Raw genomic sequence first — 63,270 nt, 5'->3', positions numbered from 1 at the left:
CCGGGGCATTGGGAATATCTTACCAATCAGGTATGCCTTAAAATTATTATGTTGAATCTCCATTATTGATGTACAAACGATTCAACAATTCCACAATATAGTTATAATATGTTCTACGTGGAAACTCACTCTAACCCATGACCTCAGTAACTCTTCTTCTTTTTTTTTTCACACTCGCATGGGTACTGGAAGCCATGATCTCTGTATGCCACTGAGCCATAGGTTCCAACCCATGTCAATGACATTTATGTAAATCGCAGACACAATTGTTGATTGAACATAGCTCAAAAACTATATTGAGCAGATGATTGTATCCACCTGACTTTGCCTATTGAATTCGAACCAGTCACTATCTTACTCTTAACCGTGTACCTAATAACCGTCACTTGTATGGCTAGGATTACATGATCAACGTGATTTTTGAGATTGTTTCATCATCAATGATGTGCCCCACAATTTGGATGGTCCAGATACACATGTAAAAGTGCCACATAAGAGTAGAATAGGTCACAACCACCATGACTCTTCCGTACTAGCTCCTACCATATGTATGTTTTTAATAATCCAAACCTAAACCTTTGAAAGCAACCAATCTATGGTAGAAATTAACCGTTGGTTAACAGTCTTAATCGACTGGCCCACCTATGGTGCGTTAGCATGGGTCGGCGGATAAGGTTTAGTGGTGCCAAAGTCAAGCCATCTCTATCCAATTCCATTTCCTACCCACTTGTGTAGGACGCGGTTTGAATAGGGACCCCAGCATCAGCCAGCTAGCTGGTGTCAAAGCTCTGTGGCCCCCACCATGATGTATCTGTTATATCCACACCGTCCATATATTTTTCCAGCTCATTTTAGGGCACGAGACAAAAAATGAGGTAGACCCAAATCTCAGGTGGACCACACTACAGAAAACAGTGTTGATTAAGTGTCCACCATTAAAAACTTCCTAGGGCCACTAACCTTTTGATAAGGACACACAAACTTGGATAAAGAGTAAACAAAAATATCAGTTATCCGAAACTTCTATGGGCCCCAAAAAGTTTTCAATAGCAAGCGTCCAATAACACTACTTTATGTGGTGTGGTCCACCTAAGATTTCTATCTGCTTCATTATTGGGTTCATGCCGTGAAATGAGCAGGTAAAATGGTTGGACAGCGTGGATAAAACAAATACGGTGGGGCTTATAGAACTTTGACATCAGCTAGTTGTTGGTATTGGGTTCATTAGCCATTGGTTAAGTTGTTATGAACTCATCAGGGAGCTTATGAAGTAATTTGGGAACAAAGAAGCAAAAATTCAAGAAAAGTATTCCTAATTTTTTATTTTATTTTTCAATTAGATCATATAAATGTCAAGGATGAAATTTTTTCTTTTATGGGATAAAATGTAAGTACCCTCTTTTTTTCGAGCCATATAAGAACTAAATTAACGAAATTAATTTTTTGGATTTTAACAAAACTAAGCACTTAGCCTAGTTGGTAGGGGTATTCCCGGTGGAAGGATAGGTTGATGAATTGATTCCTAACACTATAATAATTTTATAAAAACCCCTAAAGCTACGGAGTAATCGGCAAGTTTTCTATTCATTTGCTTTGTTTTTGTTTTTTAAATTTTGTATTTGAAATCCTAAATCTAACTAATGAACATAGTGGATTAACCTTATATCCATTGTTCCAATATATGAAGAAGTTTTTGAAGGAAAGAGAACAACTTTTGCGCGAGATTTCGTATTATGGGAATTGTATTAGAACAGAGTAGTCCAATTAAGAGATTTACCAAAGTGATCTATGAATAATAATGATGATGATAGATTATGCTGTAAAACAATTTTTAACCAACAATTGCAAATTTTCGGATATTTTGAATCCGAGTGATCCTTTAGTTATTTCGAAATTGATAATAAGAAGACCATTGGATGGATGGACCTAATCTAAGAAATCGATTGAATTCACAAAAGCTGAGAAAGTAAAGGAGAAAACTTAAAATTTTTAAAAAATCAGATTGTGTAACAGAATCAAGCCTACTTTGGTCGATCAATAAAACACTAATTTTGATTGATCGAACATGTCAATTTTTATCCAGTAACTAAAGTCAAAAAATCATATCGTGGTCCGATTGATCGTGGTCCAAGTTCAATTAATCAAGGGTTGAGAGTACCGATTAAGAATTTAAAAAAAATGTCTAACAATTAAATTGAATTAAATTCGACTTGTTTCAATTGATCGATGGGCAGGTTCGATCGATCGACAGGCATGTTTGATTGATCGAAGGTGACTAAATTTTTTTCAGAGACTTGAGATGTTAAATTCTGAATTTTATTGATCTAAAGTTGATTAATCAAAAGATCGATTGAAGGCCATCGAGTTGACTCGATCAACAGTTCCTTACAGGTTTTCAAATTTAAATTCCACAAGTGATGTAGATTTGTGAATAAACTCACCCACCAAACTATTTGTACCATGATCTTGAGTGGACCACCTGATGCTGAACACTCAGTGTAATTGTGTAGTCACTAAGTATGGTGAACTTATGATTGTATGGAGCCCATTTACTTAGGTAAATTTCCAATGAAAGCATGACCATATTAATCACATGATCACACGGTGTACCTGGGTCAATAGGGGCATCAATGGGCTGGGCTCGGGTGTGAATATCAGAGTTTTCAATAGGCCTGGCCTCAACAGCCCAGCCCAAAATAATTCAAAATCGGCCGAGTCCTACCTTAGGTTCGGCCTATTAACAGCCCTATGTGTCAATTTAACTGCATGAAATTTTGATGTATGTGATGAATGTGTGTCCTCCCTCACCCTTTTATCGTGTAATGTACGTGCTGTCATCCAACCATGTGATTCGGTGAACATGTGGCCACTTAACCACTGGAAATTGTGTTGGAAGTGAGACCATCCAACCTTACCAAAATTATAATTATGTATGAGTGGTTACTCGATCATGTGATCATGTGAAGCATGTAATCCATGTATGCTTGTAATGAATGTTGGACCTCTCACCCTTGTAACTTATGATATTTGTGTGGGCACTGCACTATGTGAGCTTATGGAAAATGTGTAGCCAGTAAAGTTGTGTGGCCTTTTGATGTAGTTGAAATACTTTTGTTTATTGTTATGTTTAGTGGTATTTGTTATATTTTATTTTCTATAACTCAATGTAAGACTCTAATAGGTGGATCACACAATGTCATTGGTTTAGAACTTATCATTGAATTATTCAAATTGAGTGATTTAGTGAACCCTACTATAGTTGTGATCATGTGAATAAGTTTGGGGCGGGATGCTTGAACTGTGGTCACCATACACGGTTATTAAATTGGATATGAAAACCTACGGTGTGAAGACCTTAAAGGAGAGAATTGTGATGGATAAGCTTCTCTGACCCTCTTTTCTATAAATACATATATTGGTCTATCATTCATATAAAATAGAGGAAAAACCCTAGTCCCATTGAATGTTCTCCTAATAAGTGTGAGGTGCAAAATACCAAGATCCTTGCTTGGCAAGTCACAACAAACGAGAATGTTTTCTCAATCATGTATGCCTTTAAGATTAAAGCATAAAATTTCTATTATTGATGCACAAATGATCAATCAATTTTGTAATATAGATCTAATACTTAATATTTGGTGAGCGATACATGCATGATTTTTTAAATATATTTTTAATATTTTTCTTATTTTTATCTTTATTTTCACTATTTTCCTTAATTTACATATATAAAAAAATGTCCTATTTTTCTTATTATTTTAATTAAAATCCAGAAGTACGTGTATTATATAACTCATGCCAGAATCTTCAGATGGGTGGAAGTATGCCCATGCTATTCACTATTCGTACATGGAATGTAAGACTACACAAAGGATTGAAGTTTTTTCCTCCACTCTTCAACTTATCGTTTTAAACATTTTACTATTAACCTGCACATCAAGTAAGCCCTACCACGATGACCGGATGGCCCAAAAATTGGAAAAATCTGTGTATGCCATCCAACCCTTGCAGAGTCGCTTGCAGGCCCACGACAGTCATGCCTTAACTGCCTTTGTTTAGCTGCTTGTAGGTAAACACGACACATCTCGATCGTGTTGGCATCAACCATGTGACTAGTTCTGCTACGAATTGGACCGCATGTGATATGTCACATAAATCTATGTATCAGACATTGTCTTGAACAGTAGTTGTGATGCAATCGTGGCGCTACATAGCGTAACCAAACGGTGCAAGTCTCATGTTGTGTGTACTTTTTGTATGTAGCATATACTATGTGGTGTACAACGGGCATGGTTTAAGCAAAGTCAAAGCTTTATAATTTTAAGATTTTGAATAGAGTTGGACACTTAGCTGAACCGAGTCAAGCTTGGCACATCTTGGGCTTGATTTGGCCAACAACCTACCTCAGCTTGAGTTCAGCTCGGCTCGGTCCTTGAGCTTGACCGGCCAACTTGGCTACGTTCGGTCAACAACACCTATGAGGTGGATGAGTCACCGTCACTTCAAAGATGAGCGGTGAACTATCCAAGTCAAAAGAGAGAGAGAGAGAGAGAGAGTTTTAGGGTTTAGGGTTGGGCGGCGTTTTCACTTCTCTGTCTGAAATGGTTAGGGGTAACGATTTAGGATATATATATATATATATATATATATATATATATATATATATGATCGAACTCACGATAAGCTCCCGTGAGGTCGAGTGTGTGGGCCCCACCGTGATGCATGTCTACCATCAACACTGTGCATTTGATGGGTCCCCTTTAAATTATGGGATATCCCAAAATCAGCCGTATACGGAACTCAGGTGGGCCATACCATCTAAAATCATGTGAAGACACCGTTAAAACATATAAAATCACTTGGTGGGGCCCACATGAGTTTTGAATGCTGCTGAAACTTGGTCTGAACCCTCATCCAAGTGGGACACACATAATGGATGGGCTGGATTTGCAAACCACATCTCGGTGGGCCCAAAAATGATTATGAATGTTGTAATGGTGCACGGCCCCTCTCAACTTCTGTATGTGGTGTGGCCCAGGCTAGTCACGGAGTGACTTGATTTTGAGACCTAGGCCCATGATGGAATGGTGCATTTGACTGATGGGTTAGATGTTCGAAACACATCACGGTGGGGCCCACATAGCTTGACTTCATGGGACGTTATCATGAGCTCGAGCGCATAGTACCTTTTCCCATATATATATATATATATATATATATATATATATATATATATGGGAAAAGGTACTATGCGCCGACCTCACGATAAGCTACCATGTGGTCGAGTTATGTGGGCCCCACTGTGATGCGTGTCGACCATCAACTTCATGCATTTGATGGGCCCCCTCTAAATTATGGGATATCCCAAAAATCAGCCGTATACGGAACTCAGGTGGGCCATACCATCTAAAATCATGTGAAGACACCGTTAAAACATATAAAAGCACTTGGTGGGGCCCACCTGAGTTTTGAATGCTGCTGAAACTTGGTATGAACCCTCATCCAAGTGGGACACACATAATGGATGCACTGGATTTGCAAACCACATCTTGGTGGGCCAAAAAATGATTATGAATGTTTTAATGGTGCTCGGCCCCTCCCTCCTTCGTATGTGGTGTGGCCCACACAAGTCACGGATTGAATTGATTTTGAGATCTAGGCCCACGATGGAATGGTGCATCCGATCGATGGGGTAGATGTTCGAAACGCATCACGGTGGGGCCCACACGGCTTGACTTCATGGGACGGACTCGTGAGGTGGAGCGCATAGTACCTTTTCCTATATATATATATATATATATATATATATATATATATATATATATATATATATATATATATATATATATATATATATATATAAAAATAAAGGCAGGGCCATCCATTTAAATGAGTCATTTTTTACCCGTTCTCGGAGCAGAAATACACCTACTTTTCAACTAGGATGAAAAAGAATCGTGGCGCTACATAGCGTAACCAAACGGTGCAAGTCTCATGTTGTGTGTACTTTTTGTATGTAGCATATACTATGTGGTGTACAACGGGCATGGTTTAAGCAAAGTCAAAGCTTTATAATTTTAAGATTTTGAATAGAGTTGGACACTTAGCTGAACCGAGTCAAGCTTGGCACATCTTGGGCTTGATTTGGCCAACAACCTACCTCAGCTTGAGTTCAGCTCGGCTCGGTCCTTGAGCTTGACCGGCCAACTTGGCTACGTTCGGTCAACAACTCGGATGAGCTTGAGCTAAGTTTGAGCGCCCGTGTGTAGATAGAGAGAATGGGGGCGACAGGGATGGATGGTCGAATAGGGAAACATGAATGTTCGGTGACTAGCCTGTGAAGCTTGAATGCTCAGATATGGACAGACAGTCAAATAAGTACGACCAAGTGCTCGAATAGGAAAGGATGACTGGACATGGACGACTGACTGCTCTAACAATGAAGGACGGCTGAAGAGAGAGAGAGAGAAACTTCGTTGAGTTATTTCATCAAACACTTGGTGAGTAACATCAGAGAATACCTGAGTCGAGCCGAGTTCGAGGTATATATCGAACCGAGTCGAGTCGAGCTAGGGCCAACTCGAACTCATTTTTGAGCTCCAAAACCAGCTTGACTCAGATCAAACTTAGCTTTGAACCAAATCGATTCGAACTTTTTCAAGCTGAGTCAAGCGAGTTGACCAAGCTAGCTCGGTTCTGTACACCCCTAGTCAATTATAGTTAACTCTACGAGTGTGGCAAGTATATAACTAAAAGAGTAATGTGAAACAAGGGAGTAAACCAAGAAATGGTGCTCTGTGGGCAGCAAGATCCGACCGTTAATCAAATCGATTTCGGATCAATGGTCAACCCGGACTGACCCAATCTGGAATCCGATCTAATTCGATCTGCACAATGTTTATTCAACACTGTTTCCTGTAATGTTGTCCGCTTGAGATTGGGATATACCTTTTTTTTTTTTTTAATACCATAAAATGATCTAGAAAAATAGATGGACGGCATGGATGAAATAAATACATCATGGTGGGGTCCACAGAGCACCGACCACCAGCCATTGGCTGGTGGCAGGGGGAGTAGCCAACCGTCCTCTTAGCTCATGACTCAATGTGCATCGCGCACTGAGCTCTGACACAAGAAAATGGATGCGGATTTCCTGCGAAAGCCTTTCGCAGAAAGTTACTACGTGGGATGCTAGGCGGGTCCCATCATGATGTTTGTGATAAATCCACACAGTCCATCTATTTTGGGAGCTCATTTTAGGACATGTGGCCAAAAAAAGAAGTGTATCCAAAAACTCAAGTGGCCCTTACTATAGGAAACATTGTAGATTCAGTGACCACCGTTTGAAACATTCGCATGGCCACGGAGTTTAATATTAGAATAAGTTTTTGGTGTTTTCACTTCATTCGAGTGGGAATGACCTTTTAAACGGTTTGGATGGCATATAAATATCAGGGTATATAACAGGAAGGTTTCAACGGTAAGGAACTCTTTGCTCGGTTTTCCCTCTCGTCCGGCCCACTTAAGCTTTAGATCCACCTAATTTTTAGTATCATATCCTAAAATGAGCTCCCACAACTGATGAATGGTGTGGATTTCTTACAAATATCACTGTAGGCCCCATATAGCATCCTAGTGTAGGAAATCCGTGTCCCAAGAAAAGAAAGTCGATAAAGGAAGCGAATTGGCAGGTGTACCACATACCAGGCCAGCTGGTGTATTGACGTCAGCAAGTTCTATGGGTCCCATTATGAGGTATGTGTTATATCCAAATCGTCCATCCATTTGGCGGGCTCGGCTTCAGACTTGAGCTGAAAAATAAGACAGATCTAAAGATCAAGTGGACCACACTGCAAAAGGCAGTGGGGGGTTGAACGTCTACCATTGAAACTCTTTTAGGGGTCACAAAAGATTCGATCTGAACCATACCCAACCCAATCCGACTCGGTTTCCCTGACCGAGTTGGACTTAGTTCGGGTCAGGCCAACATTGTAACGGATTGGATCGAGTAAGAGGAGCCAGACTCGGTCCCGAATCGGATCGAGTTCGGTTCAGTCATTGAAATGAAGTCGTTCGCCCCCCCGGAAGGGAAACGGATTGGCTACTCCCCCTGACACCAGCCAATGGTTGGTGGTCGTTGCTCTGTGGGCCCCACCATGATGTATGTGTTTCTTCCATTCCGTTCATCCATTTTTGCATATCATTTTAGGTCTTGATCCCAAAAATGAGAGTAATATAAATCTCAGGTGGACTACACCTCAAGAAAACAACAGTGATTGGACATCCACCATTAAAATCCTCCTAAGGTCCACTGTACTGTTCATTTGACATCCAATCTTTTGATTAGGTATACAGGCCTAGATGAAGGCAAAAAACAAAGATCAGCTTGATCCAAAACTTTTATGGCCCCAAAAAAGTTTTTAACGGTTGCCGTTCATTGAACACTTTTTCCTGTAATGTGGTCCAATGGAGATTGGTATATACCTATTTTTGGTATAATACCATAAAATGATCTAAAAAAAATATATGGACGACATTGATGAAATAAATACATCATGGTGGGGCCCACAGGTCACCGACCACCAGTGATGGGCCGGTGGCAGAGGGAGCAGCCAATTTGTTTCCAGTAAACCACACCCCGGCCTCGCCCAAAACAGTGTAACCCTTATATGTATATAGGTCCTGTATACACACTGTCCATCCATTTTTGAGATCAGTTTATGGCACGAGGCCCGAAATAAAAAGGATCCAAATACAAGGTTGACCACACCAAAGGAAGCAGTGGTGATGAACGACGTACCAAAAAATAGTTCTCAGGGCCCACCATAATGTTTCCTTAAATTTTTTTTGCCATCCACCTATTGATAATATCACATAAACTTTGATGAAGGAAAATAACAGATATCATTTTCCTTTGCGAGAATACGCCCGAACTGTACGGAAGGCTTGCCAAAGGTCGAAAATACCCCTGCTTGTTCCTTCAAGCGGATATGTGGCGCTCGAAGACAAGCGCTGACGCTGTTCGAACTCCGAGTTGTACGAACGGTTCAAAAGATATCAGAGTTACATGGGCCCCACAGTTACGTATTTATTATATCCACAACGTTCATCCATAGTTCAAGATCATTTCGGAGCATTATCAAAAAAAAAATCCTATCCAAAGATCAACTGGACCACACCACGAGCAACGGAAAATTGATTTTAACCGTTAAAAATTTTGTAGGGCCCACCCTAACGTTTATTTTCCATCCAATATATTCATAATGTCACAAAGACCGGATGAAGAGGAAAAATAAATTTTGTAATGATCAAAACTTTTGGGGCCCCTAAAAGGGTTTCAATGGTAGATGTTCAATCTTCCACGGTTTCTACAAAGGTGGTCCACTTGATAGCTAAATCTGTCTTATTTTTCTTCCCAAGCGTTAGTACGAGTTCGCCAAATAGATGGACGGTTTGGATATAACACATACCTCATAAAAGGACCCACAAAGGCGGTGGGGATTACAATAGGGAAAAAAAAGAGCTGGTATCTTTGGCTACGGATTATAACCGTAGCGATAACTGCAGCCAATGCTTTTTCAATATGTCCTCTACTATACATTGAAGGTCTTTCGATATATACTTCGATATATCGAATGTCTTTCGATTAATCGGAAAAGGTCCAAAACTGTCCAGCAACTTTGCATAAAAAATCCTGCAATTTTCGATTAATCGAAGTGTATTCGATATGTATCGAAGATATAGCTACAGATTATAGCTGTAGCCATAACTGTAGTCCGTAAAAGTCTATGCAAATTTTTTTATTTTTTTATTTTTTATTTTTTAGTTTTTATTTTTTACATGGAGAACTTTATTCTACCTACAATTTTCTCTAATACATATTTATATAAATATGTATATATAAGCATATAAAAAAAAATTCTCTCTTTTTTTCATTTATTTCTCTATTCATTCAACAAGAATATCTTATAAACCAAAATTAGTTACTTAATGTACCCTATATGATTTTGGGGTAGGAGAAGATACTTTAGCCAACTAACCTAGTTATTTTCTAAGATTCCATCAGGTCGATGGTCGAAAATCCATTTCATTCACTTTGCGGTCAATTTCAATCAGTTCGTGGTCATTTCCATGCATTTCACCGTCAATTCCCTCCACTTCACGGACAATTCCATGCATTTCACGGTCATCCCAAACTATTTCGTGTTGATTCACGGTCGTTTCGAGGCATTTCGCGGTCAATTCCCTTCACTTCACGATCATTTGCATGCATTTCGCGCTCAAATCGCTTCAAACCATGATCATTCTCATGCACTTCACGGTCATCCCAAACAATTCCGTGTTGATTCACGGTCGTTTCGAGGCATTTCGCGGTCAATTCCCTTCACTTCACGGTGATCATGAATTGAAGCGAATTGATCGCGAAATGCATGCAAATGACCGTGAAGTGAAGCGAATTGACTGCGAAATGCCTCAAACGACCGTGAATCAACACGAAATTGTTTGGGACGACGGTGAAATGCATGGGATCGATCATGGTTTGAAGCGATTTGTGCGCGAAAGAATCAATCGTGAAGTGAAGGGAATTGACGAAATGCCTCGAAATGACCAGTGAATCAACACGGAATTGTTTGGACGAGTGAAATGCATGGGAATGATCATGGTTTGAAGTGATTTGAGTAAAATGCATGCAAATGATCGTCAAGTGAAGGAAATTAACCGCGAAATGCCTCGAAACGACTGTGAATCAACACGGAATTGTTTGGGACGACCGTGAAGTGCATGGGAATGATCATGGTTTGAAGTGAATTGACCGCGAAATGCATGCAAATGACCGTGAAGTGAAGGGAATTGACCGCGAAATGCCTCGAAACGACCGTGAATCAACACGGAATTGTTTGGGATAATAGTGAAATGCATGGGAATGATCATGGTTTGAAGCGATTTGACCGCGAAATGCATGCAAATGACCGTGGAGTGAAGGGAATTGACCGCGAAATGTCTCGAAACGACCGTGAATCAACACGGAATTGTTTGGGACGACCGTGAAGTGCATGGGAATGATCATGGTTTGAAGCGAATTGACCGCGAAATGCATGTAAATGACTGTGGAGTGAAGCGAATTGACTGCGAAATGCCTCGAAACGACCGTGAATCAACACGGAATTGTTTGGGACGACCGTGAAGTGCATGGGAATGATCATGGTTTAAAGCGAATTGATCGCGAAATGCATGCAAATGACCGTGAAGTGAAGCGAATTGACCGCGAAATGCCTCGAAACGACCGTGAATCAACACGGAATTGTTTAGGATGACAGTGAAATGCATGGGAATGATCATGGTTTGAAGCGAATTGACCGCGAAATGCATGCAACTGACCGTGGAGTGAAGCGAATTGACCGCGAAATGCCTCGAAACGACCGTGAATCAACACGGAATTGTTTGAGATGACAGAGAAATGCATGGGAATGATCATGGTTTGAAGCGAATTGACCGCGAAATGCGCAACTGACAGTGGAGTGAATGGAATTGACCGCGAAATGCCTCGAAACGACCGTGAATTAACACGGAATTGTTTGGAATGACCGCGCAATGAGAGGGAATGATCATGGTTTGAAGCGATTTGACCGCGAAATGCATGGAAATGACCGTGGAGTGAAGCGAATTGATCGCGAAATGCCTCGAAACGACCGTGAATCAACACGGAATTGTTTGGGATGACCGCGAAATGCATGGGAATGATCATGGTTTGAAGCGAATTGACCGCGAAATGCATGCAACTGACCGTGGAGTGAAGGGAATTGACCGCGAAATGCCTCGAAATGACCGTGAATCAACACGGAATTGTTTAGAATGACCGCGAAATGCATGGGAATGATCATGGTTTGAAGCGAATTGATCGCGAAATGCATGTAAATGACCGTGGAGTGAAGCGAATTGACCGCGAAATGCCTCGAAACGACCGTGAATCAACACGGAATTGTTTGGGACGACCGTGAAGTGCATGGGAATGATCATGGTTTGAAGCGAATTGATCGCGAAATGCATGCAACTGACCGTGGAGTGAAGGGAATTGACCGTGAAATGCCTCGAAACGACCGTGAATCAACACGGAATTGTTTGGGATGACCGCGAAATGCATGGGAATGATCATGGTTTGAAGCGATTTGACCGCGAAATGCATGCAAATGACCGTGAAGTGAAGCGAATTGACCGCGAAATGCCTCGAAACGACCGTGAATCAACACGGAATTGTTTGGGATGACCGTGAAGTGCATGGGAATGATCATGGTTTGAAGCGATTTGAGCGCGAAATGCATGCAAATGATCGTGAAGTGAAGGGAATTGACCGCGAAATGCCTCGAAACGACCGTGAATCAACACGGAATTGTTTGGAATGATCGCGAAATGCATGGGAATGATCATGGTTTGAAGCGAATTGACCGAGAAATGCAAATGACCTTGAAGTGAAGGGAATTGACCGCGAAATGCCTCGAAACAACCGTGAATCAACACGGAATTGTTTGGAATGACCGCGAAATGCATGGGAATGATCATGGTTTGAAGCGAATTGACCGCGAAATGCATGCAAATGACCGTGGAGTGAAGGGAATTGACCGCGAAATGCCTCGAAACGACCGTGAATCAACACGGAATTGTTTGGGACGACCGTGAAATGCATGAGAATGATCATGGTTTGAAGCGAATTGACCGCGAAATGCATGCAAATGACCGTGAAGTGAAGGGAATTGACCGCGAAATGCCTCGAAACGACCGTGAATCAACACGGAATTGTTTGGGATGACCGCGAAATGCATAGGAATGATCATGGTTTGAAGCGATTTGATCGCGAAATGCATGCAAATGACCGTGGAGTGAAGGGTATTGACCGCGAAATGCCTCGAAACGACCGTGAATCAACACGGAATTGTTTGGGATGACTATGAAATGCATGGGAATGATCATGGTTTGAAGCGATTTGACCGCAAAATGCATGCAAATGACCATACAACTTAAGAGACTAGAAGAAGCACACTATGAACACAACTTGGAAAACATGGAGTGTGTACCGACATGGGTGTGTACTAACAAGCTAACCTAAAAAAGTAAAACAAAAAATATATATAAAAAAATAAAAAAACACATTAGAAAAAAAATAGAAAAATTGCACTAAAAAAGCAGTTCGACGCTGGACATTTTCTGACAATTTTCGATATATCGAAATCTAGTCGATATATCGATACCTCGATATATCGACATCTACTCGATTATATCGATAATACAATTTAAAAAGTATTTTGTCGCTGGACAGTGTGTGACTATTTTCGATCAATCGAATAATAGTCGATATATCGGTCGGTTGTAAGGATGACTTACTAATATTATATCGACTAGATTTCGATATAATCGATAACTTACTCTACCATTAATCGATTAGGTTTCGATTATATCGAAGAGTTTCGATATATCGTGTTCTATTCGATATATCGAAGTGTAATTTTTCTGTTTTTTTTCTAATGTGTTTTTATATATATATATATTTTTTTGTTTTGCTTTTTTAAGTTAGCTTGTTAGTACACACCAATGTCGGTACACACTCCATGTTATCCAAGTTGTGTTCATAGTGTGCTTCTTCTAGTCTTTTAAGTTGCATGGTCATTTGCATGCATTTCACAGTCAAATTGCTTCAAACCATGATAATTCCCATGCATTTCACAGTCATCCCAAATAATTCCGTGTTGATTCATGGTCGTTTCGAGGCATTTCGCGGTTAATTCCCTTCACTTCACGGTCATTTGCATGCATTTCGCGGTCAAATCGCTTCAAACCATGATCATTCCCATGCATTTCGCGGTCATCCCAAACAATTCCGTGTTGATTCATGGTCGTTTCGAGGCATTTCGCGGTCAATTCGCTTCACTCCACGGTCATTTACATGCATTTCACGGTCAAATCGCTTCAAACCATGATCATTCCCATGCATTTCGCGGTCATTCCAAACAATTCTGTGTTGATTTACGGTTTTGAGGCATTTCGCGTCAATTTCCTTCACTCCACGGTCATTTCGCGGTCAAGTCGCTTTAAACCATGATCATTCCCATGCATTTCCTCGTCATCCCAAACAATTCCGTGTTGATTCACGGTCGTTTGAGGCATTTCGCGGTCAATTCCCTTCACTTCACGGCCATTTGCATGCATTTCGCGGCAATTCCCTTCAAACCATGATCATTCCCATGCACTTCACTCGTCCCAAACAATTCCATGTTGATTCACTATCGTCGTTTCAAGACATTTCGCGGTCAATTCCCTTCACTCCACGGTCATTTGCATGCATTTCCCGCTCAAATTGTTTCAAACCATGATCATTCCCATGCATTTCACGGTCCTCCGAAACAATTCCGTGTTGATTCACGGTCGTTTCGAGGCATTTCGCGGTCAATTCCCTTCACTTCACGATCATTTGCATGCATTTCGCGCTCAAATCGCTTCAAACCATGATCATTCCCATGCACTTCACGGTCATCCCAAACAATTCCGTGTTGATTCACGGTCGTTTCGAGGCATTTCGCAGTCAATTCGCTTCACTCCACGGTCATTTACATGCATTTCGCGGTCAATTCGCTTCAAACCATGATCATTCCCATGCATTTCGCGGTCATTCCAAACAATTCCGTGTTGATTCACGGTCGTTTCGAGGCATTTCGCGGTCAATTCCCTTCACTTCACGATCATTTGCATGCATTTCGCGCTCAAATCGCTTCAAACCATGATCATTCCCATGCACTTCACGGTCGTCCCAAACAATTCCGTGTTGATTCACGGTCGTTTCGAGGCATTTCGCAGCCAATACCCTTCACTTCACGGTCATTTGCATGCATTTCGCGGTCAATTCGCTTCAAACCATGATCATTACCATGAATTTCGCGGTCATCCCAAACAATTCCGTGTTGATTCACTTGTTTCGAGGCATTTCACGGTCCAATTCCCTTTACTTCACGGTCATTCGCATCCATTTCGCGGTCAATTCGCTTCAAACCATGATCATTCCCATGCATTTCACGGTCATCCCAAACAATTCCGTGTTGATTCACGGTCGTTTCGAGGCATTTTGCGGTCAATTCCCTTCACTTCACGGTCAGTTGCATGCATTTCGCGATTAATTCGCTTGAAACCATGATCATTCCCATGTACTTCACGGTCATCCCAAACAATTTCGTGTTGATTCACGGTCATTTCGAGGCATTTCATGGTCAATTCCCCCCACTTCATGGTCATTCGCATGCATTTCGCGGTCAATTCGCTTCAAACCATGATCATTCCCATGCATTTCGCGGTCATTCCAAACAATTCGGTGTTGATTCACGGTCGTTTCGAGGCATTTCGCGGTCAATTCCCTTCACTTCACGATCATTTGCATGCATTTCGCGCTCAAATCGCTTCAAACCATGATCATTCCCATGCACTTCACGGTCATCCCAAACAATTCCGTGTTGATTCACGGTCGTTTCGAGGCATTTCGCGGTCAATACCCTTCACTCCACGGTCATTTACATGCATTTCGCGGTCAATTCGCTTCAAACCATGATCATTCCCATGCATTTCGCGGTCATTCCAAACAATTCCGTGTTGATTCACGGTCGTTTCGAGGCATTTCGCGGTCAATTCCCTTCACTTCACGATCATTTGCATGCATTTCGCGCTCAAATCGCTTCAAACCATGATCATTCCCATGCATTTCGCGGTCATTCCAAACAATTTCATGTTGATTCACGGTCGTTTGGAGGCATTTCGCGGTCAATTTGCTTCACTTTACGGCCATTTGCATGCATTTCGCGGTCAATTCGCTTCAAACCATGATCATTCCCATGCATTTCACGGTCATTCCAAACAATTCCGTGTTGATTCACGGTCGTTTCGAGGCATTTCGCGGTCAATTCGCCTCACTTCACGGTCAGTTGCATGCATTTCGCGGTCAATTCGCTTCAAACCATGATCATTCCCATGCACTTCACGGTCGTCCCAAACAATTCTGTGTTGATTCACGGTCGTTTTGAGGCATTTCGCGGTCAATTACCTTAACTCCACGGTCATTTTCATGCATTTAGCGGTAAATTAGCTTCAAAACATGATCATTCCTATGCACTTCGCGGTCGTCCCAAACAATTCTGTGTTGATTCACGGTCGTTTCGAGGCATTTCGCGGTCAATTCCCTTCACTCCACGGTCATTTGCATGCATTTTGCGGTCAAATCGCTTCAAACCATGATCATTCCTATGCATTTCGCGGTCATCCCAAACAATTCCGTGTTGATTCACGGTCGTTTCGAGGCATTTCGCGGTCAATTCCCTTCACTTCACGGTCATTTGCATGCATTTCGCGGTCAATTCGCTTCAAACCATGATCATTCCCATGCACTTCACGGTCGTCCCAAACAATTCCGTGTTGATTCATGGTCGTTTTGAGTCATTTCGCGGTTAATTCCCTTCACTTGACGATCATTTGCATGCATTTTACGGTCAAATCACTTCAAACCATGATCATTCCCATGCATTTCACGGTCGTCCCAAACAATTCCGTGTTGATTCACGGTCCTTTTGAGGCATTTCGCGGTCAATTCCCTTCACTTCACGGTCAGTTGCATGCATTTCGTGCTCAAATCGCTTCAAACCATGATCATTCCCATGCATTTCGCGGTCGTCCCAAACAATTTCGTGTTGATTCACGGTCGTTTCGAGGCATTTCGCGGTCAATTCCCTTCACTTCACGGTCATTTGCATGCATTTCGCGGTCAAATCGCATCAATTCATGATCAGCGGTCATGCATGGAAATGAATGTGAAGGGAATTGACCGCGAAATGTCTCAAACGACAGTGAATCAACACTAATTGTTTGGGATGACCGTGAAGTGCATGAGAATGATCATTGTTTGAAGCGATTTGAGCGAAATGCATACAAATGATCGTGAAGTGAAGGGAATTGACCGCAAATGCCTCGAAACCATGAATCAACACGAAATAGTTTGGGATGACCGTGAAATGCATGGAATTGTCCGTGAAGTGGAGGGAATTGACGGTGAAATGTATGGAAATGACCACGAACTGATTGAAATTGACCGCAAAGTGAATGAAATGGATTTTCGACCATCGGCCTGATGGAATCTTAGAAAATAACTAGGTTAGTTGGCTAAAGTATCTTCTCCTACCCCAAAATCATATAGTGTACATTAAGTAACTAATTTTGGTTTAGAAGATATTCTTGTTAAATGAATAGAGAAATAAATGAAAAAAGAGAGATTTTTTTTATATGCTTATATATACATATTTATATAAATATGTATTAGAGAAAATTGTAGGTAGAATAAAGTTCTCCATGTAAAAAATAAAAACTAAAAAATAAAAAATAAAAAAATAAAAAAAATTTGCATAGACTTTTACGGACTACAGTTATGGCTACAGCTATAATCTGTAGCTATATCTTCGATACATATCGAATACACTTCGATTAATCGAAAATTGCAGGATTTTTTATGCAAAGTTGCTGGACAGTTTTGGACCTTTTCCGATTAATCGAAAGACATTCGATATATCGAAGTATATATCGAAAGACCTTCGATGTATAGTAGAGGACATATTGAAAAAGCATTGGCTGCGGTTATCGCTACGGTTATAATCCGTAGCCAAAGATACCAGCTCTTTTTTTTCCCTATTGTAATCCCCACCGCCTTTGTGGGTCCTTTTATGAGGTATGTGTTATATTCAAACCGTCCATCTATTTTGTGAACTCGTATTAACGCTTGGGAAGAAAAATAAGACAGATTTAGCTATCAAGTGGACCACACCGTAAAAGGCAGTGGAAGATTGAACGTCTACCATTGAAACCCTTTTAGGGTCCCAGAAGTTTTGGACCATTACAAAATTTGTTTTTCCTCTTCATCCAGGTCTTTGTGACATTATGAATATATTGGATGGAAAATAAATGTTATGGTGGGCCCTACAAAATTTTTAACCGTTAAAATCAATATTTCCGTTGCTCTTTGTGGTGTGGTCCAGTTGATCTTTGGATAGGATTTTTTTTTTTATATAATGCTCCGAAATGATCTCGAACTATGGATGAACGCTGTGGATATAATAAATACGTAACTGTGGGGCCCATGTAACTCTGATATCTTTTGAACCGTTCGTACAACTCGGAGTTCGAGGAGTGTCAGCGCTTGTCTTCGAGCGCCACATATCCGCTTGAAGGAACAAGCAGGGGCATTTTCGACCTTTGGCAAGCCTTCCGTACAGCTCGGGCGTATTCTCGCAAAGGAAAATGAGGTGGGCGTAGTTTCCTAAATGGGCCATAAATGGGTCGTACAGTCGCAAATTTCTCAAGGATACATCCACCTATTGATAATATCACATAAACTTTGATGAAGGAAAATAACAGATATCAGCTTAATCCAAAACTTTTGCAGCCCATTAATAGTCAATTACAACCTTTTCCATTGGTATGGTCCACTTGAGAACTGGGCCTCCTTCATTTTTGGGCTAATGCCCTAGGATGATAGGAAAAAACGAATAGACGGCGTGGATATATAATAAATACATGAAGGTGCGCCCCACGGTAAGTGCCGCACTGCCACGGGTGGGTCGGGGTCGCATTAGTCAGCTCCCGGGACGCGGATTTCCTAGGAAGTTCCTGCCTAGGAACCCAGGTGGGGCCCGTTGTGATGTGTGTGAGAAATCCTCCCCGTGCATCCGTTTTGTGAGTTCATTTTAGGACATGAGGAAAAAAATTAACGATATTCAATGCTCAAGTGGGCCGTAAACGTGATAATTGAATGTCCACAGTTGAAATATTTGTGGGGCCACAGAAGTTTTGAATCATGCTAATATTTTTGTTTTTAGTTCGTCACCGTATAAATGACGTTATTAACGGTATGGATGGCATGTAAACATTACTGTAGAACCCAGGGAGGTTTCAACGGTAGGAATTTCCCTAACGACCTTTTCTTTTATTAAAACCCATTTGAGTATTAGATCCTTCTGAATTTTGGCCTCATGCCCTCAAATGGTCTCCAAAAACGGATGGACGGTGTGGATTCCTTACAAACATCACGGTGGGACCCACCTGGGTTCCAGTGTAGGAACTTCCTGCGAAGGGCTTTGGCAAGAAATCCGCGTCCCAGCGCCCGTCAAACAAATACAGAACCCTAGGTTCTAAAAAAAACAAAAGAAGAAGAAAGACTTTCGATCTTCAAGCTTAACTCTTGAACTCGAAGCCCTAATTTCTATTCCGCAACTTCACGTACGGCCTCGAAAAGCACATCTCAATTCTACAAATCCAAAAAGCCGTTGAAGGGGAGATTTTGGCCGATCAATCGGCCCTACAAGAAGGTTTATTTAATGTATTTACAATAGCATTGGAGCCCCCAAACAAAGGAAAAATATCAAATTTCTGCCTTTGAAGCTCAAAAAATCAGTTTTTTGATTGATTGGATCACTTCTCGAGCTTGATAGAGGTATATTCTTGCCCCTTAATATCACATATTGATTTTTTTTTAATTATATATTTTTAAAATTTCGGATAAATATTTATAGTTTCTTTTGGGTTTTTTAGATATAACTGATAACACTTGATACTTTTTCTATTGAAATTTCAAGAACAATCTTGTTGAGAAACCTGTTTTCGTTTTTTTTTTTTTTTTGAAGGCAACAAACTGAAAATAACATTAAACAGAAAAGAGGGAACAAAGGAAAGAAAAAGAAAGAAACAAAAAGAGAAAAGAAGGGCGAAACTGCTGAGATAGCAAAAGTGCCCTAGCTACCTAAAAAGCTAAAATCAAAATTAATCAGATCCCGAACGTTAACAGCCCATTCTATAACCATCTTCTTCGCCCTAGAACCCACAGAAGTAGCAGAGGAAGAATTATCGTTGAAACATCTCTCATTCCTTTCAGTCCAAATGACCCACCAAATGGCAAGGATTGCCATGTGCCAGATGATGGTTTTGAGCTTCCCAAGTTTGAGGCCATGCCAAGACGAGAGGAGCTCGGCAGCAGATTCAGGGGCGCACCATGAAACCGAGAAACCTGTTTTCGTTTTCATCACTTTACTGGAAATACCATTTTCCCAGAAAACGTGTTCCCCATTGAGAGAGAAATCTTGGTGCATAGGTCTGAGGTTTCCGGTTAACTCTTAGGGCCTGTTTGGGAGCGTGGATTTGGAACACCCTGGATTTGGAATCCTCCCCTCGTGTTTGGCACCCTGGATTCAGAATCCCCTATAATCCAAAAGTAGCTATGCATAGTATATTTACAGGGGTTTGAATTTAATTATTAAATCAACTTTAATATCTCTAATTAGTGTTTGTATGTAATGTTTGATACAGTAGTTGTAATAAGCCCGTTGAAATATATACTTTGCCCAAAAATGATGAAATTCAAAGTCTTGGATGGGCCACAAGCACAGGATCACATTCGAGTGACTAACCAATGATTTTTAATTGGTGATTTACATGGACAAGTTTGGATGGTGCAGATTATCGTATTAAAGTAATTATAGTAATGTAGGTGATAATTTGATTGTTTTGGGATATCATCAGTGGGCCATGTGCCCAATAGATTAGTAGCCTAGTGACACACATGTTACACATGCAACTCTTGGAAAGATTTTAGATGTAATCCAAACTTCTACCTTGGATTTGAAACCCCCAGTTACTTTATGGTGCCAAACATAGCAGGGGATTTGAAATCCACCAAATCTATGGCGCCAAACGACCCCTTAGTATCTCTAGACGGTTGCACTTTTGCATCTGTAATGGTCTTGTGGTGAATCATTTGCATTTGTTTACTGTAAATTTTTTAAATCGATGTATATGGTTCTGCTTGTGTTACAATTGGTATCTTCTGGGGTCTAAATGAATCTTTTGGACTACGTCAACAATCCGATTGGGTGGTGGGACACACATCTAGTAGGATGGCTTTGATTGCCGACCGGTGGAAGTAGGGCCACAATTCCAATTGGGCCTTGATTATATGTCCGTTATGTCATCCGGTTGCCTAATATCCCATACAGTCGTAACTTAACCCAACCCGATTTATCATAGCTTCAACCCTAACCCATCACAGGTTTGGATAGGTCAACCACACAGGTGTTTTGTTTGGATCACCATCACAAAATGGAACCAATCACACAGATCAACTAGACCTGACATGCGTCAATGGACCTTGCCAAATCAGTGTACATCACGAGCTGGAAACATGAGGATTTCGTGCATGTCGTCTAATAGGGTAAAGTTTAAAAAATCACCCATGACTTCTTTTTGTTCTTCTCCTTAGTCGGTCATGAGATTGAGAGAGATCGTGGGTCAACAGTCACAACAAGTAGAAGAGAGGAATTGAAAGAGGGACTCAAATCTAGCAATCAGGATGAGTACCTTAGGCTTTCAAGGGAGGAGGATGGAGTGCTCTCGAGTGAAATAGGGATTTCAAATTAAAATCCTTATATATGGGCCCGAGTGTAATACCATATAAATGGTTCCTCTTGTCAACACTTCAATCTGAGCCACTCGTTCTAAATTATCCCCATCCAATGGCTATAAAGTCAAGGCTGTAGTTAAGCTTGACCATGTATGTTGGATTCGAGCTTTGTTGGGTTGCCGGAGGCTTCAACACACCCAATCCAATTATTAATCGGGTTAAAATTACTAACAAAACCCATAACCACACCCATTTAACTATCCATAACCAGCCAATGTTGGGCCGTGTCCCGGTAGTCATCCAGACTACCTTGGCCAATTGTCACCCTTACCCAACCTTAATCCCTTAAGCTCTGGTCCTAACCTGGCCTTGTGCCTCCTGTGTTGATCCGCATGGAATGGAGTTAAAGTGGTCAGAGGTTTCAAATAAGTCTGATTTGAGATTTTTCTGGATATCTTCCATCCACAATGAATCCTAACATGTCATAATCATTAATGTGTTATTAACCATTACAACAGCGATACACTTGATGCATGGTCCATATTGATTATCCCTACCATTCATCATGTGAGGCCTAACTTTATTGCCCATCCCTTACATATATCACTTTGATCATACAATCTCAATCATTGATTAATTGCTAGGGAAATGAGCAGTAGGAGAGGAGAGAAGAGAAGAGAAGAGAAGATGGGAAGATAATTGGGAAGAAAAATCTTTCCTTGAAAATGAAAAATTAGAAGGTAGTGATAAAATGTTTTTGGAGATTTTCCCCAAAAATCTCCTTCTTTGATTTTCCTTTCGAGTGTCTTACTAACTCCCAAATGAGATAATGTGCAAAAGTGAAAAAAAGTCGTTCTTCACCTTTTGAAATCCAAAAACTCCCAAATACATCAATGATTGGAGGAAGTAGATGATTAAAACCCCTTGAGGGACGAATGACTAAGACAGTCTCAAATAGCCCTTTGCATCTTGAGAATTTGGGTTGGAAATTGGTTCTGTTATGGCCCATTTGAGAGCTTGGATTTGGATTGCATTGGAATCCAAATCACAATTACATTGGAATCTGAATCACAATTACATTGGAATCAAGGTGATTTTAATCCGCAGTTGTGTTTGATTGAAATGCACTGGAATTCAAATCTTCCGTTTGGGAGCTTGTATTTGGAATGCATTGGAATTCCTTAGTATATTCACATGACGTAAGTTTGATTAATTGAATCAGTTTTCATATCCCAAATTTGTGTGTGTGTGTGTGTGTGTGTGTGTGTGTGTACGATTTTTGATAGAATGTATATTCATATGACCTAAGTTTGATTAATTAAATCAGCTCTCATATCCCAAATTTGTGTGTGCGCGTGTGCGTGCGCACTTGGTTAGCAAATCAATTCTGATTCATACTCCTGGGGATGTTGTGTGTGTTTATTGATGCACTTGGCTAGCATATCAGTTCTGATTCATACTCTTTTTCAGTGACACATGAGATGCTCAATTGTTATCGTGACTGTTCACTCTTTCATACAAGATAAGACATGCTGACCGACTTTGCGTTACTTAGCAAAACTCTACCCTGCACTGCAAGTTACAGTCCACCTAGTGGATAGCTCCCAACATATGAAGAAGTGCATACAGAATCCAAACCTTGCAATAGAGAGATGTTAGAAATCATATTCATCTTTGTTGTCTCTCATTTGGCTTACTGTACAGGTATATATTCTCCCTTGGAAGGACAAGGTACAAACTAACTGCAACTGGAAGAATGCCAAAGATAAAGACCAATCGTGTCAAATATCCCAATGGATGGGAGTTAATTGAGCCTACTCTTCGTGAGCTGGAAGCAAAGATGAGAGAAGGTCAGTCATTTATGACAATTTGGGGTTGGGTAATCCAACACAGGTGTATAACCCAGCCCTTCACATGCTGCTGCACCTGCCAATGTGGAATGTTTGTGCCATATCTGAGCCATCAGCCTAAGAATCTGGCTGGTTGACCTCTATGTGGCCCATGGTATGAAAGAAATGGATAGGCAAAATATACATAGCGGGGCTGCCTGATGGGTGGTTTGGATGTTCTACAGGTGTGTACCAACATTGGCACTTTTGCGGTGGTATGATGTTCCGCTGTGTATGTGTGTGGAATTAGCAAATTTCTAATGGCTCTATGGGTTTGCCTTGATCCGCTGTGCATGTGTGTGAAATTAGCAAATTTCTAATTGCTCTATGGATTTGCCTCTCTTGATTGGTGACTCTGCATTATATGCTGATGCAAATTCTATGTTGTGAACAGCTGAAAATGATCCACACGATGGTAAGAGAAAATGCGAAGCGCTGTGGCCCATTTTCCGAATTGCTCATCAAAAGAGCCGCTACATCTATGACCTGTTTTATAGAAGAAAGGAAATATCCAAGGAGCTATATGAATTCTGCTTGGATCAAGGTTATGCTGACCGTAATCTAATTGCCAAATGGAAGAAGGTTAGCATTGGTGTCATTATTTTGACTACATTCTTGCTTCTTAATTACACACACACACACAGTCAGCAATCTAATTGCCAAATGGAAGAAGGTTAGCATTGGTGTCATTATTTTGACTACATTCTTGCTTCTTAATTACACACACACACACACACACACACAGAGAGAGAGAGAGAGAGAGAGAGAGAGAGAGAGAGAGAGAGAGAGAGAGAGGGTTGTGTGAGCCCACCGTGATGCGTGTCGAACATCTACCCTTATGACTTAAAAATCAAGTTAATCTATGACTTGTGTAGGCCACACCACATACAAAAGCATGAAAGGGCCCAATGCAAATGGAAACAGTTTCCTCCCTTGATTTGCCTCTCTTTGCTACAACCCACCAGAGTTTTGGATCGGGGTGAAAGTTGGGCCAAAAGGTTTCAGGGGGTGCTGCATCATGTGGACCATTCAGATTTTGGGCCCATGACATATGTGCAAATGTGCGCAGGTGAGCACGGCTCTCTCTCTCTCTCTCTCTCTCTCTCTCTCTCTCTCTATATATATATATATATATATATATATATATCTTCCTCCCCAAACATGATGAATTGTTGTGTACACAATGGTGAAGGATTCTGATCATGTTGGGACTATGGGTTGGCATCAGACCATTGATCTGGTGGGCAACCGTAGTGTACAGGATTCTTCAAAAATCTCCCTCATATGAAGATCTGAAACCTTCAAAAAGTGTCCTATTTTCTGTTGGGGATTTGTAGGCAACCAATTGAATGGTTCAGAACTTCCTGTTGGAGATTGTTTGGGCATCCCATATTTCTGGTGCCCATCAGATCAGCACTCTGGATCACTGAACCATGGGATTCCTATTTATGGAATCCTTAGCAAACTATACATCTGATGAGACTCAGGACCCAAAATTTCCACCTATTCTTCATTTGTTTTTCCATTACTTATTGGATTGTATTAGGGCTTGTTTGGTAAAACTTATTTTCAGCACTTACCACTAAAATGGGCTATTTTAAGTGATTTTCCTTGATTCAGATTGTTTGGCAAATCCAAAAAATCAAGTGCTTAATTTGGATTTTCACTAGAAAATCAATTTTCTAAGCTTCTCTTCATTGACTTGACACAGAATGTGATAAGTGATTTGCATTAAGATCTTTTATTACTTTTCACTGAAATACCCTTCATTTAAAAAAAAATAAAAAATGATAACTTTAGCCTCTTCCAAGTGACTTCTGATTTCATGTTCAAATAACTCCTATTTTGATGTGGCAAAGTTCTATGGGCCCCACCATGATGTATGTGTTATATCTATACCGTCCATCCATTTTACTAGATCATTTTAGGGCATGAGTAAAAAAAATGAGGCAGATCTAAAGCTCAAGTGGACTACATCACATAAAGCAACGGGGACAATGAAGCCCACTGTTGAAACCTTCCTAGGGCCCACCATGATATTTATTTGCCATTGAACCCATTCATAAGGTCACACGGACCTGGATGAAGGGAAAAATAAATATCAGCTTGAGCCAGAACTTTTGTGGCCCTCAAGAAGTTTTCAATGGTAGGCATTCAATCCCCACCTTTTTCCTATGGTGTGGTCCACTTGAGCTTTGGATCTACCTCTTTTTTTTTTTGGTCATGCCCTAAAATGATCTGAAAAAAAATGGATGAACAGTGTGGATGTAACAATGTATATCATGGTGGGGTCCATAGAACTTTATAACATCGACACGATACAGGCCCAGGTGCGGTGTTCTATGCTACTCAACTCGAGTCCGCCAAAACCGGTGCGGACCCTGGTAACATGTTGGTGGGTGTTGCTCTGTGGGCCCACCTTGATGTATTTGCTGTATATCCATACTGTCCATCAGTTTTTGCAGCTCATTTTTAGGCCATGGTCCCAAAAATGAAGCAAATCTTAGTCTTAAGTGGACCAAATCACAAGAAACAATGGTCATTGGACACCTGCCGTTAAAAACTTCCTAGGGCCCATTGTAATGTTTATTTGCCATCCAACCTGTGAATAAGGTTACACAGACCTGGATGAAGGGGAAACACAAATATGAGCTTGATCCAAAACTTTTGTAGCTCTTCGGGAAGTTTTTAATGGTGGGTGTTCTATTACCATTGTTTCCTGTGGTGTGGTACTCCTGAGATTTGGATCAGCCTCATTTTTGGGCTCATGCCCTAAAAAGCTGACAAAATGGTGGGACGGCGTGAATTTCACACATAAATCAAGGTGGGCCACCTCATTTTTTTTAAACACTGCAGGGACTTTTTTTAGCCATTTACAATACTAGGCAGATAATTATGGTTCTCGGTGGGCTCCACCATGATGTATGTGTATCATCCACGCTGTACATCCATTTTGGATCATTATTCTAGGGCATGAGCCCAAAAAAGAGGCCAATCCAAATCTTAGGTGGGACCACACTACAAGAAAAGTGGTGATTGAATGCCCACTGTTAAAAACTTCCCAAACCTGTTGATTAGGTCACATAGACATGGATGAAGGGAAAACACGTATAAGCTTGAACCCAAATGCTTGTGTTCCCAAGAAGTTTTTAATGGTGGGCGTGCAATTACCATTGTTTCTAGTGTAGTCTACCTTAGATTTGGATCTGTGTCATTTTTGAGCCCATGCCCTAAAATAAGCTAGCAAAATGGTGGGACGGCATGGATTTTCACACATACATCAAGGTGGGCAACCGTATTTTTTTTTTAGCATGGCACATGGGTCCAGAGGCCATTTGCAATTGAGGTGGTTAGTGACGGTGCTTTATGGGCCCCACCATGATGTATGTGTTGTATCCATGCCATCCATCCATTTTGAACCATTATTGTAGGGCTTGAGCCCCAAAAAAAGAGGCTGATCCAAATCTTAGGTGGACCAAACCACAGTAAAAGTGCTGATTGAATGCCCACCATAAAAAAAATCCAAGGGCCAACTGTAATGTTCACTTGTCATCTAACCTGTTGATTAGGTTACACAGAAATGAAAGGAAAACACAAATATCAGCTTGATCCAAAACTTTTGTGGCCCCCAAGAAGTTTTTAATGGTGGGTGTTCAATTACCACTGTTTCTTGTAGTGTGGTCCACCTGCCTCATTTTTAGGCTCATGCCCCTAAAATAAGCTGGTAAAATGGGTGGACGATGTGGATTTCACGCATACATCAAGATAGGCCACCTCATTTAGCATGGGTCAGGAGTCCAATGTTTATCCTGCGACTCAATATTGCATGTTGATTGTTGCTTGTTGCTTGCATGGTGTTCCATAAACACCATAAGTAGGCCTGTAAACACTATAAGCAGGCCGTTGATTGAATAGTGTCTTCAACCTTAGAGATATTAGGAGCATCCCATATGCATCTTGGGCTCAACCTATCAGATCAATGTGAGGATGGGCCCTACATATTCAGTCCTATGCTTCAGGGACCTATATTGAGTGACATTCTATTGTTGGAATGCACAAGAAGGAACATATAAAAAGATGAATAAATTGGGATAGTATCTTGAATTTGGTGGCATGGCATAGCAGGTTTCATATCATACTCTACAAAAGATATTAATTGAGACAACAGGGCCAAATATAACAATTTGCTAATTTTCAGGCATTTATAGTTTATGTTTAGCAAACACTTTTGTGTGTGTGTGTGAAAAACTGCTTATTTTCAAATATCAGGACTTTTTTTTTCAGACAAATTACCAAGTAGATTTTTCAGTACTTCTAAGTACTAAAATTCAGTACTTCAAGATTCCAGCACTTTATTTAATTTTCAGACTTTTTCAGTTTACCAAAATGAAAAAGAAAACTCCACATTGGCAATTGTTACTTTCTACCCATTTAGTTCAGCAGGTGGGGATCTCAGTGGATCTGGCCAGTTTGTGGGCCGGATCAAGCCTGACTAGATGATGCCAGGCTTGACATGGAGCCCTACTGGATCATGAGATGGGTCAGGTTTCCCATCCCTGAGCCCAACCCAATTCAAAAATTTCAGGAACGAGTCCGGTGTTGTAATCATTTTCTACATGTAAGTTTGTGACATGTAATGAATATATTCAAAACTAATCTACATGACTGCTGTTATCGTGGACTGGACCTAAGCCTGACTCAACCAGTTTCAGGCCAGCTATGAATGGGTCACTACCTTTTTTGGATCCCCCACCTCTCTCTCTCTCTCTCTCTCTCTCTCTCTCTCTCTCTCTCTGTGTCTCTCTCTGACCCTTGTGTTTGACTTCCAGCCTGGGTATGAACGGCTCTGTTGCCTACGATGCATCCAACCACGGGACCACAACTTCCAAACAACATGCGTCTGCAGAGTGCCCAAGCACCTGAGGGAAGAGAAGGTTATAGAATGTGTACACTGTGGGTGCAGGGGGTGTGCCAGTGGAGATTGATCCAAACTTCTTCCCGGTAGAATGACATTGCGACTGCGATCAATTCGGGTAATCAATTTAAATCCAACTGATTTTGGAGGTTGAGATGAATCTCGGAAAGCACCTCTAGATTGTAGACTGTTTAAACTGTGTATTGGTTCGTTTTCAGGACTATAGGCTGTTGCTCAGACCTAGGAACATACATAGTGAATTTTCCGTTATGGATTCTTACCTTAGTGGAAAGTACACCCAAAATCAGATGATCAAAGCCATATCTGGTTGAGGACCAGCCAAAATATTGTAGTTTATTTCTACTCTTGCAAGCTATTTTGTTTGCCCTTGATTAGATGGCTTTGACTGTCCCAGTCATGGTGATTATGGAGGCACTTGCAAGCGGCCTCTTCTATCCAACGGTCATTATTCATTCATCATCATCATGGGTTGGTCTGGCCATGCATCCATATGAAAATGTGGAACCGCTCCAAACTGTATATTATCTGATGGATACTGCAATGGCTGATTTCTTTCCTAACGCCATTTCTTTTGCTTTTGTGCATGGGTTGCTGAATGTATTTTGGTTTCTACTTGTTGTGTGGAGATATTGAGCACTTAAGATTGCCTATAACTCAAAAAGTTCTCTTCTGGCAGATGATCATGACTACTCGTTTCATTGCTTCCTATTTTGTCATTTAGGGCTCGTTTGGATCTTAAGTTGCTTAAGATAATCTACTTATTTCACAAGTAGATTATCTTAGTTTCTACTTATTAAGAAGATAAGTATATTTGGCAAACAATATACTTACCAGCTTCTCCTCTCTTTCTTCTCTCCTAATGCCTCTAGGGCCTGTTTGGATGCCTGTAAGTTGGGTAAGCGGGAAGTGACTTACAGGGAAGTCACTTATAGGTGGTGTTTGGGGGAGAAAATTTACCTGTAAGTAACTTGTAAGCATTTCTACCAAAAAATTGCAGGAGTATGGGGGTGAGAAGTCACTTCCCCAGTGGTCGGATTTTTAAAAACTGGGGAAGATGGAGAAATGCACTCTTCCTCTCTGCAATTTCTCTCCATGGACTCCTCCCCAAAATGGTAGGGTTTGATCGCAATGTTCCCTTTTTTTCTGCTTCGAAAACAGGAGTGGATTAGGTGTAGGTGTTACTCTTACTTAGGCATGCTCACCCGTGCACATGTGCACCTTTCCACATGTGTCATAGGCTTCTAATCCGAACGGTCCATGTGATGAAACCTCCCATTAAACCGCCAGGGACCAATTTTCATCCTGATCTAAAACTCTGGTGGGCCTTAGCAAAGTGAGATGAAAATCAAGGGAGGAAACTGTTTTTTTTTTTTTTCCATGGCCCACAAAAGTTTTGGATCAATGTAAAAGTTGGGCCCTAGGGGTTTCATGGGGTTATGGGGTTATGCATCACGTGGACCATTCAGATTTTGGACTAACATCACGGGTTATGAGTTCTCAAAAAGTTCTCATAAGAACTCAGGGCCAAATGGCGCACAGCTGAGCATTTCGACGGAAATGGATTGTGTACCAAGTAAACTCTGTGGGATCCCCGTGATTTATGTATTTGGTCCACCTCGTCCATCCATTTTAATAGTAAACTCTGTGGATGGTTTAAAGTAAGACATGTCCAGTGGAATATATACAATGGTACAATGTACACTCATCAGATGGCTGGTTTGTTTGATGGAGGTGTCCTTTGTTCATGATCCATTCATAGTTGGTCACGCCAGAAATATGATCTGGATCACTGGAAGGTGGGTGCACCAATGTGAATTCGGCCTGAACAAAAATTGCATGAAGTTCAGACCTACATCATATGCTACTTACATATTATGTTGCTGCCGTAGTTTGAGAACGAACTGCCAATTTGCCTTAAAAAATCCATATGTTTCTTTGAAGTAAAAAACACCGCAGAACAAGTGTATACTCATTTTAGGATGTGATCCCAAAAATTAAGCTGAACCAAATCTCATGTGGACCCCACCGCAGAAACAGTTGTGACTAGTTAAATGGAGCTATCGGCTGTTTGCCTGTTTCTAATGGTGTGGTCCACCTAAGATTTGGCCCTGCTTAAGTTTTGGGATTTCATCCAAAAATGGCTGTGGTCCCTTGGATTCTTTTAATGCATTTTCTTTTTAAAATTTTCATTTAATTATTTTCATGCATTTAGATTTTAAAAATTGGACGGTAATGATAATTCTGATTTTGTTATATATGGACCATTTATGCTTAGTGGTATGTATTTCTTGACTTAATAATTCTTTGATTTTTAGATCTATTTGCGAAATGAATTCGGATTCTGAGATAAATTAATGTTTCTTAACTTATTAATGTTTTTAAGTTTCTTCCCAATGCTTAAATTGAGTTATTGCTCTATATTATAGATGTTTTGAATTCACGGGCCCACTTTTATGGCCCACTTGATAATTAGTTTGGCCTAAGAATTTGCTCAAATATTCATCTTGATGGGCTTAATAAAATTACATATTTGATCCCATGCATTTTTATATGATCATAACATTTTGGAACAATTCCTTAATCCAAGTTCTACGCGGTGTGAATATACAACTTTTTACCTGTAAGTAACTTATAGGTTACCAAAATAGAAAAACTTTCCTGTAAGTGACTTACAACTTACATTTACTTACAGGTTACCGAAACAGAAAAACTTCCTATAAGTGACTTACAGCTTACATCTAAACATGTTATTTGTAATTAACTTTCACCTGTAAGTGACTTACAGATAAGTCACTTACAACTTAAAAGAACTTATAGGCATCCAAACAACCCTAACTGAAGTGATTATGTACTTTTTAAGTAAAAAAGTTATAACTTATAAAAAGTTATAACCAAACTCGCTTATCTGAGATAAGTCCCTTATCTACTGCTGCAAGTAGAATAAGGTAGGTTTGGACGTGGCTAGTGGATCTAAGGCTAGATGAGCTTCCTATCTTGCTCTCTTTCTCTCCTAGGTGAATGGATGGGCTAAAGGAATGGTGAATATGGGTGTAAGGTGAGAGACGTGAAGTGATTGATGATGGATGGAAGATGGTTTAATTTGAAAAGGGAGAAGAATGTGATATTTGTAGGCTTGTTAGGGTGTTTTTTTTTTTTTTTGGTTGTTGCGTTTTTTGGGAATTCTAAGATTAAAAGCTCTACTTGTGAGGATTGGTTGTCAGAATGGGATCGCTACGTGGAGTAATATGGGTGGTTCGATCGATGGGTAAAATGCATAATTTTGAACGAAGGGGAGAGCAGAGAGGTCATTCCACCCTAAGTGTATTTGTTGATGCATGCATGCTAATGTCATCACCTCACCCAACCTTGTTCCAAAAGATGGTGGTTGTCCACGTAGCAGGTAACACATGCCATGTGGATGGGCCTCTTTTTTGCTGGGGTCCCTCCCATGGTGGACTTTTGCCCATGTCTACTCGTATTTGCCTTATTATGGTTTTAAGTATTAATGGGCTTGTGTTTGGGCTTAAATTAGTCTTGGACTTGGCTTGGACTCAACTTGGGTTTTGGCTGCGATTTATGGTTTCTACATTACTCTAATAAACTTGTTAGCATTAGGTGGGGTGTTTATAGATGTCCCTCTTTGGCAGAAGTTGCTCACAACTGAGTGCCAAAGCGAATAGACACCCCACTCTCACTAGTCAGATTTGGATATGGTATGAATTCGTTGCCTTAGTGTCTATGTTAGTTGATTGTTCGGAAATAGATAACTCGCACATATCATGAGGATTTGGAAAAATGTTTCAATTGTCCCTGTGCTTTTTGTGGCATTACGGGCAACCAATCCCAACCCTTTCACACCTTATTGGTATTAACATTCGAATGAATTTGGAAAGTACTGTCTCTCCGCTTTCTACGGCCTTATGGGGATCTCCGTACTAACTGTATCTGGAATGTCCTTTGCTTACACGATCACCTTAGGATTACTTGTCTAGCTTTGATCGTCAAAGTGGTTAGTTGCCCTGCGCTCAAGTCCTATCATGACTCAGAAGGGTTGGCATGAATCAGCCCAATTTACTAGAGTTGAGGGCGAAGATTGAGTCCCATCGAGTCCAAGACTCACCCAAGTTGTAAAACCATGTGTGGGAACCATCATGATGTATCAGTGAAATCCACCGAATTCATAATTTTTGTTGGATTATTTTAGTATGCTAGTGGGAAAATTCATGTTTATCCAAAATTCAAGTGGGCCACACCACATGATCTCTAGCAGATTTAACCGCCAAGGTCAATAAGGCTTATGATGTGGCCACTCAGCTAAAAATAATTCCACGCCAGATATCCAGTTGGGAACTCATTTGCACGTCTGAAACCCATTGTGAAATGTTCATCAAAACATTAAACGACGCGTACATATCTCGTACATATCTCGAAAAGCACCCTCAGAAATGGTTACCTACATGATAGGACAACTCCTCGCACCACGAGCCATCACTTTTTTAGATGATGAGCACCACCCAAAGAATACAACCATTGGAGATCCTTGAACATAACTGTCAGTCATAGGGATCGTGCACAATATCCCATTCATTCTTCTCGAATCCACGAGGAAAGAAAGTAGAAAATAGAAATAAATTCTAATAAATTCGAAATTGATTGATGAATAATTGATAATTTCCCAATGTGTCTCCTTACACCATTAATATATAAAAAATAAACTAAAATTCGTAATTACCAAAAATAGTAAAATTCTAACTCTAATAAAAATCCTAATTCTAATAAAACTCTTCTAAGGCCTAATTTCTAAAAATAAAAATTACAAATAAACTTTCTCTAGAAGAGTCCTAGTATAACTAAAAGTTATTTCTAAAAGGAAAGAAAATCTAAAACTCTAAAAATATTTAAAAAATCAGAATTACTAAAAATAGTAAAATTTTTCTAAAAATTCATTTTTGAACTGATGCGACCCACAAAGTGGGTCGGTTCACCTCGGATGGCCCATTTCAATAAAGATTGATAGGTTGTGCGCCCGTAACGATACCCGGATCAAAAGTTATAGTCAATTCACGGTCCATCTTCTTTTGGCTCAACCATGCTAGGAACGTGTCTGTGACAGGTTCTACATCAGACCCCTCCACTTGAAAAAAACTCGTCCTCGAGTTACGCAAGAGACTTGGCACATGAGTCTGAGATAACTTCTGACGCCGATGTTCATTAGACTTTTTTTTGTACTTGGCATTAAGCTTTTGAGCCGATACGATACATATACTCATGCTTTCCTTGACTTGACTAATATCGATCAGTTCCTTCACATCTGCCTTCAAGATCTCATATTTTTTCTGATAATGTGGGTAATTAGGCGGACTTGCCCCTGCGACGGGATCAACGTGATTTTGCATATCTTGTATGGGAAGTAATTTATTAGGGAGTTCATCGAGCACAACCCCCTTGAACGCCTGCGATACTGGTTCTAAATCCTCTAGGATATTCACAGGCTCCACATATTTTTTCTCTTCAACTACTGCATATATGTCTCCCGTTTCCTCAGATTGTTTAACAAAGGCCTGTTCAGTCATGAAAGATTGTCCCTCCACTTTAGAAGTCTTGAGTTGGCTCACCGTTCCCATAGGGGTCACATGTTTTCCACTGATGAATCCTGTGGTTTGTTGCAACTCCGTTTTGACCTGGTCACCTCTCGCCGAAAAATAATAGGATTTGTCTGCATAACCCTTTAATAATTGGTTATCTTACCAATAATTTTGATTTTGTTGGAATAATACATGATCGTAATTGGTAGGGAAGAATCGCATGCACAATAACTTCTTCATCCATGACTACATGCGGATTGGCGCCTTCATTCGTCTCGTTCGCTCGAGTTGAAGTTGTTCCCACCAATCTGAAGCTTTGCCCGTCAACTTGTAGGCTACGAGTTTAACTTTCTTTTCTTCCATTATGTTCATGTAGTCGAAGAAACGTTGACTTTAAGTAACCAATCGAGGAAGTCCTTGAAGTAGAGTTGACCATTAAAACTAGGAAGAACGACTTTCATCTTGAATTCTTGATCCATCAGATCCATCTGATCAATGGCTCGTCTAGGATGCTGTAAAATCATGTCGCTAGATCCCACTTTATTAGAAGGGATCCTGCGGTTCACTGATAGCGTCGCCCTACGATCAATATGATTACTAATTCTATCAATTGTTAATGGTGGATCACCACCATGAACACGGAGCTGCCCTAGGGCCTCCGCCAAACGATCCGCCATGCGATCAATGGAAGCCTGCAGCCCTTGCATGGCTTGCCGATTCTCTCGCCGTGCTTTGAAAGCCGCCGCCGTTAAAGGTAAATTCCTTGAACGCCGCCCATGGGATTCTTGCCCGACCGTTGTTAGAAGCCATCATCCCGAGGAGAAACCTGGCTCGATACCAAACCGACGCAGGGGAGGACATGAGGTCGAGCACCGTCTTCCTCAAGAGGATAACTATTCGGAATCCACGGAACTTCTCTGGACTCCTCACAGAGACTTCTCGAATCCACGAGGAAAGAAAGCAGAAAATAGAAATAAATTCTAATAAATTCGAAATTAATTGAATGATTATTTGATAATTGTCTAATGTGTCTCCTTACACCATTAATATAGGAAAAAATAAACTAAAAATCGTAATTACCAAAAATAGCAAAATTCTAACTCTAATAAAAATCCTAATTCTAATAAAACTCTTCTAAGGCCTAATTTTTAAAAATAAAAATTACAAATAAACTTTCTCTAGAAGAGTCTTAGTATAACTAAAAGTTATTTCTAAAAAGAAAAAAAATCTAAAACTCTAAAAATATTTAAAAAATCAGAATTACTAAAAATACTAAAATTTTCCTAAAAATTCGTTTTTGAGCTGAAAGCGCGCCTTTTTTGACGAAACGGACAGATGCGACCCACTTTGTGGGTCGGTTCACCTCGGATGCCCCATTTCAGTAAAGATTGATAGGTTGTGTGCCCCGTAACAATACCCGGATCAAAAGTTATAGTCAATTCACGGTCCATCTTCTTTTGACTCAATCATGCTAGGAACGTGTCTCTGACAGGTTCTACATCAGACCCCTCCACTTGAAAAAAACCATTGGAGATCCTTGAACATAACTGTCAGTCATAGGGATCGTGCACAATATCCCATTCATTCTCATTGACAATGGGTCAAGTTTGAATGTTTACTCACTTCGGACTGCTACATATCTTGTACTGACCCATCCATGTTTAGGTATAGTAACATGAATGAGGGGGCCTTTGACAATTCACAGAGGTAGGCCAAGGGAGAAATTGACCTTGAACTACAAATAGGCCTAGACACATCCACAATCACCTTTTTAAGTCATGGACATCTCTTCCTCGTTCAATCTCCTCCTCGGCTGCCCCTGGCTGCATAAAGTTAGGGCCATTCCTTCGACACTCCATCAATGAGTCAAATATATCCTAGGTAATAAAGTACTCTCCATTCTTACTAATTCAGAGCAACATTTTCCCACGGAAGCAATCTGTCTAGGGGAGCCCAACATTCTGGTCATCGATGCATGTAAGCCAGAAGATGAAAGCTCCTACCACACCTTACCATTTGGAACCATTAATCATGAGCCAGCTACGCGACCCTCGGGGCCAAGATGCATTTTCACTACAACTGAGCGTCGAATCCTCATATACTGGCTTGAGCACCAATACACTGTCAAAATGATTAGAGTGCGAGAAAAGGTAGATAAGGCAGGATTGGAATATGTGCATTCCTTGATAAACAAACCAGAGGACCTGCACCTAAAAGGAGATGTATGGAGCCAGATGAGGAGAATTTCGCACCATTCACCCCGATAAGATTCCATAGTACCGGAATTATCCACCTGGACAAGGGTTTGATTCCCATCATACCTCAGTCACACTAATAAGGAAGCTCGAGAAACATCTGGGCAAGGAGCAAGAAGAACCCCACATTGATTGGTCATCCAAACAAATCCTCTTGAGTTACAACAACACGAGGAACTTTAAGACATCAAAAATGAAAAACAAGCCCCTACATCTGACATCGACTCAGAGCCCAACCCTAGGCTCATCATGATGCCTAGGTACGAAGTCATTGATCTACACACCACCACCTTAAGTCTTGCCTCCTCAAGGGGAGGGACGCAGGGCATCAACTGGTTCACTATACCCTTGGCAGTGGAATCAGCCTGCTTACCAACTAGCATGACTGGCCTTAAAAAAAAAGCCGATGTAAATAGCACTCGGCACCTTGGATCACATGAGGGGCAACCATGGTTTGAAACATTGTCATATTCGATGTTCGACAAATTAAAAAAAAAAAACATAGAAAACTCCCAAAACCAAAAACATTAATTAAAAAAATCTTTAGAACCCAAAAACATCATAAAAATTTCAAAACCTAAAAACATCCGCAAATTTACAAAATCTAAAAAAAATCAGAAAATCTTCAAAATGCCAAAAAATAAAAAAAATCTTTTTAAAATTCCTTGCAATAAAGTGTCCAGCCTATCTAATGGGCTACGTGAGTTTGAAGCCGACATTTATGATTTCAATTTAGAATTAGACTTCGAGCTCATGGGCTTGGAAGACGTCGAAGATGAGAGAGATGACAATCCAACTCACAAACTCATATGAATTTGAGGTCTTGAATTTCATGTTCAGCATGGTGAACTTTGACATACATGATAACATGGACTTATTTATGCTCTGCATTGAAGAATTATTCTTTAAGAAGTTGTAATATGTCTGCCATGTTTGAAGGTTATAGCAATATTGAAATGACTGAGTGACCGAAACAGAGTCCACGCCTATTATACAATTGATCCTTGGTTTCATGATCCTTATAATTAAGTGCCACTCCGGCTTCACTAGCTATTTATATTTACTAACATTTTAAAATAGACGCTTCCCCAATCCAGCACATGAATATGTTGTGATTTCGCTCCATGCTTTCCGTAACTTCAATCGATATGTCATTATTTCCACCTACTCATTGTAAGCCTAAATATTCATTAATCCATACAATACAAAATTTCAACTCTGCTATCATGACTTAAAAGATCATAGTGGTTAGACAATCTTAACTTCCAACCAAAGGGCCTTACTCGCCCCATTGCTGGGCCAATCATAAAAGCTCCATTTCTTTTGATTAAGCATCATATACAGTACCCTAAAAACAAAGTAGTAGCATACAATGCTCAGAGTTTCAATGGTGTGAACTAGTTCTTCAATTTGCACAATAGAGCATGTATTGGCTTACTTTGGATGCCCCATAGAACGATCGTTCATATAGTTTTCGAGATGTGTAATTCCTAATCCTTTAATTAGTTGCCAGCTGATAGATGATTAATTTTAAAAGAAATGCGATAACAATCTACATTCGATGAAGCGAAGGCCATAGAAACAATGGCTAGGAACATTTGCCATCATATCAACCATATGTATCCAGCCCAATTGTGCAAAATGAAAAATCCAAACTCAATATAGACATTCTGTAATGCAGAGAAAGATGCCTAAAAAATAGAAAAATTGTGGAAGCCTCCTAAGCCTACACTGTACAAAAATTGCATTCTATTTCAATTTTCAACTAACATATTACAGGAAAACAGTGCATACAGTGAATAAATCAAACATTAAGTGACCGTTTGTGTGAATTGAAGTACAAAACATATAATGAATAGTAGCACATGGTACCATATTAAAAGATTTGTAACAAAAATACATAAATCCTCAAGATACAATTAGAAAATATCATCCAAACATCTCATCACCATGTAGTCACCAATCCACTATTCTTCACTTCGTTTAGTCACTTTGCACGTGCAGGTCACCACGATCTTTGCTGTGAAAAAAATGTTTGGAAATCAAATTTGTGATTAAAACCTAAACGTTATATGCTAGAATTTAGTTGCCAAATCTATAAAATAAATTGAAGTATATACCTAACCTTAAAAACTAATCATGGATGAAACAGGAAGTACAAGTTCCTAGTGCATGAGATCCAAACTTTGATAGTATAGGCTCTCCCATGGATGGAAGATGCTAAAAAAAAATAAAATCTTACAGATAGAAGCTCCTAATATGTTGATCAATGCCCTACAAAAGACAGTAATGAAAATAATACACTAATTGCCCAGAAAAAGACGGCCGGAGATTGGATGTCATGAAACTCCCAATTAGATTTAGGTCATAATTCATAACAAATAGAGAAGTTTTAAAATTATAGGAACAGTACTAACACGAACAAGTTAACTTTCAAAAAAAAAAAAACACACAAAAACAAGTTTCAAGCTCATGATGTGAATATGGACTTTAGATCATGGAATGAATGCAAACAAATCCAAAAGCATTGGCTTCTCAATGAGTTCTCCATATACAATAAAAACTATACTACTGCAACTGAACATTATACATGCTGTAGCGCCAACTATCATATGGGACCAAACAAGTCAAAAACCAAATGAAGTAAACATAAAACAGAGGATAAGCCCACACTTGTGTGGATTCATGACCATCCACATTCAGTCACACATACCAATACGGAAAATGTGTGTGAGATACCAGCTTACCCTTAGATGAGCCATTTGCAAATTCAGGCTTTTGTTCCTGAAGTTGGGCACAATATATAAAGGAAATGGATGGCCAATACAGCTCTTTCTGACATCCATTTGTTTGTATACAGTGGTCCATCAAAGGAATGAAACGCTTAATTTTTAAGCCAGAAGTTCTAAAAAAAAAAGTGTAACCCACTTGATAGAAAGCTTTGATCTCACATCCTTATGCTGCATTGGTGCATGTGGCTACATTTGGGTGGGCAATGCTCCAGACACTCGTGGGCTTAGGAAACCTCACCCACAACTTCTGCCTGAGTCCAAGAATCCGGTTGTATGAGAATGAAATACGTACATGTATGCCGTATTAGATGAGAAGATGGCCTGAATTCAGGCTGGTCTACTCATAAGTTGGTCTTGCACAAAACAGTATCGATGGTTCAAATAAAATTGCCCATTGTGCAAATCGAAGATACATGTGCGGCCTGCCTTCAAGCATGATCTTTTCACATGGTCATCTTCACAAGGAGGTTGCCCTTTATATACTGCTGACATGCTCAACACATTTACCCAGTCGGCATTTGTACTGTGAAAGTCATCCCTGAGTGTTTTATCTGTGATACACTAAACAAACACAACAGAGAAATATTGAGGCCATTCATGTGAAGAGGCAATCTATGGTAGGTATTTGCAAAAGCCCCTAAAAGAAATCCACTTGCTAATGCATATCCTCATGCACCATTCTAGATAAGAAGATTTTCTGCCAGTGGAGTCCTTGAGGTTCTTTGCTTGGCTTATTCATGGATGACTGTTTGCTAATTCATCCTCAGACATATTTGATTCATCCAAACAATCGTCTTAGCAAGCTTATTGTGAATGACCACTAATCGAAAATCAAACTGAAAAGATTACGCTGATCATATGATCAATGGCCTTCAAACAAAAAATGGCCTACAGTCCACATTTAACAAGGAATAGTCATTGACCTAACAAATCAATGCGAATTTATACAATGGTCTACCAAAGAAGAGTCAGGTAAACTAGATGGCCAATACAGTGATTTCTTCCCACTGTACGATGACCTATGTGTGTTAAACTGGAGGAGGACATCTAGCATAGTTTCATCCTAAAGGGGTCTTGGTTGAAGCATTTCTTTGAATGGTTAGTGTGCAAATTTCTATATAAAAAAATAATTGAATACTTTATAAAACTACAAATCTTCCTTACAATGCATAGATACAAACTTTAGAAGGAATGTAGAGGCTAGCAGTAGATTTTCATATCAAGAACTTAAAGTGTTTAAAAGAATAAATTACTTAAAGAATATAACTTGAATTTAAAATTCACGCGACAAAATAATTTTTCTAAGTTAACCAAAAAAATCATATGATTATACTTCAAGTATGATTAACAGGTAAAAAAAATGAAGAGAGGAAGTCTCACCAATGTAGCTCACGAGAGAAAGTCCGAGTGCTTAGAATGTTGCCCTCTAGCATATGTTGATGGAGGGTATGTGCTGAATCTTATAAGAATCCTCTCCTCCGTCTTCTCCTCGAAGCCTTTCAATGAAGTCATTGGGCATGTTCAACAACTCCAATTTCTTGAGGGTATTCACATGCTGCAGTCCTTCCGGAAGCATCTTCAATTCCTGGCAGCAATCGATCCGTAAATGTAAAAGACTTGGCATCGATCCTTCCTCCACTCTCCACTCCTTCAATTGATATAACCGTTCAAGATGTAAGTATTCGAGTCGAGGAAACCCTTGTGTAGCACAAACCATTTCCTTTCCATCATACGAATATTCCAGCAATTTGAGAATGCGAAGGTTTTCCAGCTTCTCCAACATCACCAGTGGGTCTTGCTTTAAATGGGAGTCTCTCATGGTGAGCTTGGTGAGATTTTCCGGGAATTCAGAAGATTCAGGAAGCTTCTCTAATTCTCCATGCAACCGCAATTTAATTAACTTGAGAAGACTTTGGAAAAGCACCAACGATGGGAATTTCGATCCTGTCACAAATAAGGACTGCAGGAACTCCAATTTCACAACGGATTCAAAAAATACTCTATCATACTCTCCTTCAGAATCTAAACGTATTCCTAATTTTCTGAGATTTGTGAGCTTTCCCAAGCAACCCTCCATCCATTTTCCAGCCTTTACATGTGTTAGAGTGTGGAGATTGCTAATCTGGTTGAGTCGCGGATACCCTTCTATCACACCCCAACTTACATTAAAAGCCTCATTACCTGCGCTCTTCACATGGAAATGTCGTAATTCTTGCATTTTCTCTATTGTGCTGGGTACTTTGATGTTATGAAAAGATGTTAGAATCAATGTTTGTAAATTGCGAAGATTTCCTATCGATGATGGAAGCCTTTCTAACCAAGTGCTAGTAAACCCAAGGTACCTCAAGTGGATCAATGCACCTATCTCACTCGGTAGCTTTTTGATTGCTACATTGTGAAGATCTAACACCCTCAGCAATTTAAAGCCTTTGTAAAGAAACTTCTCTTGTTTCCTTTCGAGCCTTGCATCGACTTGGGTGTGGATCAACACAGATCGAGGGCGTGGAGTGGATGATTTCAAGGAAGTGTACTCACTTAAGGCATTATGGTGAATTGCAAGTCGACGGGCGGTAGATGTGGATAGAGCATTCACATTCTCACCATGAACTTGAAGAAACTTATCTTGCTTTGCTTCTGATACGGAAAGATCGCGCAGAAGATCATGAATATGGCAGCTTTTAATACCCCCACTTGAACTTCTTTTAGCGAGTTGAATCATACTTCGTTGAATCAACTCTTTTAGACAATCTTCTCCTACCTCCTCTACGTTTTCATCCCCTCTCTGTTGTAGGAACCCTTCCGCGGCCCACAATCGAATCAGTTTCTTAGCACTGAATTCATAGTCTTCTGGAAAAATGCCTGAGTAGAGAAAACATGGTTTCAAGTGATAAGGCAGATCTTTATAGCTGAAAGATAATATCTTGAAGATTTCGACTTCCCCATGAATAAATTGCCAGCTAATGCTCTTTAGCACATGCTCCCATTCCCATGGTTCTTTTCTTGATAAGAGCCCTCCAATGACTACGATGGCAAGAGGTAGACCATGGCATTTTTTCACAATCTCTCTTCCCAACTCCTCCAAATCACGAGGACAGACAATATCTTGTCTTGAGAATGTTTTCCTACCGAACAATTCCCAGCTCTCATCTGCTTCCAAAAATCGTAATTCATACGGTACACTTCGCACATCTGCATGTAAAGCTACGTCTTTTTTACGGGTGGTGAGCATGATCCTACTTCCATTATTCATATCAGGGAAAGCATCCTTAAGATCATCCCATGCTTGGTTTGTCCATATATCATCTAATACCATCAGGTATCTCTTATTTTGCAAATACTCTGAAATTTTATGCCTCAGCTGAAAGACATTCATTTTCTTGAGCTCCTCTTCTGAGAACACCATATAACAATTTATGATGTTCTGAAGAAGATCTCTCAAACCATACTCTTGTGATATAGAAATCCAAGCACGAGAGTAAAAATGTTTCTCGACATGGGCATCGTTATAAACTTTCTTGGCAAGCGTCGTTTTACCGAGACCACCCATTCCAACTACAGAAACAACACAACGACGCAGCTCGCTTTCTGTCAATCTGTACACCAATATCTCCAAATCTTTCTCAAAACCAACAAAATCTGGTTCTTGAGAAAGAGGAGAAGTGAGCCTCCATTCTTGGAGGCTGGGACTGGCGGAGCTTGTTCCTGCTCCCTGGCCTATATTTTCAATTCCATAAGTCGACCTACTTTCGGAGATAGAACGGATTTTATTTTTTATCGATTCAATATCCGACCCCACCTTGTAGAGAACTATCCACTCATTGCAGAAGAAAGCATACCTGCTAATGTGGCCAACAAATCCTCTCGGCCTCAACGTCTCTATCTTGAAAATGAAGTTGTCGATGAGATCTTCAGCATCATATGCAACATCTCTCACGTCCCGGACCCAATTCTTCACTCTTTCATCTGTTTCTTGTTTGACGTCTGCGTCTTTCAAGAAGCATTGCATCCGCCTAAATTCTGCCTGGAGCCATTCAACTTGATCGCGAACCCCATGTATGAAAATGACTTCTTGAATGAGCTGGTCACTGAGTTTTTGGAGAAGGAACGTGACAACGAACTCTACAATGGTCATTTTTTCGTCACCCTTTTCTCTCACAGGAAAGAAATTCAGATCAGAACTTTCCTTCTCTTGAGTTCTTTTTGCAAGTTTCTCTATTTATAACAGATTTAAAGAAACAAGGTAGTCTCTGTCCCAACCGTCTACTTGAAGACTCCAAGCGGTTGGTAAAACAAATGAAATATTTTTTTGGCTCGTATAATTTTTGGGGCAGGTGTGCGCAAGGAGGTGGTTTAGCTCACTGATATAGGTTGAGGAGTAGAGCTGGGCATCGAGTCGAGTTGGACCGAGTTAGGGCTGACTCGAGTTGATCCGGTTTTGAAATACGCCTGACCCAAACTTGATCCAACTCGATACTGAGTCCATCATGCCTGACTCGATCTGAGTTCGGTCTGGCTTGGATTGATCCGAACTGAGTCCGATCCTGTCAGAAGTACTGAGTTGGGTTGAGTTGGGACCGAGTCGGATTGAGAGATGTAGGAGGGAGGGAGTGTAGTGGAGAGAGAGGAGGAGGAGGACGAGGTTATGGTGGTGGGTGGTTGCCGGGATTGGAAGAGGAGGAGGATGAGGGAGGGAGAGAGAGTTTGGGATCAGGTCGGGGTAAGATTAGAGAGTCGGGTTAAGTTGGATTTTGGATTGAGTCGAGTCTAAACAGATCGAGTTTGGGGTCGAGTTCCTGGGTAACTCGAACTCGACTTGGTTTGAGTTTAGATTGTGCGAAGCCTACTCGGTTTGGACCGACTCACCCATTCGGTTCAGGTCGAGTTGAATTTGAACAGGTTGGACGAGTCGAGTTAGCGGGATCAAGTCATCCAGTGCCCACCTCTATTGAGGAGCGAGATTGGCTAGTGAAGTGACGTTATTAAGTTCTGTGGGCCATCATGACGTATGTTTTGTATCCACACCGACAACCCATTTGGAGAGTTCATTGTAGGGCATGAGCCCGAGTGGACTCCACCACAGAAAACAATGGGGAGAGTGACGCCCACCATAAAAAACTGCCTAAGGGCTATGGAAGTTTCCTATCAAGCTGATATCTGTGTTTTAACTAGGTTCATATTTGTCTATGTTAACTTATGAATAGATTGAATCTCAAATAAACATCATAGTGGACCCTTGGAAGGTTTCAACTGTGGGTGTCACTCTCCCCACTATTTTATATGGTGGGGTCTACTAGAGTTTTAGATTTACATGATTTCTCCGAATGAATGTAGGGTGTGGATACAATACAATACATACACCACGGTCGACTTGCATAACTTGGTGACATCACTTAGTAGCGAGTCTTGCTACTCAACCTGTCAATAGCGGATTGGGTGACACACCCGGCCTCACCCAAGGCGGTGTGGACCTCACTATGGCATTAGTGTGGGGCCCACCTTGATGCCTGTATGTATTATGTATCCACACCGTCCATCCGTGTTTTGAAATCATTTTAGGGCATTATCCTACAAATGAAGCAGACCCAATTATCAGGTTGACCATATCATAAGAAACAGTAGTGACTGACCATCCTACCATTAAAAACTTCTTAGGGTGCACCGTAGTGTTTATTTATTTATCATCCAATCTGTTGATAAGGTCACATAAGCTGGATGAAAGGAAAACAAATATCCAACTTATTCCAAAACTTTTGTGGCATATTAATGATCAATCACTACTTTTTCTTATGATATAGTCCACCTGATAATTGGATATGCTTCATTTTGTAGATAATGCCCTAAAATGATATGGCAGAGTAGATGAACGGTGTCGATATATAATACATACATCAAGGTGGGCCCCACGGTGATGCTCGAGAAAAAGTGTGACAATGCATTGATTTCATTCGTTCACTTGACTCAACTTTCCTCGCATGTGCATTTGAAGGACAACAAAATTCATATGGCTAGGATGGTTTGTTAAGTGCCATCTTCAACTACACCATCATCGGATGGGAATCATTAGATGGATGGTTTGGTTGCACCACTCTGCTAGGAGTGGTTGTAGAAGGCAGGGCTCCGATTGATGTCGTTCTGTCTTGATGTGGCAAAATTCTATGGGCTGCACCATGTTTATGTATGTGTTATATCCACACCATTCATCCATTCTGTTAGATCGGTTATTTGCAATCTAACTTATTCATAAGGACAAAGAGATCTGGATGAATGGAAACGTCAGGTAATGAGCTTGATCCAAAGTTTCTACGGCTCCAAGAAGTTTTCAATAATAAGCGTTCAATCTCCATTGTTTCCTTTCATGTGGTTCACTTGAGCTTTGAGTCTATCTTAATTTTGGGCTCTTACTCTAAAATAATTTAGGAAAATGAATGGACGGTATAGATGCAACACAGATGGTTGCCACATACGTAGCGAATGGATACAACACATATATCATGTCGGCTACTTTTGCCGCCATTAACACAGCACCGACCTCAGTTTCGTGTTCTACACACTGCATGGGACGCGGATTTCCTGTCGAAGCCTTCTCCGTAAAGGTACTCCTCTGTCGGAAACGGATTGGCTATGCCACCAGCCATGGCTAGTTGTCGGTTCTCTGTGGGTCCCACCATGATGTATGTGTTTCATCCCTTCCTTAAATCTATTTTTATAGATTATTTTACGGTACGAGACCAAAAATGAGATATATCCCAATCTCAAGTGAACCACATTACAGGAAACAGTATTAAATGAATGTCGACCATTAAAAAAATTTTGGGGCCATAAAAGCTTTTGGATCAAGCTTATTTTTGTTTTTTCCCTTTCATCTTGGCCTGTATGACCTAATCAACAGATATGATATCAAATAAACAGTACAGCAGGCCTTAGTAGGATTTTAATGGTGGATATCTAATCGCTATTGTTTTCATGTGGTGTGGACCACGTGAGATTTACATACCTCTAAGTTTTCAGATCAAGCCTAAAATGATCTTTAAAAATGGATGAGTGGAATGGATGAAACACATAGATCATGGTGGGGCCCACAGAACACCGACCAGCAGCCACCGGGCTGGTGGCAGGGGAGTAGCCAATTCGTTTCCTCCAGTAGCTTAATGCCGAAGGCTTTTTTTTTTTTTTCCAAAAGCTTCTAAGGCAAACTTAGAACTCAAGTTTGTTCCAGAAAGCGGAGACCATGTAAATATTTGGCGGGGAAACTTTATCCAGAGAGAAATGCTCACTTGCTCGCCCGTTTATAACTTCTAAAAACTCATCTCTCATAGATATGAGCTTAAAATCTGAAGGGTCCATCTGAAATAGAACCTCATGAAATGCGTATATAATAATTTTTATTATTGTCCAAAACTTTAGTGTGCATAGCAAAAGATAGAGACAAATCAAGGGAGGAAATTATTTCCTTTTACCATGGCCCACCAAAGTTTTAGATTATGTTGAAAGTTGGGTCGAGAGAGTTCCATGGGAAGTTGCATCACATGTATTGTTCAGATTTTGGATTTATATAACGTGAGATGAGTTCTAAAAAAGTTCTCACGAGTTCTCATGCATATTAGCATTCCTCGCTTTATCCCTACGTTTCGGATCATATTATGACAAAAAAAAAGAAGAAAAAAGATTAAAAAAGAAGATGATTGAAGCGGACGTTCAGGACTTGACAAGAAACAATGATGATAGAATGTCCACTATCAAAACATTAAAACATTAAATTTGGATTACGTTAATATATTTTGATTTTCATTTCATCTTATAAAAGGCATATAAATATCATAGTGGATCCACATAAGTTTTAATGGTAGGCATTTACTAACTCATTTTTCTTGTCATGTTTCTTGTCATGTGGTCATTTGAGTTTTGGATCATGTCTTAATTTTTTGTTTATATTGAAACATAATTTAGTTAAAATGAATAGACGAAATGGATTTCTCTAAAACATCATGGTGTGGCCTACCTGGCTTCCCCTACTAGGAAGTTCCAATGAATAATAATAAGTAAACTCTGTTGAGCATACTGTGAAATCATGTGGTTTATCCACGCCGTCCATCCATTTTTTCAGATCATTTTAAGGATTGAGCCTAAAATTGAAGTATATCAAAATCTCAAGCAGACCATACCAAAGGAAACAGTGGAAGTATTGATTTCCACCGTTGAAACCTTTCTAAGCCCCCAAGTGATATTTATTTGTCATCCAAACTGTTCATAAGATCATACAGACATGGATGAAGGGAAAACACAAATATCATATTGATCTAAAACTTATGCGGCCTCCAAGAACTTTTCAATGGTAGACTTCAATTCATGCTGTTTCAGGTGGTGTGGTCCACTAGAGCTTTGGATATGAATAATTTTTGTTTTATCACACTAAAATAATATGATAAAACGAATGGACGGAGTTGATACAATGCATGAATGGCGGTGGGCCTCACAGAGTTTACTCAGTATGCAATCCCCTTCCAATGGGAAGCTACGTAGGGCCCGTTGTGATGTTTACAAGAAATTCACTGGTCTATCCGTTTTGCCCAATCATGCTAGGACATGTGCTAAAAAAACAAGGCAGATTCAAAACTTGGGTTGATTGTTGATAGTAGAACTATTTAGAAATGATCATATGAATGATATGAATGGTATATAAATATTAGGGTGGACCTCTCAGAGGTTTCAATGGTAGGCATTTATCTACCCACATTTTTCTTATCGTGTGGCCCACTGGAGTTTTCGATCTACTTATTTTTGTGTCTATGGGCTAACATAATCAGGCAAAAGGGTTCAGCTGGATGGATTTCTCACAAACTTCATGGTGATCCCAGCTAGCTTCCCCTTGGAAAGCAGTTACCGTGGAAAGCTTTTCCAGGACATCCACGGCGCTGTACGTATGCCTCGTCAATTCCGTGGTTAGATGCTTTTGCTCTTGTTTGCGTCATCTCCTTATTCTGTATTTTACTTTCCCTTTGTCTTTTTCTCTTCTTTATATGATACGGCTTTCTCTGGAAAGAACCAGGACTGGAGACGGATTGGCTACTCCCCTGCCACCTGCCTGGTGGCTGATGGTCGGTGCTCTGTGAGCCCTACCATGATGTATGTGTTTCATCCATGCCGTTCATACATTTTTACAGATCATTTTATAGCTTGATTGCAAAAAATGAAAGGGATATAAATCTCAGGTGGACCACACCATAGGAAAACAATAGTGATTGGATATCCACCATTAAAATCCTCCGAAGGCCCACTATACTGTTTATTTGACATCCAATATGTTGATTAGGTCATACAGACCTAGATTAAGGGAAAAAAAATATCAGCTTGATCCAAAACTTTTATGGGCCCCAAAAAGTTTTTAATGGTCAATGTTCATTCAACATTGTTTCCTGTAATGTGGTCGACTTGAGATTGGGATATACCTAATTTTTTGTTTCATAACCTAAAATGATCTATAAAAATAGATAGACGGAATGGATGAAACATATACATCATGGTGGGGCACACAAAGCACCGGCCACTAGCCATTGGCCGGTGGCGGGGGGAGTAGCCAATCCGTTTCTACTATGGTAATAGCTGAGGCTACTGTGAATGGCTAATGCAAAAGGAGTGGATTTTAGACCATCTCATCTAACATCAAAGTCTAGTCACAGCCTGGAAAAGTTGAGTGGGGACCAACTCGCCTCAGTTGGGGTGAAGATCGTCCCACTGAATCCAAGACACATCGGGTCTTAAAACCATGTGGAACCTACCATGATGTGCCAGTGGCATCAGTACTCCATCAAATTTACTATATCATTTTAGTATATCAGAAAATAAAAATCACTTTGATCCATTAAACAAGTGGGCCACACCACAGGGAACAATGTGGATGGGATCGATATCAAAACTATTAGTATGTTATGCTGTGAGCCACTTTAGAGGGACATTAGGACAATATTAACATATTGAGTCCTATACAATTTTTCCTCCTTTCATCCTTTATATGATTTCTCTCTTTAGTTTAAAATTGAATTTCGAGCTTTAAAGTTTAAATTCAAATTTTAACTTGAGATTAGATATGGTGAGATTGAATGAGAGTAGATAACTTTCGGCCTCTTCAAACTCTCTCACCGTTTCCCATAAAAGAGAGGGGTTCTCTTTTTAATCACATAAAAAAAACTATCGGTTATCAGACATGTAAACAGAAAGGCTAGTGTATCCATAGATTATGTCCATCTAAACCATCCCTTATACTATCTAAGCCATTGATCATAATCAGGAACAATTTTAACCGTAGAATCAAAGAAGTGACTGGACCTCTCTGGTTAGGCAAATTGTTGGATGTACATAGTACATCTTCAACTCTTGCAAAGATCCCATATTGTGTACACTGTTGGATCCTGCAGGCCCACCCATTTGGACTGTCTTTCACCAAGTTCGGCGCTTATAGCATGATCTCATGCATATGATTTTGGTCATTTAATTTGTACCAATATTGATAATTTTTGTTTCAACTATCCATTCATTGCCACAAACCGAATGGCTGAGTGTCAATTTGGTTTTAAGGCTACGCTCCATCCACAATTAAGGCGGGCAATAGGCCAGGTCAACGCCTAGTAAAATAAAAATATTGAGCAAAGACTGTAATCTGAATAGCAAAATAAATGGATCGTCTATACATCAATAATGGAGATTATTAACTGTAATCTTAAACGCGTATCTTGTAGGGAAGACATTACTGATGCCGTAATGTCGCCAAGAGGGATCTTGATCTTCAGCACCTTACACCCTTAAGAAAATATTTCAATGGGACTAGGATTTTCTATTTATATGAGTGATGGGACCAAGACATATATTTATAAGAAAAATGGCCGAAGAATCTTACCTATCACACTTTTTTTTTTTTTCTTCTAAAGCCTTATACCGTAGGTTTTTATATCTGCCTATAACCATGTATAGGGACCACGGTTTAAGTGTTTCGCCTCAAACCTATTTGTAATAATCACAACTGTAGTGGAGCCCACTGAATCACTCAATATGAATAATTCAATGGTCAGATCTAAACTAATGATCACGTGTGGTCTACTTAATGGAGTCTTACATTCTCTCACTTGGGCTACACTGATCTTGAATTTTTGTCATTATTTTTTTTTTTTGTGAAAAACATATTTTATAAAATGTATTTTCTTCAAAAATTCCTAATGGGCGCCTTACTAAATTTCAAAACACCACTGTTGAATAATTATGAGCAATGCTTGTCAGATCTGATCCATCAAGGCCATTGATATTGGATCGTGGTAGTCAACATAATAATTAATCTTTTAAAAGTGCGACGAATCACGATCACGAATACCAATAACCTTAATGACATGGATCAATGATACGGAGTGTGGTATGAAGATTATATGCCTAACATGATCATACATGTCTCTTAACAAGTGACCCCACTAAATGTCTCTAAGACACAAACCAAAATTATGCTTACTCAAAATTAAATGTGTACACTGAAGGAGAAGCAAGATAAGAACTAAATAATAGAATCATCAAAATGAGATGTATAATGCTTGTACATGAATTGGATCAAACTAAAGCTCCCACGAATCCAGTACTTTGGGTCACCAATTCTTATAACCTTCAGGGAGTAGATTTACCATCATCTACTTCATATAGATGAGTTTTACAGATATTAGATAATTCTATACCAAATAAAACTTGCAACTATATCACCTCATACATAGGCTCATTTGAGAAGCTACGTATTCCACTTTCAACGTAGATGAAGCCATATCATGCCACACATTTTTAAAATACAATTTCATTATGAAAATGTAGCAAGGTGGACTTCTTGCTGGATGTAGCCAACAAAATCTACATATGCATATTCAACAAGTTCCAAATGGTCGGACCTTTTACTTGTGAGTGTGAAGTCCTTTGTCATTTGCGGGTAGAATAATACTTTCTTAACAACTATTTAGTGGTTCATTCCTATATTACTAATTCACATGCTTAACATTTCAACCACGAAAGCAATATTCAAACACGTATAGGCCTAAGCATACATAATGCTCCCTATTGTTCATGCATAAGGAATATCTTTCAACCTATCATTTTATAGGTCAATTTTAAGACACTGAAGATGGTCAAACTTATCACATTTTATAATAAGTGCTTAGTCAAGGGTATAACCTTACATGTCAAACCTTTTAAGAACCTTTTCAATATAGGCCATCTGCGACAAGCCAAGCATTCCATGTGATCTATCCTGGTGAATCTGAATGCCAATGACAAATGATGCATCATCAAGAATTTTCATTTCCAAGTTTTGAAATAGAAATTTCACTATGCCAAAACAGTGAAAAACGACACAAAAATAATCAGTTTATGACGGACCTCATTCGTTGCAAAAAAAATCTTGGTCTAATGTTGGATCGTCATGTAAAAGCTTTACGATGGACGATGTCCGTCGTAGAAGTAAGAAAACGTCCGTCGCTAATTCATGGTCACGCCTGGGCAGCATATTTGGGCGGGATTTTTATGACAGACCAGAATTCGTCATAAAGTATTATTTTGCGACAGATAACATCCGTTACAAACATTTCGACGGATGTCATCTGTAGCAAAATTAATTTTTTCAACAGACTTTTCATAATTGTGCAACAGATCATGGTCCGTTGCAAAATCTTGCCAAATTTCCAAAGTTTTGCCCAAACAAAAATATCATTATTTTTATTTTATTTTGTAGAATTTAATGGAAAATCGTACTTTATTTTAATCAAAGAAATGATTTTTAATCGAATTAGTAACTTTTGCCCTAAACTTCCATATGATTTTTTAAGGGCCTCCAAGAGGAAAAACATGAGGTGTTGACATGTGGCCCCATCATGACATATGTATCAGATCTACACCATCCATCCATTTTTCCATGCCATTTTACGAAATGAGACAAAAAACGATGCCGGTCTAAGGCACAAGTGGGCCACACTATAGAAACAATGAGAATTGGATACCTACCATTGAAAACTTTTGGGAGCCATAGAAGGCTTTGATCAAGCTGATATTTGTGTTTTCCCTTCATATAGGTCTGTGACCTTATAAAGAGGTTAGATGGCAAATAAACTTCACAGTGGACCCAGGGAGGTTGGTTTCAATGGTAGTCATTCAATCCCCACTGATTTATGGGGTGTGGGCCACTTGAGCTTTGGGCGTGCCTTAGTTTTTTGGCTTTATGCTCTAGAATCTTTAAAAATTGATGGACGCTGTGGCTCTAAAACATAAATCATTGTGGGGTCCCCCAAGCTACAAAAAGAACTGCAGCAATTACAATATAAACTGCTTCAGCACAGAACCAACTACAAGCTCTCATCGGAGAAAGAAGAGAAGGAAAGTGACAGACCTGCAATGAACCAAACTCCCAAACAACCTCTTGATATCTCCCATTAAACAAATTAGAAATCCCTCAAACATAACACCAACACAAAGCACCGGATCTTCCATCCACACAGCAATGAAAATAACAATTCCATCAGCTACAAATACCGGCAGGCATAGAAACCAGGAACACCAAAGGCAAACAGGCCTACAGACAACACTTCCTCCTAGCAATCTCCACACATAGCATTTTACTCTGCATTCTGTGATGATGGGCCTGGATCCCGCTGTTGAATGGCTCGCTTTTAAGAGACCCTCCTATCATCAGGATCGAGAACCAGCAGAACATGAGTGGACAGAGCGGGTCTCCCATTAAAAAACAGAGCAGGCTCAATCCATTGATGAAAAGGGCTCCACGCATGCTGGGAGCAGCAAAGACAGGTAGCTGCTGCTGAAGTACACTGATAGGAATGGAAGCTTGGCTGCAATATCAAAACCAGATACTGATTCTGCTGACCCGGACTGAATGAACAGAGGATATGTGCACCAGCTGCCGCGAGAACTGAAATGTGAGGATACAAGCCCGGTTGGTATAGAAAAAGTGCGAGTACTTATAATACCAAACTATTGCATATGTCGATGGAAGGTATGTGATGAATCTTGTGACATTCCTCTCTGCCGTCTTCTTGAAGCCTTTCATTGAATTCTTTGGACATGTACCGCAGCTCCAATTTCTTCAGGAAGCTTCTTCAATTGTTGGCAGTAACTGATCCGCAAATGTAAAAGACATGGCATCGAGCCTTCCTCCACCCTCCACTCCTTTAATTGATATAACCGTTCAAGAAGTAAGTATTCAAGTCGAGGAAACCCTTGTGCAGAACAAGCCATTTCCACTCCAACGAACGAATATTCCAGCAATTTGAGAATGCGAAGGTTTTTCAGCTTCTCCAACATAGCAAGTGGGTATTGCCTTAAATGGGAGTCTCTCAAGGTGAGCTTGATGAGGTTTGGTGGGAATTCACAAGACTCGGGATGCTTCTTTAATTCACCATACAAACGTAATTTACATAACTTGAAAAGATGTTTAAAATGGGAGAACGATCGGAATTGGTATCCCGTCATGAATAAGGACTGGAGGCAGTCCAGTTTAACAATGGATTCAAAAATACATCATCATACTCTCCTTCCATATCTAATTTTATTCCTAATTTTCTGAGATTGGTGAGCTTGCCCAAGCAACTCTGCATCCATTTCCCAGCCTTTACACACATTAGAGTGTGGAGATTGTTAATCCGGTCGAGTCGCGGATAACCTTCCATCACACCCCAACTAACATAAAAAGCCTTGTTGCCTGCACTCTTCACATGAAAGTGTCTCAGCTGTTTCATCTTCCCTATTGTGCTTGGTACTTTGATGTTATGAAAAGATGTTACAACTAATGTTTGTAAATTGTGAAGATTGCCGATCGATGATGGGAGCCTTTTTAACCAAGTGTTCGTACAGCTGAGATATCTCAAGTGGATCAGTGCACCTATCTCACTCGGTAGCTTCTCTATTGCTACATTGTGTATATCTAACACCCTCAGCAATTTAAAGCCTATCCAAAGAAACTTGTCTTGTTTCCTTCTGAGCCTCTCATCAACTTGATTATGGATCAATAAAGATCGAAGGAATGGAGTGGAAGATTTTAAGGAAGTGTATAACTCACTTGAGGCATTATGGTGAATTGCAAGTCGACGGGCTGTTGATGTGGATGGAGCATACACACTCTCATGATGAACTTGAAGAAACTTCTCTTCCTTTGCTTTTGATATGGAAAGATCCTGCAAAAGATCGTGAATGCGGCAACTTTTAATACCCTTGCTTGAACTTCTTTCTGCAATTTGAATCATACTTCTTTGAATCAACTCTTTCAGATAATCTTCTCCAACCTCCTCCAGCATTTCGTCCCCTCTCGGCAGCAAAAACCCTTCTGCCGCCCACAATTGAATTAGTTTCTTGGCAGGGAAGGCATAGTCTTCAGGAAAAATGCCCAAGTAGAGAAAACATGGTTTTAAGTAATAGGGCAGATCTTTATAGCTCAAAGATAATATTCTAGAGATTTGGGGCTGTCCTTCGGCAAATTGCCAGCTAATGCTCTTGCATACATTCTCCCACTCCCTTGGTTCTTTTCTGGATAAGGGCCCTCCAATGACTACAATCGCAAGAGGCAGACCATGGCATTTTCCCACAATCTCTCTTCCTAACTCCTCCAAATCCTGAGCACAACCCCCATCTTGTCCTGTGAATGTTTTCTTACCGAACAATTTCCAGCTATCTTCACTGTTTAGAAATGGCAGTTCATGGGGCTGGCTTCGTGCATCTGCATATAAAGCAACGTCTTTGTTTCGTGTGGTGAGCACGACCCTACTGCCATTGCTCATATCTGGAAATGCATCCTTCATAGCATCCCATGCTTCGCTTTTCCACACATCATCCAATACCACCAAGTATCTCTTGTTATTCAGATACTCGGAAATCTTCTCCCTCAGCTCCACAACATTCATTTTCTCAATCACCTCGAGCTCATCTTCAGAGAGCTCCATACAGCATTTTGCGACGGCCTGCAAAAGATCTCTCATACCATACTCTTGTGATATAGAAATCCATGCATGTAAATGGAAATGTTTCTTAACATTATCAGTATTATAAAGTTTCTTAGTAAGAGTCGTCTTACCAAGACCACCCATTCCCACTACAGAAACAACACAACGCCGCGGCTCTCCACCAATCAACCGCATGACCAATGCCTCCAGTTCTTTCTCAAAACCAACAAAATCAGGCTCTTGAACATTAGGAGAAGTGAGCCTATATTCTTCTAGGCTTTCACCAGCAAAGCTTCTACCTTCTCTTCCGCCAATGCTTTCAATGCTGTAAGTAGTCCTTCTTTTGGAAATGTCATCAATTTTGAGCTTTATATGTTTGATATTTGAAGCGATCTTATGGCGAGCTATCAACCTGCTGGGGATGAAACAAGAGCTGTTGAGGGAAGACAAGAATCCTCGTGGCCTTAGGGGTTGTACATTCAAGAGAAAGGCATCGATGACATCTTCCATATCATATGCAATGCTGCGGACGTCCTGCACCCAGTTCTTCACTCGTTCATTTCCTTGTTTTTCTGCATCTGCATCTTTTAGGAAGGACTGCATCCACTGTAGTTCTCCTTCAATCCATTGGACTTGATCATGTAATCCAATCAAGGAAATAGCTTCTTGAATGAGTTGATCGCCGAATCTTTCGACCAGGAAGGAAGCAACAGGCTCAGCAAGCATCTTTCTTCTATCGTTTCTCTCACAAGAATATTCAGTTGATGGGTGCAACAAGAAGCTGGTTGGTGGTCGGTGCTCTGTGGGCCCCACCATGGTGTATGTGTTTCATCCATTCCGTTCATCCATTTTTACAGATAATTTTAGGGCTTGATCCCAAAAATTATAGGGATATAAGCACAGGCGGACCACACCACAGGAAAAAAAATAGAGATTGGATATCCACCATTAAAATTCTCCTAAGGCCCACTGTACTGTTTATTTGACGTCCAATCTGTTGATTAGGTCATATAGACCCAGATGAAGGTAAAAAACAAAGATCAACTTGATCCAACACTTTTATGGCCCCAAAAAGTTTTAAATAGTCCACGTTCATTCAACACTGTTTCCTGTGACGTGGGTCAATCGATATTGTTATATATCTCATTTTTGGTCTCATAACCTAAAATGATTGAGAAAAATAGGTGGATGGAATGGATGAAACACATACATCATGGTGAGGCCCTAGAGCACCTACCACTAGCCATTGGCTGGTGGCAGGGGAGTAGCCAATCAGTTTCTGAAAAATCCTGCCTGTTGCGATCTAATCCGACCAATCATCACAGACTGCGTTCAATGCGTCATTGCTTACGAGGCCAGTGATGCAGACCAATTAATAAAGCAAAATTTTCCTGACAAAGGATGCTGGGTGGGGACATCGCGATGTTTGTGAGAAATCCACGCCGTCCATCCGTTTTGAGAGCTCGTTTTAGAATATTCAGCCAAAAGTGAGGTGGATCTAAAACTAAGGTGGACCACACAAGAAGAATAATGGTGAAATCAATGACTACCGTTGGAACCTTTCTAGGCTTTGGACGGAATGGATGAAACACATGCATCATGGTGAGGGCGCCAGAGCACCGACCAATGGCCATTGGCGGGTGGTTGGGGAGTAGCCAATCAGTTTATGGAAAATCCTGCTTGTTGGGATCTAATCCGACCACATCATCATAGACTGCGTTTAATGCATCATTCCTTACCAGGTCAGTGATGCAATCTAATCCGACCACATCATCACAGACTGCGTTTAATGATCATCGCTTACAAGGTCAATGATGCAATCTAATCCGACCACATCATCACAGACTGCGTTTAATGCATCATTGCTTACAAGATCATCACAGACTGCGTTTAATGATCATTGCTTACAAGGTCAATGATGCAATCTAATCCGACCACATCATCACAGACTGCGTTTAATGCATCATTGCTTACAAGGTCGGTGATGTAGACCAATTAATAAAGTAAAATTTTCCTGACCAAGGATGCTGGGTGGGGACTTCGTTATGTTTGTGAGAAAACCACGCCGTCCATCCGTTTTGGGAGCTCATTTTAAAATATTCAACTAAAAGTGAGGTGGATCTAAAACTAAGGTAAGCCGCACGAGAAGATTAATGGGGAAATCAATGACTACTGTTGAAACCTTTTTAGGCTTTACCTTGATGTTTATATGTAAGGCCATTACGGCTACTATGAAGTGAAAATACCAAAAAAAGAAAGAAAAAAAAAGAAAAAAAAGAAGGGCTTGTCACGAAACTTTTAAGGCCAGAGAATGTTCAACTGTTCTCACTCAATCGCCACTATTTCCTCTCGTGTGACCCACCTAAGTTTTGGATCCACCTCATTTTTATTCATGTCTTAAGATGAGCTCTAGAAAAGGATGGATAATGTATATTTCCTAAAAAAAAGGAAACGGATTGGCTACTCCCTCTCTGCCACCATCCTAGTGGCTGGTGGTGATGTATGTGCTTCATCCATTCCATTCATCCATTTTTAAAGATAATTTTAGGGCTGATCCAAGAAAATGAGATGGATACAAATCTCAGGTGGATCACACCACAGGAAAACAATAGTGATTGGATATCCACCATTAAAATCCTCCTAAAGCCCACTGTACTATTTATTTGACATTCAATCTGTTGATTAAAGATCTAAATGAAGGGAAAAAACAAAGATCAGGTTGATCCAAAACTTTTATGGCCCCCATAAAGTTTTTAATAGATGATGTTTATTCAACACGGTTTCCTGTAACGAGGTCCACTTGAGATTGAGATATACCTCATTTTTGGTCTCATAGTATAAAATGATCTAGAAAAATAGCTGGACGGCGTGGATGAAACATATACATCATGATGGGGCCCACGGACCTACCAACATGTATGTGGACCCCACCCAGCATCATTTCGCAGGAAAATGCCGTGAAACGCTTTAGCAGGAAATTCGCGTACGCATGCACTCATGAAACCTTGGCATATAAGGTCTTCAATGACCCATCAAGTGCCAGGATTTTTACCCACGCGGTTTGGCTAGTGACCCCAACACCAAACAGCCAGCTGATATTATCAAAGCTCCGTGGGCTCCATCATGCTGTATGCGTTTTATCCACGCTGTTTATTCATTTTTTTTCAGCTCAATTTATATCATTATCTGAAAAATTAGTAAGATATAAATATCAAGTAGACCACACTAAAGAAAATAGTGTGGATTAAATACTTATTGTTGAAAACTTTCAAGGGCCACAAAGTTTTGGATCAAGCTGATATTTATGATTTCCCTTCATCATCTCTATATGTGTGACCTTCTCAACTAGTTGGATAGCAAATAAATATTACAGTGAGTCCTTAGGAAGTTTTTAAGGAAGTTTTTAATTATAGACATTGAATCAATACTTATTTCCTGTGCGTGGTGTGGTCCACCTGAGACTTAGATTTGCCTCATGTTTTAGCTCATACCTTAGAATGATCAGCTGGAAAAATATATGTATGGCATGGATATATAAAATACATGCATCAACAGAGGGCCACAGAACTTTAACAACAGGTAGCTGGCTGGTGGTTAACTTTACATGTACATGAAGCGTTTTGACCGGTGACACAGCTAGGTAGCTAGCTGTTGGTTAGCCAAACCGTCTCCGACTTCTACATGCACATGATTCTTGACACCAGCTAGCTGGTGTAAATTCTCTGTGGGCTTCACCATGATAGGTGTGTGTCCATCAATTTTTAAAGTTTATTTTAGCGCATGAGCTAAAAATTGAAACATATCCAAAGCTTAAGCAAACTGACCTAGGGGTACTGTACATGAACCGAGCTATCTCGATTAGCTCGCTTGACTCGACTCAAAAAAGCTCGATTCGACTCAGTTTGAAGCTGAGTTTGAGCTGATTTTTTTAGCTCGAAAATGAGTTTGAGCTGAGTTTGAGTTGGCCCCAGCTTGACTCGACTCGGATCGAACCCAATTTGAATTGAACTCAGATTGAACCAGTTCGATGACTCGGTTACTTTAATATTGATGTTGCTCACCAAGTGTTTGATGAAATGACTCAACGAAGTGTGGCTGGTGGTAAAGAAGTCATGCATATGAAACAAATACCCTTTTTTTTTCCTTGATTTTTATGTCACTTAGAAGGTATTTGATAAAATACCTGTAAAATCACTGTTGCCATATGTAAAATAGTGAGATTTTGAAGGTGCAGTCCATGTATTTGTAAAAGTGCTACATAGGTGAACTCGGCTCGACTTTGGCTCGAATTGGCCTGAGCTGTTGATCGAACTGAGCCAAGTTGGGTAGTTAGGCTCGAGGACCGAGCTGAGCCGAGTTCGAGCTGGGGTTAGCTAGTGGCTAAGCCGAGTGAAGCTAAGGCCAGCTCGACTTGGTGTAGACCCCTAGACCGGCCATAGAAGACATCGAGAATAATGATGTCCATCGTTGAAACCTTCCCGTGACCCGTGAGGTCATAAAGACCTGGATGAAGGGAAAACACAAAAATCAGCTCCATACAAAACTTCTGTGTTTTTCAAAAAGTTTTCTCAATCTCCACATTTTCCTAAGATGTCGTCCACTTCAGCTTCAGATTTGGCTCAATTTTAGGCTTATACTATAACATAAGTTGGAAAAATGAATGGATGGTATATATAAAATGCATATACATCATAGAGGGCCCAAAGAGATTTGATACCACCAGCTAGTTGGTTGGTGCTGGGTAGCCAGCTAGCCAAACCGCGTCCCAATTTTGCGGAGCGAATTGTGCGGTGGGCCACGCTCCACCAACATGGTTGGTGGGTTGATGTCACCAAGTTCTGTGGCCCTACAATGATGTATGTATTATATCCAAGCTGTCTATTCAATTTGTGAGATCATTTTAGGTCATGACCCTTAAAAGGAAACAAATCCAAAGGTCAAATGAACCACACCACATAAAGCAGTGGGACAATGATTCTTGCTGTTGAAACCTTCTTAGGGCCCACCATGATGTTTATTTGTCATCCAATCTATTCATGAAATCAGACAGACCTAGACATTGGGAAAAACAAATACCAGATTGATCCAAAACTTCTATGGCCCTTAAAAACTTTTTAACGATAAACGTTCAATACTCCTGTTTTATATGGTGCGGTCCATTTGAGCTTTGGATCTTCTTAATTTATGGTCTCACCTCTTAAAACAATCTTGTAAAATGGATGGACGGTATGGACATAACACATGTATCATGGTGGGGCCCACAGGCTTGGTGACGTTGTGCTCCGTTTTCCATTTTTCGTACAGGTGTGGTTTGTTTTTTTTTTTTTTTTTCTTTTAATTTAATTAATTAATTAATTAATTAATTATTTTTGAAAATGGTGTGCCCTGGGATGTGATGCTTCAAAGTTCATTCAATCATAGGCTCTACTTCTGTAAGGTAGACCCAAGTCTCACCTGCGGAAACGGATTTGCTACTCCCCTGCCTCCGTGCTCTGTGAGACCCACCATGATGTATGTATTTCATCCATGCCGTCTATCTATTTTTCTAGATCATTGTATGTTATCAGACCAAAAATGAGTTATATACCAATCTCAAGTGAACCACATTACAGGAAACAGTTTTGAATGAACGTCGACCATTAAAAACTTTTGGGGGGCCATAAAAGTTTTGGATCAAGATGATCTTTGTTTTTTCCCTTCATCTTAGTCTGTATGACCTAATCAACAGATTGGATGTCAAATAAACAGTACAGTGGGCCTTAGGAGGATTTTAATGGTGGATATCCAATCACTATTGTTTTCCTGTGGTGTCATCCACTGTGATTTATATTCCTATCGGTTTTGGGATCAAGCTCTAAAATGATCTGTAAAAATGGATGAATGGAATGGATGAAACACATACATCATGGTGGAGTCCACAGAGTACCGACCACCAGCCACTTGGCTAGTGGAAGGGGGACTAGCCTATCCGTTTCCCCTTGTTACTTGGCAGTTGATGTGGCTGATGATATGTACTATCCATCTGAAAAACACGGAAATGGGCAGTCCCAATTGCAGTTTACTGCATCCGCAGTCCAAATAAAGATAACTTATTCGATGAGATTTTACCATCAAGACAGGTTAGGAAGGTTTGAGCAGCGGCTGTCTTTGTCAACGTTGCTTGTTATGGTGGCCTACTCGAGCCTGTCTTTGTCAACGTTGCTTATTATGGTGGTTTACTTGACCCTTTGATCTGCCTAATTTTTAATTTGCACCCTGATATAATTGGGCAAAATAATAAAACCCATGCATCATGGTGGCCGTCCATTTCTTGTTAGGTACAGTGTAGTTACCAGTCAGTATCTAGGTACCTAAAGGGCGTCCAGGACGGAGATTGGCCACCTAAATCTATGTCGCAGGTCAGTGGTTGGTACCCAGTCCATGTTCGTTCCTGACGGATGTGGATTTCTTGCAAAAGCCTACCGTAATGTTTTAGAGAAATCTACCTCATCCATTCAACATTTTGTGAGATCATTTTAAGATTTGAAACAAAAAATAAACAGTTTTCAAGACTCAAATGGGCCTCACTGAAGTAAAAGGTGAGTAGGGAAATTCTTACAGTTGAAACCTCCTCGAGGTTTACAATAATGTTTACATGCCATCTATACTGTTCATAATGTCATTCTTACTAGATGAATTGAAAACATAAATATTAGCCTGATTCAAAACTTCCGTAGCCCCATGAATATTTCAACCGAGAAGGTTCAATCCTCACATTTTCCGCCTACTTGAGTATTGGATCTGGCTTATATTTTGGCTGCATGTCATAAAATGATCTTAAAAAATGGATGGACGGGGTGGTTTCTCACAAATATTATGGTGGGGCTCACCTAGGTTTCCAACACAGGAACTTCCTGCAAAAGCCTTTCGCGGAATTCCGCGGTCCTTACAAGTGCTATTCGGCTACGTGTGTGTAGAGCCATACAAGAGTTGAATTAGCTCAGTCAGCTCACTTAACTCGACTCGGAAAAGCTCGACTTGCCTCGACTCAAAGTTGGATTAAGATCGAGTTCATTTGCTTTTTAAGCTCGAAAAAATTTGAGTCGAGTTTGAGCTTGCTTGAGCTCGACTCGACTCAAATCAAATCGAACCTCAACTCAAATCGACTCGGATCGAAATGGTTCGATAACTTAGTTATTTTGATATTGACGCTGCTCACCGATTGTTTGATTAAATGACTCAATGAAATGTTGTTTTGGGTCCATACATTCTTCACAGGATCAGCGGGTGGCAAGGAAGCTCCATGTCTTTTGATTAAGCATCATAAAAGCTCCATTTCTTTTGATTAAGCATCATATACAGTACCCCAATAACAAAGTGGTAGCATACAATGCTCTGAGTTTCAATGGTGTAAGCTGGTTCTTCAATTTTCACAATGGAGCATGTATTGGCTCACTTTGGATGCTCCATAGAACACACCGATAGATCATATAGTTTTCGAGATGTGTAATTCCTAATCCTTTAATTAGTTTCCAGCTGATAGGTGATTGATTAGGAAAGAAATGAGATAACATTCTACATTTGAAGAAGAGAAGGCCATAGAAACAATGGCTAGGAACATTTGCCATCATATCAACCATATGTATCGAGCCCAATTGTGCAAAATCAAAATCCAAACTCAATATAGACATTCTGTAATGCAGAGAAAAATGACGAAAAAAAAGAAAAATTGTGGAAGCCTCCTAAGCCTACATTGTACAAAAATTGCATTCTATTTCAATTTTCAACTAACATATTACAGGAAAACATGGCATACAGTGAATAAATCAAATATTAAGTGACCGTTTGTGCGAATTGAAGTACAAAACATATAATGAATAGTAGTACATGGTACCATATTAAAGATTTGTAACAAAAAATACATAAATCCTCAAGATACAATTAGAAAACATCATCCAAACATCTCAGCACCCTGTAGTCACCATTCCAGTACTATTCTTCACTTCGTTTAGTCCCTTTGCACGTACAGGTCGCCACGATCTTTGCTGTGAAAAAAATGTTTGGAAATCAAATTTGTGATTAAAACCTGAAAGTTTAATGCTAGAATTTAGTTGCAAAATATATAAAAGAAATTGAAGTATATACCTAACCTTAAAAACTAATCATGGACAAAACAGGAAGTACAAGTTCCTACTGCAAGAGATCCAAACTTTTTTGATAGGCTTTGCCATAGATGGAAGAAGCTAAAAAAAATCTTACAGATTGAAGCTCCTAATATGTTGATCAATGCCCTACAAAATACAGTAATGAAAATAATACATTAATTGCCCGGAAAATGATGGGCGAAGATTGGATGTCCTGAAACTCCCAATTAGATTTAGGTCATAATTCATAACAAATAGAGAAGTTTTA

At 40.1% G+C, this 63,270-nt stretch overlaps 4 protein-coding genes and 1 long non-coding RNA gene across 5 annotated transcripts in view; 1 reads left to right on the top strand and 4 right to left on the bottom strand.

The window, feature by feature from the left end:
• Positions 1–19,178: 19,178 nt before the first annotated feature.
• Positions 19,179–28,659, top strand: LOC131257800 (protein BUD31 homolog 2). Its single transcript, XM_058258705.1, has 4 exons — positions 19,179–19,504; positions 23,168–23,313; positions 23,747–23,934; positions 28,182–28,659. Exons 2-4 carry the CDS (start codon positions 23,220–23,222, stop codon positions 28,335–28,337), a joined length of 438 nt encoding a protein of 145 aa, XP_058114688.1. The 5' UTR covers positions 19,179–19,504; positions 23,168–23,219; the 3' UTR covers positions 28,338–28,659.
• Positions 19,577–20,207, bottom strand: LOC131257801 (uncharacterized). Its single transcript, XR_009177638.1, has 2 exons — positions 20,075–20,207; positions 19,577–19,665 (listed from the first exon to the last, which is right to left on the bottom strand). It is a non-coding gene; the product is annotated as an uncharacterized LOC131257801 (long non-coding RNA).
• A 9,201-nt stretch (positions 28,660–37,860) lies between the features above and the next one.
• On the bottom strand, positions 37,861–53,431 carry LOC131257623 (probable disease resistance RPP8-like protein 2). The gene is made up of 5 exons (XM_058258402.1): positions 52,993–53,431; positions 52,609–52,856; positions 52,227–52,319; positions 40,301–43,130; positions 37,861–38,402 (listed from the first exon to the last, which is right to left on the bottom strand). The coding sequence occupies exons 1-4, from the start codon at positions 53,414–53,416 to the stop codon at positions 40,347–40,349; spliced, it is 3,549 nt and encodes a 1,182-aa protein (XP_058114385.1). The 5' UTR covers positions 53,417–53,431; the 3' UTR covers positions 37,861–38,402; positions 40,301–40,346.
• A 36-nt stretch (positions 53,432–53,467) lies between these two features.
• Positions 53,468–55,605, bottom strand: LOC131257622 (disease resistance protein RPP13-like). The gene is made up of 2 exons (XM_058258401.1): positions 54,003–55,605; positions 53,468–53,535 (listed from the first exon to the last, which is right to left on the bottom strand). The coding sequence occupies exons 1-2, from the start codon at positions 55,603–55,605 to the stop codon at positions 53,468–53,470; spliced, it is 1,671 nt and encodes a 556-aa protein (XP_058114384.1).
• A 7,280-nt stretch (positions 55,606–62,885) lies between these two features.
• The window catches only part of LOC131257799 (putative disease resistance protein At1g50180), a 10,744-nt gene continuing 10,359 nt past the window's right edge, over positions 62,886–63,270 (bottom strand). The window contains exon 2 of the mRNA XM_058258702.1: positions 62,886–63,149. The gene's annotated coding sequence lies outside the window, so the exon portion shown is untranslated. The remainder of the gene's footprint in view (positions 63,150–63,270) is intronic.

The sequence above is a fragment of the Magnolia sinica genome, chromosome 10 (assembly GCF_029962835.1).
Source record: "Magnolia sinica isolate HGM2019 chromosome 10, MsV1, whole genome shotgun sequence".
In the NCBI taxonomy this organism is placed as follows: Eukaryota; Viridiplantae; Streptophyta; class Magnoliopsida; order Magnoliales; family Magnoliaceae; genus Magnolia; species Magnolia sinica.
The sequence above is the reverse complement of the archived record's forward strand: the minus strand, read 5'-3'. Positions and strand labels throughout refer to the sequence as shown.

Coding starts and splice junctions, on each gene's coding strand:
- LOC131257623 (XM_058258402.1), bottom strand. CDS start 53,416: ATGACGGGATACCAATTCCGATCGTTCTCCCATTTTAAACATCTTTTC. Junction 52,320..52,608: donor TCGATCCTGATGATAGGAGG/GTCTCTTAAAAG, acceptor GGTTCATTGCAG/GTCTGTCACTTTCCTTCTCT. Junction 43,131..52,226: donor TAATTGCTGCAGTTCTTTTT/GTAGCTTGGGGG, acceptor TTATAAATAGAG/AAACTTGCAAAAAGAACTCA.
- LOC131257800 (XM_058258705.1), top strand. CDS start 23,220: ATGCCAAAGATAAAGACCAATCGTGTCAAATATCCCAATGGATGGGAG. Junction 23,314..23,746: donor GGAAGCAAAGATGAGAGAAG/GTCAGTCATTTA, acceptor TGTTGTGAACAG/CTGAAAATGATCCACACGAT. Junction 23,935..28,181: donor TAATTGCCAAATGGAAGAAG/GTTAGCATTGGT, acceptor TTTGACTTCCAG/CCTGGGTATGAACGGCTCTG.
- LOC131257622 (XM_058258401.1), bottom strand. CDS start 55,605: ATGCTTGCTGAGCCTGTTGCTTCCTTCCTGGTCGAAAGATTCGGCGAT. Junction 53,536..54,002: donor AATTCACCATAATGCCTCAA/GTGAGTTATACA, acceptor AAATGGATGCAG/AGTTGCTTGGGCAAGCTCAC.